Below are 72089 nucleotides of genomic sequence, written 5' to 3' on the forward strand. Positions count from 1 at the left end.
TATTATACTAACGGATCTCACAAAGTTTTTGTTAAAATTTTGTGTGGATGAAGTGTTCAAGGAACGAGGAGTTACCGATGTGAGAAGAATAAAGAGAGGCAATATCTCAAGCTTGTGGATGCCCAAGGCACCCCAAGTAAATATTCTAAGGATACTCAAGCATCTATGCTTGGGGATGCCCTGGTTGGCATCCCATATTTCTTCTTGAACAATTATCGGTATACCTCGGTTTTTGTTTTGTTCACATGATTTGTGTCCTTTGTGTTTTTCTTTTTCTTTAAGAACCATGCTAGTATGAGATGTCCCTTCATCAATTTATAGAATAATTCATGTGCTTCACTTATATCTTCTAAGTATGATCTTATAGAATTGCTCTTTGAGCTTCACTTAAATCTTTTGAGTATGCTTTTATAGAATGCTTCCTGTGCTTCACTTATATATTTTGAGCTTGGATATTGGTTAGTCTATATTAATTGTAGAACGCTCCATGAACTTCACTTATATCTTTTGGAGCATGAATAATACTATTATCTAAAGCGGGTTTGGAAGAGTGTCAACTTTAGGGACTAGTGATCCCGCTATTTCAAATGAGGAGAATTTTGCTTATGTGGAGAGTAGTAAAATTTCTATGCTCGTAGATCATGAATAGAATGCTTTATGTGATGGTAATATTGTTGAACTCATTCATGATGCTACTGAAAATTATTATGAGGGAGGAATGCATGCTTGTAGGAGAGCAATAATATCAAGTTTTCATCTCTATGTGCTTAAAGTTTTGAAGTTGTACTTGTTTTTCCTTCCTATGCTAGTTGATTCTTGTTCCCATAAATTGTGTGCTCACAAAATACCTAGGAATAGGAATTGGGTTATGTTTAAATGTGCTAGTCATATTCATCATGATGCTCCCTTTATGTTTCAATTCTTATCTTTTATGTGAGCATCATTGAAATCATCATGCCTAGCTAAAAGGCATTAAAGAAAAGCGCTTGTTGGGAGACAACCCAATATTTACCCTTACTGTTTTTTTGTGTTCTCATGATTAAGCTACTTAATTAATCATGTACTATAGATTTTGTTTCAATAAAGTGCCAAGTAAGACCTTTGGCAAGACTTGGGTGAAAGTTAATGTGAACTTGCTGTAAAAAAACAGAAACTTTGTGCTCACGAGATTAGCTGCCATTTTTTTACAAAAGAGTGCGATTGAGTTGATTCTTTTTTCAGAAGATTAATAGGCAAATTCCTCATGTACAACAATTTATTTCAGAATTTTTGGAGTAGCAGAAGTATGGTTGGTGTTCAGATCATTATAGACTGTTCTGTTTCTTACAGATTTTGTTTTCATTGCATAGTTTGCTTGTTTTCTAGTTTCTATGGCTTATATTACTCAATATAAATTGTAGAATGATATGGTACAGTAGGCATTGTGTGAGAACAATTATGATCCTTGTCTTTGACAGTACCAAAGTGAATGGTTTACTCCTTATCATACTAACCTATGTCACGAAGTTCCGTTAAGTTTTGTGTGATTGAAGTTTTTAAGCTTTGGGTGAGATATCGATATGATGAGAATAAGGAGTGGAAAGACCCTTAGCTTGGGGATGCCCAAGGAACCCAAGGTAATATTCAAGGAAGACTCAAGTACCTAAGCTTGGGGATGCCCCGGAAGGCATCCCCTCTTTCATCTTCAAAAACTACCGGTATACCATACTCGGAGCTATATTTTTATTCGTCACATGATATGTGTTTTGCTTGGAGAGTATTTTCAATTTTACTTGCTGCTTGAATAAAATCATTGGATCTGAAATCTTAAATGAAAAGGAATCCTACCATGGCTAGTTCAATATTTAACTACTCAGTGTCCTTCACTTATATCTTTTGGAGTAGTTTGTCATTTACTCACGTGCTTCACGTATATCCTAGGAGTAAATGGTTAAATAATTGAATATCATAAATATGAATTTATATATGTTTCATATGCTTATATCATGGGGAGTAATGACTTCACACAGGATATGTATAGGTAGTAAACTTATTGAAAGTTAGCAAACATATAATTGATCTCTTGAACAATTCATGAAAGAATATTGTGAAGGAAATACGCCCTAGAGGCAATAATAAAGTTATTATTTATTTTCTTATATCATGATAAATGTTTATTATTCATGCTAGAATTGTATTAACCAGAAACATAATACATGTGTGAATACATAGACAAACAGTATGTCACTAGTATGCCTCTACTTGACTAGCTCGTTGATCAAAGATGGTTATGTTTCCTAACCATAGACATGAGTTGTCATTTGATTAACGGGATCACATCATTAGGATAATGATGTGATTGACTTGACCCATTCCATTAGCTTAGCACTTGATCGTTTAGTTTGTTGCTATTGCTTTCTTCATGACTTATACATGTTCCTATGACTATGAGATTATGCAACTCCCGTTTACCGGAGGAACACTTTGTGTGCTACCAAAGGTCACAACGTAACTGGGTGATTATAAAGGTGCTCTACAAGTGTCTCCAAAGGTACTTGTTGGGTTGGCGTATTTTGAGATTAGGATTTGTCACTCTGATTGTCGGAGAGGTATCTCTGGGCCCTCTCGGTAATGCACATCATTTAAGCCTTGCAAGCATTGCAACTAATGAGTTAGTTGCAGGATGATGTATTACGAAACGAGTAAAGAGACTTGCCGGTAACAAGATTGAACTAGGTATTGAGATACCGACGATCGAATCTCGGGCAAGTAACATACCGATGACAAAGGGAACAACGTATGTAGTTATGCGGTCTGACCGATAAAGATCTTCATAGAATATGTGGGAGCCAATATGAGCGTCCAGGTTCCGCTATTGGTTATTGACCGGAGATGTGTCTCGGTCATGTCTACATAGTTCTCGAACCCGTAAGGTCTGCATGCTTAAAGTTTGATGACGGTTATATTATGAGTTTATGTGTTTTGATGTAACGAAGGATTTCGGAGTCCTCGATGAGATCGGGGTCATGACGAGGAGTCTCGAAATGGCCGAGACGTAAGGATCGATATATTGGACGACTATATTCGGACATCGGAAAGGTTCCGAGTGATTCGGGTATTTTTGGGAGTACCAGAAAGTTACAGGAATTCGTATTGGGCCTTAATGGGCCATACGGGAAAGGAGAGAAAGGCCTCAAAGGGTGGCCGCACCCTTCCCCATGGGATAGTCTGAATTGGATTAGGGAGGGGGGGTGCCCCCTTCCTTCCTTCTCCTTTTCCCTTCCCTTTCCTTCTCTCCTACTCATACTACTTGGAAGGGATCCAAGTTCTACTAGGAAAGGTGGAATCCTACTCCCGGTGGGAGTAGGACTCCCCTAGGGCGCGCCATAGAGAGGGCCGGCCCCTCCCCTCCTCCACTCCTTTATATACGTGGCCAGGGGGCACCCCATAGACACAACAATTGATCTCTTGATCTCTTAGCCATGTGCGGTGCCCTCCTCCACCATAATCCACCTCGTCATATCGTAGCGGTGCTTAGTCGAAGCCCTGCGTCGGTAGAACATCATCATCGTCACCACGCCATCGTGCTGATGAAACTCTCCCTCAACACTTGGCTGGATCGGAGTTTGAGGGACGTCATCGAGTTGAACGTGTGCAGAACTCGGAGGTGCCATGCATTCGGTACTTGATCGGTTGGATCGTGAAGACGTACGCCTACATCAACCGCGTTGTGCTAACGCTTCCGCTTTCGGTCTACGAGGGTACGTGGACAACACTCTCCCCTCTCGTTGCTTTGCATCACCATGATCTTGCGTGTGCGTATGAAATTTTTGAAATTACTACGTTCCCCAACATATTGATGGAAGAGAGATTTCACATATAAATATACTATCTTGGACACCTTTTGTAATTGTGAGCACTCATTAAAATATGACATGCTGAAAGGTTGATGTCGGACAAGGAAGACAATGCCATGGGTTATGTTTTCTTATATCTGAAATAATGTATATTGTCTTGGATCATCCAACATGTTGAGCTTGCTTTTCCCCCTCATGCTAGCCAAATTCTTTGCACCAAGTAGAGATACTACTTGTGCTTCCAAACATTCCTTAAACTAGTTTTGCCATGAGAGTCCACCATACCTACCTATGGATTGAGTAAGATCCTTCAAGTAAGTTTTCATCGGTGCATGCAATAAAAATTGCCTTCTAAATATGTATGATCTATTAATGTGGAGAAAATAAGCTTTATACGATCTTGTGATGTGGAAGAAATAAAAGCGACAGACTGCATAATAAAGGTCCATATCACAAGTGGGAATATAAAGTAACATTCTTTTGCATTAATATTTTGTGCATCCAAACATAAAAGCGCATGACAACCTCTGCTTCCCTCTGCGAAGGGCCTATATTTTACTTTTATCTTCTAACCTTATGCAAGAGTCATGGTGATCTTCACCTGTCCTTTTTACATTTTATCCTTCGGCAAGCACATTGTGTTGGAAAGATCCTGTATATATATATCCAATTGGATGTAAGTTATCATGAACTATTATTGTTAACATTACCCTTGAGGTAAAAGGTTGGGAGGCGAATCTATAAGCCCCTATCTTTCTCTGTGTCCGATTAAAACTTTGAACCCATAAATATCACATGAGTGTTAGCAATTGTGAAAGATTAAATGATAGTTGAGTATGTGGAGTTTGCTAAATCAAAGCTCTAACATAGACCCTTCCTAAAAATAAGATGAATTGCGATTGTTTGATGACTGAGAGTATAGTTTGTTAGTTTCAAGAAAGTTTATGATCTATACTTTAACATGTGAATAGCTTGTTACTTGATCATGAAAAGTTGTATGAAGATGAGCTACTATTATGATATATAATGATGCTAGAAAAAGTGATTGGAACTATCATTGATGAAACTTATGCACTTGCTAGCATTCACACTTCATAAATTATTTCTTTTATCATTTACCTACTCGAGGACGAGCAAGAATTAAGCTTGGGGATGCTGATACGACTCCAACGTATCTATAATTTATGAAGTATTCATGCTACTATATTATCAACCTTGGATGTTTTATATGCTATTTTATATGATTTTTGGGACTAACATGTTAACCTAGAGCCCATTGCCAGTTTCTGTTTTTTCTTGTTTTAGAGTATCGCAGAAAAGGAAAACCAAACGGAGTCCAATTGACCTAAAACTTGACGGAGCTTTTTTTTACCAGAAGAAGGCCATGGAGTAAAAGAGTTGGGACAGAAGAGTGCCGGGCTGCGCATGAGGGTGGGAGGTGCGCCCACCCCCCTGGGCGTGCCCCCCTACCTCGTGGACACCCGGAGACCCCCCTGACTTCTTCTCGATGCAAAAACCTCTTATATATACAGAAACCACCAGAAATTAACCTAGATCGGAAGTTCCACCGCTGCAAGCCTCTGTAGCCACGAGAAATCAATCTAGGCCCTCTCTGGCACCCTGTCGGAGGGGGCCATCATCACCGGAGGGCATGGAGGAGGATCCCGGAGGTGCCATCATTGTCATGAAGGCCAAGGACCAGAGGGAGAACCTCTCCCCATCCAGGGGGAGGCCATGAAGGAGGAAGCACAAGGGAGAGAACCTATCCTCCTCTCTCTCGGTGGCACCGGAGTGCCATCGGGAGGGGAATCATCGCCGTGGTGATCGTCTTCATCAACATCACCATCATCATCACCATCTGTCGGTGTAAAACCGGCGGATCTCGGGTAGGGGGTCCCGAACTGTGCGTCTAGGATCGATGGTAACAGGAGACGGGGGACACGATATTTACCCATGTTGGGGCCCTCTCTATGGAGGTAATACCCTACTTCCTTCTTGATTGATCTTGATGAATGTGAGTATTACAAGAGTTGATCTACCACGAGATCATAATGGCTAAACCCTATAAGCCTAGCCTATGTGAATATGGTAATGAGTATATGTGGTGTCCTTTCCGGACTATCCCCTTCTGTTTATATAGACACTGAGGGGATCTAGGGTTTACATGGAGTCGGTTATATAAGAAGGAATCTTCGGTCGCCAAGCTTGCCTCCCACGCCAAGTAGAGTCCAATCCAGACACGGTGCAGTCTTCGGCCCTCATGTCTTCACAGCCCATCAGTCCGGCCCATGGATAGCAGGCCGGACGCCCGAGGACCCCTTAGTCCAGGACTCCCTCAGTAGCCCCTGAACCTAGGGAGGAGTCCGGCGCGCTGATTGTCTTTGGTGTTGTAAGGGGGGTTCCCCTTTCTCCGAACACTAAGATAGTCTTCAGATTAAATGATCGTATCCTAACCTGTTAGGCACACCATACACAACTGTAGAGAGAATATAATATTTGCATGAATCTAATCTGTTGACAGCATTTTTTCAACACGACATCACGTTTGTCTGGTTATAATTTCGAACCATTTTTCGTCTACTGCTCCACATCTTGAGATGCGGTTTCCAGTGGCACGTCTAGTCAAAGCAGAGATCGTGTCCCTTATCGTGGGATTCTCATCAATGCGGGCATGGGAAACCCAACCGTGCCATTTGTACAGCCGTTGGGAATAGGCGACTTTTTAGGACGAGTGGGTAGGCGACGGATATTCACGGTCTTTATAAGGGGATAAGGACACTCTCCCTTTACCCACACCCTTCTTCATCTTCAGTCCTTCCGTCCTTGAGCTCTAGCGCCCAAACTTTCTGCTTTTCCTCGTTTGAGAAGGCACTCCAATGATGTATGGATCCGGAGCTGGAGGCAAGTGAATGGCCTCCTCCGTTAAGAAGAAGGACATCACGGAGCTCCGGGAGGCCGGCTATCTTGCCAAGGAGATTGAGGGTGTCCTAGATTAGGGGGTCTCCGGACAGCCGAACTATATCCTTTAGCCCGACTGTTGGACTATGAAGATACAAGATTGAAGACTTCGCCTCGTGTCCGGATGGGACTCTATTTGGCGTGGAAGGCAAGCTAGGCAATACGGATATGTACATCTCCTCCTTTGTAACCGACCTTGTGTAACCCTAGCCCCCTCTGGTGTCTATATAAACCGGAGGGTTTTAGTCCGTAGGACAACATACAATCATACCATAGGCTGACTTCTAGGGTTTAGCCTCTCTGATCTCATGGTACATCTACTCTTGTACTACCCATATCATCAATATTAATCAAGCAAGACGTAGGGTTTTACCTCCGTCAAGAGGGCCCGAACCTGGGTAAAACATCGTGTTCCCTGCCTCTTGTTACCATCCGCCTTAGACGCACAGTTTGGGACCCCCTACCCGAGATCCGCCGGTTTTGACACCGACATTGGTGCTTTCATTGAGAGTTCCTCTGTGTCGTCGCCGTTAGGCTTGATGGCTCCTTCTATCATCGATAGCGATGCAGTCCAGGGTGAGACTTTTCTCCCCGAACAGATCTTTGTGTTCGGCGGCTTCGCACTGCGGGCCAACTCGCTTGGCCATCTGGAGCAGATCGAAAGTTACGCCCCTGGCCACCAGGTCAGGTTTGGAAGCTTAAACTACACAGCCGATATCCGCGGTGACTTGTTCTTCGACGGATTCGAGCCTCTGCCTTGTGCGTCACGCGGTCACGATGAGTACGATTTAGCTCTACCATCAGACAGTGTTCAGGAGATCGCACCGGCGGCCGCTCCGACCCTCAATTCGGAGCCAGTTGGGCTGTCCATGGACGGGTGGATGGACCCCGCCACGGAAACCTTATCCTCATCGGTGATCGAGCCGAACATCAACCTTACCCTGCACGAGAGCCGTGTTTACAAACTGCCGGATCCTTCTCCGGCCACGGACTCAGAACCGCCTGCGCCCATTCCTAGCGAATCCGATTGGGCGCCGATCATGGAGTTTACCTCCACGGATATTTTTTAGCACTCGCCTTTTGGCGACATACTGAACTCATTAAGGTCTCTCTCCTTGTTAGGAGGATCCTGGCCGAACTATGTCCGGTAGGATTGGGATGCGGATGAGGAATAAATTCGTGGCCCACCCACCACCCACTTAGTAGCCACTATCGACGACTTAACCGACATGCTCGACTTCGAGTCCGAAGACATCGACGGTATGGACGACGATGCGGGAGACGAAGAGGAACCACTGCCCACAGGGCACTGGACAGCCACCTCATCATACGATATATACATGGTGGACACACCCAAAGAAGGCAATGGCGACGAGACAGTGGAGGTTGACCCCTCCAAGAAGCAACCCAAGCGTCGACGTCAGCGGCGCCGCTCTAAGTCCCGCCAAAGCAAAAGTGGTGATACTGGCACAGGAGATAAGAACACTCCGGATAGTGCCGAAGATGGCAACAATCCCCTCCAACATGATCTAGGATAGGAGGATGGAAAGGCCAGCCCTCCAGAGAGAGCGGCAGATGGAGAGGCGGAGGGTGATAATTACATGCCCCCTCCGAAGACGGGGCAAGCCTCGATGATGCCAAATTCGTCATGCCAGAGGATCTCGTCGAACAAGAGCGCTTCAATCGCCGGCTTATAGCCACGACAAATAGCCTTAAGAAAAAGCAGCAGCAGCGTCAAGCTGATCAAGATCTGCTAGCTGACAGATGGACTGAAGTCCTCGCGGCCGAGGAATATAAATTCGAACGCCCCTCCAAGAGTTACCCAAAATGCAGGTTGCTACCTCAACTGGAGGAAGAAGCGTATGACGCGGCTGATCAGCCACCTCGTGGCCGCGATAGAGAGGCATTCCAACCAAAAACTCAGCCCGTACCCCGACGCCATGCAAATAAAAAGGCATGGGGAAATATGCCAAACCTACGAGACGTATTGGAGGACAAAGCAAAACATGCAAGAACGATCTACGGATCAGGAGGGCGCGCCACTATGCAAGACGATAAACGTCACACCGGATACAGTAAAAGTAAGTCCGGTCGGGCCGACCACAGCGAACACGACTCATTCGAGCTGCGTCACGACATAGCCCAGTACAGAGGCACCGCACACCCCCTATGCTTCACATACGAAGTAAAGGATCATCAAATCCCATAGGGTTTCAAACCCGTAAATATTGAATCATACGATGGAACAACAGATCATGCGGTATGGATCGAGGATTTCCTCCTCCACATCCACATGGCCCGCGGTGATGACTTACACGCCATCAAATACCTCCCACTAAAGCTCAAAGGACCAGCGCGGCATTGGCTTAACAGCTTGCCAGCAGAGTCGATTAGCTGCTGGGAAGATCTGGAGGCTGCATTCCTCGACAACTTTCAGGGTACTTACGTGCGACCACCAGATGCCGATGACTTGAGCCACATAATTCAGCAGCCAGAAGAATCGGCCAGGCAATTCTGGACTCGTTCCTAACAAAGGAAAATCAAATCATCGACTGTCCGGATGCAGAGGCCCTAGCAGCTTTCAAACACAACATCTGCGGAAACCCGGTCAGCGGAAAAGCCATTTAAAAGCACTCCGGGCCTGTCCAGTTTGGACCGCATACTCGATCACTCGTGCCAAATACACGGCACCCCCGACAAGCCAGCCAACCACACCAATAGGGATTGTTGGGTATTCAAGCAGGCCGGCAAGTTAATTGCCGAAAACAAAGATAAGGGGCCACATAGCGATGACGAGGAAGAGCCCCGGCAGCCGAACACCGAAGGACAGAAGAGGTTCCCCCCACAAGTGCGGACGGTGAACATGATATACGCAACCCACATCCCCAAGAGGGAGGGGAAGCGTGCGCTCAGGGACGTATATGCATTGGAGCCAGTCGCCCCAAAGTTCAACCCATGGTCCTCCTGTCCAATCACTTCCGATCGCAGGGACACCCCACTAGTATCCGTCATGGCGGATTTGCCGCACTAGTCCTAGACCCAATCATTGACGGATTTCACCTCACTCGAGTCCTTATGGATGGAGGGAGCAGCCTGAACCTGCTTTATCAGGACACAGTGCGCAAAATGGGTAGAGACCCCTCAAGGATCAAACCCACAAAAATGACCTTTAAAGGCGTCATTCCAGGTGTAGAGGCCCATTGCACAGGCTCAATTACACTGGAAGTGGTCTTCGGATCCTAGGATAACTTCCGAAGCAAAGAATTAATCTTCGATATAGTCCCATTCCGTAGTGGCTATCATGCACTGGTCGGGCGAACCGCATTTGCAAGATTCAATGCGGTACCGCATTATGCATACCTCAAGCTCAAGATGCCAGGACCTCGGGGGTCATCACAGTTAATGGAAACACAGAGCGCTCTCTCCGCACGGAGGAGCACACTGCGGCCCTCGTAGCAGAAGCGCAAAGCAGCCTCTCAAGGCAATCCACCAGTTTGGCGTTTCAAGACCCCGACAGCTTCAAGCGTGCTTGGAGTAATCGGCAACTAGACTGCCCGGCAAGATCTGAGCTCGTGTAGCAATGCGGCCCCCACCCCGGCCCAAGCCAAACGGTGAAATTCGTGCCACGCGTACATAATTATGCATTAAAAATACCATGGGCACAGGCGGGGATGGGGGCACAACTACGGCACGCCCCAATACGCAGCTTAAACCGCACTCGGGGCTTCCCGCTTTGTTATTTTTCTCTTTCAGGACTTTAATCTCTGGAAACCCTGTCCGGCAGCATGATTGTCGAACACATGATGCAGCAACCAAGGAGGCAGAAAGTTACGTCACACCATGGAACTCCCAGGTGGATTACGATAACTAGTGAAATATTTGCTTTAATACTACTCCTCAGCTTGCCCTTGGAAGGGACATAGTCCTACTTTTTTCTTATCGCACTATCTGTATCATTCTGCTTTAACGCACCTTTTTGAATAAACAATGCATAACATTACGACTATTCTTGCATTCTGGTTTTATATATATATGTGTTCATTAATGACACCTTGCAACCGTACACTTTGGTACGGCCAATACACCAGGGGCTTAAGTACCCCACATTATGGTGTGAGAAGTCCGAACACTTCCACAAGTGCAGCACCCCGAACATATAGCATTATATGCATCAGCTCCGAATCATGTCTTTGGTCAAATGTTGGGTTTGCCCGGCTCCTATGTTTTGGTACCTTACGTTCCGCTCTATCGGCTAAGGTAGCACTAGGAGAACTACTGCGATTGTGCCCCGGTTCTGCTGGGCTAAGCACCTCAGTAGAGAAAGCTAAAACTGACTGTCATGATAAGGCGAGAGACTGGCTGCTGTTCGGCGAGGTTTTGAGTCCCTAAAGACTTATGCCGCTTAGAGCGAGGAGCTGGTCTTGTCCGGCTTAAAGGCGTGTATCGCGCCTCGAATTCGGCCTTCCGAATACCAGGGGCTTCGCCGAAATTTAAAATTATAGAATTCTATGGCTAAGTGAGAGTGATAAAGCATTATTAGTCCGGTTGCCTTGTTCGCCGGGCTGAGCAGCTCCCTCGAAGGACCCAAAAATGGGAACAAGAGTGCTCAGGTTTATTCCGAACACCTAAGCACTCGTGGCATGGGGGCAGAAGCCGAGGACTAGCCATCTCTCAGATTGCATAAACAGCCAAACAGAAGGTAATATTTTAAATTCAAACAAGCGTTGCATAGCGCATCTGAAACAAGTTTTCATCATACAGGATCACACGAGCAAGTTTACTCAAATATTACATCTTTTGGACATTCGTCCGCTACAAGACGGGCACCCTTCAGGACACCCTCATTATAAATTTCAGGGGTGCAATGCTCCTTGCCCTGCGGCGGTCCTTCCTTGATTAGCTTCACGGCGTCTAGCTTGGCCCATTGCACCTTCACACGGGCGAAAGCCCGGCGTGCACCTTCGATGCAGACGGACCGCTTGACGACTTCCAGCCATGGGCAGGTATCCACAAGCCGCCTCACCAGGCCGAAGTAGTTGTTTGGAAGGGTGTTGCCAGGCCACAGCCAGACTATAAAGCCCTTCATGGCCCGTTCGGCCGCCTTGTGTAGCTCGACCAGCTGCTTTAGCTGGTCGCTCATAGGCACTGGGTGTTCGGTCCCAGTATACTGAGACCAGAACATCTTCTCCGTTGAGCTTCCCTCCTTCGCCTGGTCAAACTGTGCGGCATCCGACACGCAATGGGGCAAATCTGCGAATGCTCCTGGAGAGCTCCGGATTCGGGTAAGTAATAGGTAATTTACTTTCACATGCTTGCTTTGCATATAGAATGCCTTACCAGCCGCTATTTTCTTCATTGCGTCAATCTCCTGGAGGGCCTTTTGGGCTTCGGCCTTGGCACTCTGTGCGCTCTCGAGGGCCACGGCAAGCTCAGACTCTCGCGTCTTCGAGTCAAGCTCCAACACCTCGTGCTTCGTCACGAGAGCCTGGAGCTCTTGCTGCACCTCGCCCACCCGAGCCTCTTGCCTTTCCTGCTCGGTGCGCTCCTTGGCCGCTTTATCTTCGGCCTCAGACAATGCTTGCTTTAGGGTCGCCACTTCGGTCGTGGCCCCTGGCAATTTCATGATGATCCTGTCATTTTGCAATCGCATTCTTTTTATACATATCCATAGACTAGGTACTACTTACCTTTGTTCTCCTCGAGGTGCCTCTTGGCCAGGCCGAGCTCGTCCTTGGACCCTTTAAGGTCCTGCTTCAGTACGACGACCTCCGCAGTCAGTGCGGCAGATGCCAGCAGCGAAGCCTACATACACATATTGACATACTTATATTAGACTCCTGCGATATTGTTTGATCCTTTGTTCGGCTTTTCTTTGTGAACACCGAACAGAGCATCAGGGGCTATTGTCTATGCGGTAATATTTTTCCTATATTTTAAACACTTACCTCAAAGCCTGTTAGACGGCTGGCACAGGCTTCAGTCAATCCGCTCTTGGCGGACTGAACCTTCTGGACCACCGCACTCATAATAGTACGGTGGTCCTCGTCGATGGAAGCAATGTGAAGCGCTCCCAGTAGATTGTCCAGGCCTCTGGATGGAAAGAGGTCACCGGCATAGGAGTCTTGCCCCTCTTGGAAGGAGGCCGCCTGCCCGAGTCCGGAACCACTGGAGGTTCCGGCGCGGTGTTCGGTTGAGGGTCGAACTCGGAGCCCTCAGGGGCCTTGTTCCCTCTGCTCCCGGAGTCCGGAAGGTCGCCTTGAGGCGCCTCAGGGACTGTCTCCCCTCGACTCGGTGCCTCTTGAGACAATACCTCGGTGTCATCCGCAGGGCAAGGGGAGGTGGCGGTCGGAAGTGGATCGCTATCCATATCCGACGAGCCCAGGGAGCCATCGGACGATACATCGATACGGGCTTGTGGCGGTCTGCATAACCATATTCGCCGTTAGGGGAAGCAGTGCGACAAAGGAATGCTATGAGTTACTCTGGTATCCGAATACTTATGACTTCGCCAGGGGCTTGGCCTTGAGCAGCCACTCGTCTTCGCCTTCGGCGGCGGTGGTGGAACTGTCCAGAAGGAGAGTCCTTCCCTTCTTGGACCCTTCGGCCTCCCTAGTTGGGGCGGCCTTCCTTTTCTCTCCCCCAACTGAAGGGGGAGCATCTTCTTCTTCCTCCTCATCTTCGGGGGAGGAGTGTGTCGTACAGTTATCGGACGATGAGTCCGATGACGCCTGGCGTCGGGAACTCTTTCGGGTCCCCTTGGCCTTCTTGGTCTTCTCTGGCACTTTGTAAGGAGCCGGAGTCAGCATCTTCGTCAGGAGAGCGTCTGCTGGGCCTTCGGGCAAAGGAGCCAGACAGTCATCTGTCCGGCCGTCTCCTGCCAGTCCTGTCAAAGATATGGGAGCTTAGATCCCGCATAGAGTCAAACTATGAAAAACAAGTATCCTGTGAGAGGTAAAACAGCTTACCACGCTGGCTTGGCGCTTCGCGCAGAATCCGCGATCCTCGATAGTGGGAGGGGGAACCTCGGCACCCTTGAATAGCACCTTCCAGGCATCCTCGTGAGTTGTATCGAAGAGCCTGTTCAGAGTTCGGTGTTGGGTCGGGTTGAACTCCCACAAGTTGAAAGCCTGTTGTTGGCACGGGAGGATCCGGCGGATGAGCATGACCTGGACTACGTTGACGAGTTTGAGCTTCTTGTTCACCATGTTTTGAATACATGTTTGGAGTTCGGTCAGCTCTCCCAAACTACCCCAGGACAGGCCCTTCTCTTGCCAGGAGGTGAGCCGCGTGGGGATGCCAGATCAGAACTCGGGGGCCGCTGCCCATTTAGGGTCATGCGGCTCGGTGATGTAGAACCACCCCGATTGCCACCCCTTTACGGTCTCCACGAAGGAGCCCTCGAGCCATGTGATGTTGGGCATCTTGCCCACCATGGCGCCTCCGCACTCCGCCTGGCGGCCGCTCACTACCTTCGGCTTGACATTGAAGGTCTTCAGCCATAAACCGAAATGGGGCTTGATGCGGAGGAAGGCCTCGCACACGACAATAAATGCCGAGATGTTGAGGATGAAGTTCGGGGCCAGATAGTGGAAATCCAAGCGATAGTAGAACATGAGCCACCGGACGAATGGGTGGAGAGGGAATCCCAGTCCGCGGAGGAAATGGGTAAGGAACACTACCCTCTCATGGGGCCTGGGGGTGGGGATGAGCTGCCCCTCATCTGGGAGTTGGTGTGCGATGCCGTCGGGCAGGTATCCGGCTCTCCTCAGCTTCTTGATGTGTCCCTCCGTGACGGAGGAGACCATCCACTAGCCTCCCGCTCTGGACATGGTTGGAGAACATTGAGGTGGGAAGTGTGGACTTGGGCGCTGGAGCTCGAGTGCGCAAAAATGGATGAGCAAAGGAGGAAGAAGGCGTGGATGAAAAGGTGAATCCTTATCCCTTTATATGGGTGGACGAAAGTATGCGTCCCCACTAGCCTGGTAAAACTCGCTTATCCCCCAAGCGGCGTAATCGATGGCGCGGTTGGGTTACCCACGCCCGTATTGATGAGAATCCCATAATAAGGGGGACACGATCTCTGCTTTGACAAGACGTGTCAAAAAACTGCCTCGCGTTATGTGCGGGGCTAGTTAAAGGAAACGGTTCGAATAATCACCGGGCCATGGCATAATGTCGTGTTGCCAAAACAAGTCAGCAAATTGGATTTGTGGAAATATTATTCTCTCTACGGTGGTATGTGGAACTTATTTTGCAGGGTTGGACACTATCCTTGTATTCAAATTCTTCCGTGGTGTATTCGGAGGAGGAACCCGCCTTGCAATGACGAAGACAATGCTGCGCGCGGACTCATCGTCATTGAAGCCTGGTTCAGGGGCTACTGAGGGAGTCCTGGATTAGGGGGTCTCCGGACAGCCGGACTATATCCTTTAGCCAGACTGTTGGACTATGAAGATACAAGATTGAAGACTTCGTCTTGTGTCTGGATGGGACTCTCTTTGGCGTGGAAGGCAAGCTAGGCAATACGGATATGTACATCTCCTCCTTTGTAACCAACCTTGTGTAACCCTAGCCCCCTCTGGTGTCTATATAAACCGGAGGGTTTTAGTCCGTAGGACAACATACAATCATACAATAGGCTAGCTTCTAGGGTTTAGCCTCTCTGATCTCGTGGTAGATCTACTCTTGTACTACCCATATCATCAATATTAATCAAGCAGGACGTAGGGTTTTACCTCCATCAAGAGGGCCCGAACCTGGGTAAAACATCGTGTTCCCTGCCTCCTGTTACCATCCGCCTTAGACGCACAGTTCGGGACCCCCTACCCGAGATCCGCCGGTTTTGACACCGACAGAGATTGCTCACCGACTCCCAACAAATGGGAAAATCGTCCATACCCCCGAGCCCCATGAGAAGGTTGTGTTTCTCACACACTTCGTCCATGAGCTGGGATTCCCTCTTCATCCATTTGTCCGTGGATTGATGTTTTACTATGGTTGGACTTCCCCGATCTGGGCCCCAACTTTATCCTCAATATCTCCGCATTCATAGTTGTGTGCGAAGCCTTTCTCCGCATCCCACCTCACTTTGGCCTATGGCTGAAGACTTTTAATGTAAAGCCAAAGGTGGTGCGTGGCCAACAGGCCGAGTGCGGTGGTTTCCTGGTGGGAAAGATGCCCAATACCACCAGGCTCGAAGGCTCCTTTGTAGAGACGGTGAAGGGATGTCAATCGGGGTGGTTCTATATCACCGAGCCGCGCGACGCCAACTGGGCGGCGGCTCCCAAATTCCGATCCGGAGTCCCGATGCGGCTTACCTCCTGGCAAGAGAAGGGCCTGGCCTAGGGATCTTTGGAAGAGATCACGGGGCTCCAAACGTGCCTCCAGAATATGAGAACCTGGAAGATCAAGCTCGTTGATGTGATCCAGGTCGTGCTGGTACGCCGGATCCTTCCATGTCAGTGCCGGACCGGTTATTTGTGGGAGTTCGATTCGGCCAAGCACCAGATGCTGCTAAGGTTTTTTGGCACGACGCACGAAGATATCTGGAAGGTTCTCTTCAAGGGCAGCGAGACGCCGCCACCCTTGACCAAAGATCGCGGGCTCAACTTTAAGCGTCAGGCCAATTTGGTAAGCCATCAAGGTATAGTCTTTAAGGACACACTTCGAGGAAGGATACTAAGCCTTCTTATCAATTTATTTTTCAGGCCTGGGTCGACCTAGCGGGACGGATTAATAGTCCGGCTTCGCTGCCCGAAGACGAAGAAACCCCACTCCATACGGAGATGCTATTTACGGCGCCTTACGATGTGCCGAAGAAGAAGGTCAAAATCACGGCCAAGGGGACCAGGAGTGGGCTTCGCCGAAGGATCACCTTGGTCATCTCATCTGACGATGAGACAGCCCCTCAGCCGCCAACGATGATGACAAGGACGGAGGCGACTCCCCTCCTGCAGGAGGAAGGGAGAAAAGGGAGGCCTCCACGAGTTTCGAGGTGGAGGCGCCCAAGAGGGGGAGAGGCTCCCTCATGGATAACTCCGCGTGGGATGTTGATAGCAGTCCAGAGCGACCTCGCCGAGCCTCAGGCCGCCTCGTGAGTACCAGAATCAAAAACATCTGGCCTTCTCTGTTTGTAATATTGATACATCTTAAACCTTGTCATTGCAGTCCGGCACGCGATGGCTCCACGCGATCCTCGACAAAGGATTCGCTGGACTTGAAGGAGATGGCTAGCATGTCTCCGCCACCTGCTCATTCCATCTCACCCAAGGGTGATGACGAGGTGGTGTCCAAAAAGACTTTCCCTGGCCGGTGGGAGATTCCGGAGACCATCCGGGTGACGTCCCAGGATGACTCTTCGGCCGCCGGACATACGGGGGAAAAAGTCCCCACGGGGACTGGTGACGGGGCCCGAGTTCCCTTCGGGCCTCAGCCGGATACCATTCCGGAGATCTACATGGCTCCGGGGTCCAACGAACGGCATTCCCCTCAAGGAGGGAATGTGCCTGTTCCACCGGTGACCTCTGTCCAACCAGAGGCGCCGGATAATCTGCTGGAGGCGCTACGAGGCACCTCTATCATGGATGAGCATCCTGTCCTTATGGACACGATAATAGAGAAGGTTCAGTTTGTCAAAAGGGGACTGACCGAAGCCTACACCAGCCTTCTAACGGGCTTTAAGGTAAGTAATGTGATTGTAGGAAAAATATCACCGTATAGACAATAGCCCGTGATGCTCTATTTGGTGTTCGGGAGGAAAAGCCAAACAGAGGATCGAGAATAAATATCGCAGGAGTCTAATATGAGTTGTCTATGCGAATAAGCAGGTATCGGCACATGCTGCACTGCTCATGCTGCGGAAGTTTCCAGACTGAAGCGAAAACTGGAGCGGGCCGAGGAGGAGCTCGGCTTCGTGAAGAAGCAGCTGGAAGATACCCAAGGTATGCAGTAACCTGTGGGTACATTTTGAAAAATGAGTAGTCTAGCCGGACTAAAGTGTCATAAACTTTATTAGTGGCCGCGACCGAGGTGGCGTCCCTTACGAAGGCGCTAGCCCAGGCCGAGAACAAAGCAGCCAAGGAACACACCTCGCGCGAGGAGCACGAGGCCCGGGTTGGCGAGGCGCAGCAACATCTCCAGGGTGCGATAGAGAGGTTTGAGTCCTTGGAGCACGATTGTATGGTGCAAGAGTCCGAATTGGCGAAGGCCCGCCAGAGCGCGCAGGGTGCACAAGCCGAAGCCGAGAGCGCCCTCCAGGAAATTCAGGCGGTCAAGAAGATTACGGTGGGTAAATCTTTCACCATGCATAGCAAGTTTGTAGAAGAAACGTTCCTTGTACTTATCCTGAATAGGGGCATTTATAGATCTGCCGCACCATGTGTCAAATGTTGCCGAGCATTACAGAGCCGAAGAAGGGATGTCTATGGAGAAGCTATTCTGGTCCCAAGATCTGGGATCCGAACGTACGGTGCCCTTCAGCGACCAGCCAAAGTAGTTGGTCGAGCTGCATAGGTTGGCAGAGCTAGCCATGAAGGACCTGATAGTCCGGCTGTGGCCTGCCGATCCTATACCTAGAAGCTAATTTGGGCTTGTGCAGCGGCTTGTGAGTGCCTGTCCGCGGCTTGAAGCCGTGAAGCGGTCGGTCTGTATTGAAGGTGCGCATATGGCCTTTGCCCGCGTTAAGACGCATTGGGCGAAGCTGGATGCCAAGAAGCTAATGACCGAGGGGCCGCCGGAGGGCAAGGAGCATCGTCGGCCCGAGAAATATTTTGATGGTGTCCTGGAGGGGTCCCGCCTTGTGGCGGAGCAATGTTTGAAGGATATCATATTCCCATGAGAACATGTGTATTATCTTGCCCTGTAATTTGGAACAATGGTGTTATGTAGTATAATGCTTATGATTTAAATTTACCTCCTGTTCGGCCGTTTATTAACTCTAAGGGTTGACCAGTCGTCGGCTTCTGCCCCCATGTAGATAGTACGGGGTGTTCGGGATAAATCTAAACACTCTTTACTCCATATTCTGGTCCTTAAAGGAGGTGTTTAGCGCAACAAACAAGGCAATCAGACTATGCGGCCTTTACCGCCCTCACTTAGCCATAGGAGTTTGACAATTAAGAAAGTTGGCGAAGCCCCTGGTATTTGGAAGACTGAACTAGGGGCGCTATGCACGCCTAATCGAGGGAACCGATTCTTTGCAAGAAGCGGAAAAGAATCCCTAATGATTTGGAACCTCTCAAACAGCTGACCGGCTCTCGCCGCATCATGACAGTCAGTTTTCGGCTTTCTCTACTGAGGTGCTCGTCCGGAAGAACCAGTACACAATCGTAGTAGTTCTCTCTTTACTACCCTAGCCGATATAGTGGAACGTAAGGTAGCAAGCACAGGAGCTGGGCAACCCAACTATTGACCAAAGACATGATTCCGAGCCGATGCTTATACACTACAAGAAATATGTCAACTTATGACCTTCTGTCAGTGACCCTCGAAGAATTGGTCATAAATTTATGACCATTTTAGACCAATTGGTCAAAAGCTGTTCAGGGGGCTCCAAACCCTAAACCATTGCGACCATTTTGGTCAGAAAGGTCGTAATTTCCTTACACGAAATGGTCACAAAGCAAACAGTGCTAGTCCGCTACCTTATTTCTAGTTGTTAATGACCAATATAGATGGTCATAGCCTTGTAGATTGTGGTGGGTTGTGATGACTAGGCGCCATCTCATCAGTTTTGCCTATGTGTCATGTCCATGTGGCAGTTTTTGCCCTAGGTTGTGAAGCAACCTATATTTCTATCATTCCCAAAATTCCCAAAAAAATCTCATAAATTCTTTGGGGCATATCTTCATCAAATATGTAAAAATCCTTCCTTGCCTAGTTCAAAACTAATTCAACAATATTCATTTTCCTATTCTGTTCACAACAACACTTTATGAAGGAAGTGCTATTTATATATTCTTGATTGCCCTCGCAATTTTTGGGCACTCTTTCCTATCCAAATCATCTCCGCATGACAAAATTCAGCTCCATTTGCCTAGCAAATCTTCCTCGGCAAATTTCCAAAGTTTTTGTCCACCTAGAAGCATTGTGAAGGAAGTACCTTTTTTATATCTCTAAATGACATGAAATTTATACAGTTCCTTCATATGCCCAAATTATCACCCTCCTCCAAATTGCAGCTCAGTCAAATCATCTATGTGAGCCCAGGTTCAATTTATATTTTATGGCCAAATTGGCACGTTGCAAAGCAAGTGTTATATAGACCCCTCCAATTACCCTCAAACTTTTTGGGCACTCTTTCATACCCAAATCATCGCCACATGGTAATATTCAGCTCAATTTTCCTAGTAAATCTTTCTCGGGAAATTTCCAAAGTTTCTACCTCAAGAGAAGCTTTGTGAAGTAAGTACTAGCTAGGCTTACCCAAATGATCTGAAAATTTACCAGCGCATGACCATACCTAAGTAACTTACCTTCACCAATTTTGAGCTCATTTCATTCATCCAATCTCTCTCACTAGTTTTCCCAAGTTTCTGTCCATAGAAGAGCATTGTGAAGGAAGTACTACTTTGGCATGTCCAAATGGTATCAATTTTCTACAATGCTTTCTATGCCCAAATAACCATCCTCCACAAAATTTCAGCTCACTCCATTCATCATTTTGAGCCCAGCTTCAACATTCATATTTTTGTCCAGCGTTGTGAAGACATTCTCCTTAGTAGATGATCATCCTCAGCCAAAACTCATGCCCATTGGCCATGTGCATTTCCCGTACCGCTAATCAAATACTTGGCTGCTAATTCATATTTGAGCATCGATCGGTCTCCTCATGAGAATCTTATGTTGTAATTTTCTTCCTAGCACCAACCTGGGTAGTGCCCAACCCACTAGACATGCCTAGGCCTCCCAGAACACATGGCAACATTACGGTCACGCGGTGACCACGCGACGGGCATGCGAGCTTACGCGCTCTAGAGTTGGGTCCCTCGGCCACCGCCCAAACCTCAACGTATCGCCACCAAACCATGTATTTATGATTAAATAGGTCCTTATGTAACTAGAAATGATTTTTGGAAAAAATAAATAGCAAACTATGAGGCAGGTGCAGTTCAAATTTGACCCGCTTCCACCTGAATCGGCGGAAATTTGTCTTTTTCACAGAGGTGGATCAAAAAATTTTACACCCAACCATTTTGTCAATTGTGCATTAAATATGGCCTAGTATTTTATAAAAATGATTTGGTCCAATTTTACAACAATTATTTGGTAGTTCCTTCACAAAAAAACCTCCTTTTGGGCACTCGAAAAATGGAAAATGGTTTTTTCGTCCAACGAAAATGAAAACTTCCTTAGACAACATTGTTTGCCATTCCAATATGCACTCTTGTGCACAATATGAGATCATTTGAACAAACTATGCCATGAATGTGACCATAAGATTGATCATTTGGCTTGAAAGCCATTGATCTCCACACGTGATAGCTCGTTTTTGAGAACACTTTTTTAAAATAATTGCCGTATTACAAGTTTGTTATTTTTCCTAAGAACCTGGCCACATATAATGACACAATGCGAAGGTTTCCCAATTTTTTGATTTTTTTTGAATTTTTTATGCCCGTTTCAAAATGCGGTCAAAACGGCGGGAATGACCGTTCTTGGCTAGTGGTTGAATCTTGGAATTTTTTTTGGTGTTTCTATGATTAAATAGATACTTATGTACCTAGAAATGATTTTTGGAAAAAAGAAAGAGCAAACTACAAGGCAGCTACAGTTCAAGTTTGACCCGCTTCCAACTGAATCAGCGGGAATTTGTCTTTTTCATGAGAGGTGGATCAAAACTTTTTACACCCAACCATTTGGTCAATTATGCATTAAATATGTCCTAGTATTTTAGAAAAATTATTTGGTCCAATTTTGCAACAATTATTTGGTAGGTCCTTCACAAAAAAACCTCCTTTTGGGCACTCGAAAAATGGAAAATGGTTTTTTCGTCCAAAGAAAATGAAAACTTCCTTAGGAAACATTGTTTGCTATTCCAATATGCACCCTTGTGCACAATATGAGATCATTTGAACAAACTATGCCATGAATGTGACTATAAGATTGATCATTTGGCTTGAAAACCCTGAATCTTCACGCATGATATCTCATTTCTGATAACACTTTTTAAAAATAATTGTCGTATTACAAGTTTGTTATTTTTCCTGGGAACTTGGCCACATATAAAGACACAATGCGAAGGTTTCCTAATTTCTTGATTTTTTTTGAATTTTTTATGCCCGTTTCAAAATGCGGTCAAAACTAGGGGCATGACCGTTCCTAGCTAGTGGTTGAATATTGGAAAACTTTTGATATTTCTCTGATTAAATAGATACTTTTGTACCTAAAAATGATTTTTGGAAAAAATGAAGAGCAAACTATGAGGCAGCTGCAGTTCAAATTTGACCCGCTTCCAGCTAAACCGACGGAAATTTGTCTTTTTCACGAGAGCTGGATCAAAGCTTTTGACACCCAACCATTTGGTCAATTGTATATTAAATATGGCCTAGTATTTTAGAAAATTTACTTGGTCCAATTTTGCAACAAATATATGGTAGGTCCTTAAAAAAACTTATTTTGGGCACTCGGAAAATGGACGAGAGGTGGATGAAAAACTTTTAAGAGGGAACCTTTGGTCAATTTGTACATAATACATGGTCAAATATTTTTAAAAATTGTTGCGGTCCAATTTTGTAACTAATATTTGATAGGTTCTTCACATAGGCGAAAAGAAAAAATAGAAATAAAAAGAAAAAAACACATATACATAAATTTAATTTTCATTGGTGGAGATGTTTGTGCCATGGATTGATGACATGGCACACATCCATCCATCCATCCACCCACCCACCCGCAGCCCAAACCCTTACTCCACTCCTTCCGTCCCCTCTCCCCTCTCCCCCGATTCAGATCCAGTCCTCGCCGCCACGGCTCTCATCGCTCTCCTCCTCCACCCCGCACCCCCACCCACCAGCGCGCAACCAGAGCGAACGACTTGCCTCTCCCTTGCATGCTCCCCGTGCCGACCCTGCCCCACCCCAGCCATGGCAATGGACGACGTCGCCTTCGCCGCGGGCTCCTCCTCGTCCGCCATGGACGCGCTCGCCGCCTCCTCCTCCTCCTCCGCCGCGCCCGCTGACCCCTCGCACGGCTGGCAGAAGGTGACCTACGCCAAGCGCAGCAGCCGCAAGCCCGCCGCCGCGGCCCCGGTCGTGGCCGCAGCGCCCTATCTGGGCAAGCCCGACATCTTTGAGGGCCTCGACAAGCGCTCGCAGGAGCGCCACCGCACGATCCAGGCCGCCCGGGACGCCGCGGTCGGCTACAACTCCGACGACGCCAACGCCAACACCCACGTCCCCTGGGGCTCCTGCTCCTCTGACGAGGGCTCCGACTCGAACGGCGCGGCCAAGGACCGCCCCTAGGCCGAGGCGCCCAAGGTGAAGAAACCCAAGGTCACGGTCGCCGAAGCCGCGACGCTCATCGACGCTGAGAGCCTCGTCGCGCACCTCGTCGACATCTTGGTACTACCCCTACCCCTCCTCCCTCCTCAAAATGCATTCCCAGAGGCCAGATCTCGCGAGGCCCGGGCCGGATCATGGCTTTGTCTCCTTCCCAGGGATCGGATCTGGCCGGGGTTTAGTGCCGGATCTCGCCGGCCATGTCCAAATTGCCCTATACTGTTCTGTACCAACTAGTTTCGTGTTTAGAGGTAGATGCATAATTCTGGTATGGTACGGATAGGCTGTGGGTGTGATACCGTCTGTCGTGTGTGCTTGCAGGGATGCTGTGGCTCACGGGGATCGCGGGATCCATCGCCTACAATTGGTCCAGGCCCGGCATGAAGACCAGCGTCAAGCTCATCCACGCCAGGTTCGTTTCCTCCGTCTGGTGGGAGCTGTTGTCAATTGTGCATTTCGTATCTGTTGATTGTGTCCAGTCCCGAGTTGGACAATATACTTGGCCATGGTCGGAGCTGACTGATACTTGTTTTCTTGCTCCCATCCTCCTGCTCCCGCAGCGTGGTGCCGATGATGGACTGGACAGACAACCACTACAGGACACTAGCACGGCTCATATCGAGGCACACCTGGTTATACATAGAGATGGTGGTCGATGAGACCATTGTGCATCAGAAAGATAAGTTGGCGAGTTTTTTTTGGTCTTTCTTGGTCCGGTGCCATTAAGCTTCATTGCTTTGGGATAACTGATTTCATTTAACCTGACTGATATTATGATTCGTGGGGATTAGAAGTATTTGCATTGATTATACTAGTCAAGCTGCATCAAATATGGAAGTAGTAACAAATGTACGATAACAATTTCGTATGTACAAATGTACAGTACAATGACATTTGCTTCCAATAAGAAGTGAAACATATTTGAGAAGTGATTGGGGGGAGATTCTTTGAGAGTTCTGCTGCATGTTTCTTTCACTGGCGCCATGGTACAACCCATGTTATGTCTGACTATTAGCATGATCGCGGATGAGGTAACACGCCAAACTCCAGGACCACAGAAATAGGGAACTCATATGATAATAAACTCTATGCTGAAATCGGTTTACTTCGCTAGTGATGTGATGCATGAGTTGTGTGCTAATTTTGTCTGCAAGTTGAAGTCGGTTTAGCTCCATCAGCAATGCCTGTGGAGTTGTGGCTGTGGTTGGTACGTACTAACTAATGGAGTAGTGGGTATCTGTGGTGTGCCCTGCTGTTGGAATGGTTCCGATAACTTGTTAGTAGCATGTTCTATTAGTTCCAGAGAAAAAGTGAAATCCCAGTTCCGCCTGCTTCATGATCCTCTGGTTCTGCTTTTACCTGCCTACTGTCATGTGAATTGGCTAACTGTGGCTCATATTCTTTTCCCCAGGTAGCTCATGGTGTGTGTCACTGGTGTAGCGGTGCTCTGCTCTTGCGCACGGTGACCGGCGTGACGGCGGCTATGTATGGCAGCGACCACAAGCTCATCGGTGAGCGGCTCCCTCTCCTACCCCTAGTTCTCTTTTCTAAGATGTAGTGTTCTATGCAGAAGATCTATTTGCTAGTACTTGGGCTCACTGCTGTTTATATTTGATTATTCTATTATTATGTATACTGAAAATGCTATGACAAATTTACTGCTCATATTCCTGTACAAAAGCCCTCGTGCGAATTAATGACATGCTTCATTTCTGAACAAACAGGGAAGTTGAAGATTTCGCTAGGAGGCTCAATTCTGTTTGGCCTGAAAGAATGCATTTGGGTCAAGAAAGAAGAATTGAGTCGCAACTGATTGGTGGTAATGGTTCTCTGCAGAGATTTTCTGGTAATTTTTTCCATATAGAATAGTTGAAACTGTAGTGAGTAAAGAATTTGGCCCACTCTACTGAATATTTTGGAAGAACAGAAGGTTTTACATACTAAAGGACAATGTTTGGTTAGTCCAACGTAAAGTAGGAATTACATCATTCTTGCACCAGCTCATTCCATAACTGGGTCAAGTGATAATTTGTATGTGCCCGCAGGGTTCAATCACAGGTGAATGTCATGCGGTAGTGAGTAAATAATTTGCATTGCCCCATTAATTGAGTTTATTTTATCTATTCAACACACTCCAACATGTTGGTTTAATCAAATCCTCTAGTAATGCCACAGCTTGTCATGGATGTCGCATTTCCTATGTTTTTGGGGAATTTTGAGATGTACCATTCTCTATTTTGGGAATTTCTTTGCCGTAAATTATTATAGCCAACTGTTCAGAATTGTTTTTGTGGGGAGAAAATCTGTATATGCAAAGTGTGTGTGTGTATCCAGTGAGCAAATCTGTAGTAATTATAGAGTATATTATCTTCTTTCTTTTATTGGCAATTTTCTGCTCAGTTCTCTTTTGACATATAGTTTGTTCTCTTTGAATGTGCAGATGGTATGATGTGGTGGTTATCTTTTTTCGTTGCTGGAACCTAGATGTCATATGTTATGTGATTTGAGCGAAATGGCATATTGTAATCTTTTTATTGCTGGTTTTTATGTACGATGTCATGAAGATGTACGTTTGAAATGTTGCTTTGATAGCAAAATTGTATTCCTGTGTACATGCTGCTTTGACAGCAAAATTATGAAAAATTCTCAACAATATATATGGGCAAAATTGTATTCCTGTGTACTGCGCCTGAAAAGGCTACAACCAACTGATGATGTTACTAGAACCTGACAACTGGGACCCATCTGACTAGTGGACCCTTCTTTTGGGAAAAAAAGAAAAACTAAATTCGTTTAGACATAAAGGCCACAACCCAAGAATAAAAAGGCTGCAATATTGGGCTTGGCCCATGAACCCAACCAAAAATTGACAGACAGAAAAAACACAAATAGGCTGAATTGTTGGGCTAGGCCCATGTAGAAAACTGAATTGGACCGGGCTGAATCTTGTGCCACATCAGCTTGCCACGCAGGATGCCTACGTGGACTGCGGAGGTTGCTAGTGACCAAAACAGAACAATAGGCTTATTTTGGTCATAAACGTTTGTGATCATTCCAGAAGAAAGGTCGCTATAGTCAGTTTACGACGGCCAGCTTTTGACCTTATGTTTTTGGTCACAAAAAGGTCACAAATGGAAATTTGTGACCATTTAGTTACCAATAGTGGTGGTCACAAGTTGACATATTTCTTGTAGTGATAATGCTATAAGTTTGGGGTGTCGAACTATACTATAAAAGTGTTCGGACTTTTTATTCCCGTAGTGTTGGGTGTGATGAAGCCCCTGGCATAGTAATACATACCATGGTGTATGTGTGCAGTGAGTAATTAATACCGAGGTGAGTAAACGGAAAAATGAAATAATAAGCTGAGGCTACCGTGTATTCAACATTGTGATGTAACTGGTACGTCAAGGCGTACTTTGTACGAGTAATGCGATAAGCATGTAGGGCTATTTAACATGTCGCCACCAAGGGCGAGCTACGTGTGGGTATGAAAAGCAAGTATGGCATTCGTTTAGTATAGACCACCCGGGGATTCCCTTGTAAGCCAGAGCTCCTTGCCTCGTTGGTGTGTTCTACAAGCGGGTTGTCCGCATAGACCTCCAGAAGAGAAGAAAAAGTAAAAGCGTGCGAACCCCAGGGTCGGTCGAGCCATATAGTGGATCGCGAGCGAGGTATGCCTCCATAAATTCCCATGAGGTTTTGAGTGCGTAGTTTATGTACGCGCGATATTAGTGCCATTGCCTCATTGAGGTTGGGACGGAGGTCAAATTGCTAATTCGGCTCTTGACGAGCCGAGTTGTCTTGTTGCAGTGTGGTCCGGACCCTCTTGATGATGTCCAGGGGCTCGGCAGCCGGATTATAATGTTGCCTGAGAAGGTCCCTTTGTACTTCTGCTGCTAGGGCGGCAGTGAGCTCCTCTGTATGGAGGGAGCGTTCCGCATTTCCATTTACTGTAATGATGCCATGTGGGCCGGGCATCTTGAGCTTGAGATAAGCATAATGTGGCACCGCATTGAATCTAGCGAATGCGGTTCGTCCGAGCAGGGCATGATAGCCGCTGTGAAATGGGACGATATCGAAGATTAGTTCTTCGCTTTGGAAGTTATCTAGGGAACCGAATACTGCCTCCAGGGTTATCGAGCCTGTACAACGGGCCTGTACGCCTGGTATGACTCCTTTAAAGGTAGTCTTCATGGGCTTGACCCGTGAGCGGTCGATGCTCATTTTATGTACTGTATCCTGACAGAGCAGGTTGAGGCTGCTACCACCGTCAATTATGACTCGTGTCAGGTGAAATCCGTCGATGATTGGGTGGAGGACCAGTGTGGCTGAACCGCCGTGGCAAATGCTGGTTGGATGATCTCGGCGGTCAAAGATGATCGGAAATGATGAGCACGGATTGAATTTCAGGGTGACTGGCTCTAACGTATAGGCGTCCCTAAGTGCGCGCTTGCGCTCCCTTTTGGGGATGTGTGTAGCGTATATTATGTTCACCGTTTTGACTTGAGGGGGAAATTTCTTTTGCTCCCGAGTGTTCGGCTATCGGGGCTCCTCGTCATCGTCCTCGCTATGTGATTCTCCTTCCTTGTTTCTGCTATTGACCTTGTTGGCTTGTTTAAAGACCCGACAATCTCTGTTAGTATGGTTGGCCGGTTTGTCTGGGGTGCCATGTTTCTGGCAAGGATGATCGAGTATGCGGTCCAAGCTGGATGGTCCTCCGCTACTCCTTTTATAGGGCTTCTTACGCTGGCCAGACTTGGAGCCACTGAATCCAGCGTGAACTGTAGTGTCATCGGCATTATCGCCATTGCTTCGGCGTTTGTGTCTGTTGCGCCGGAGCTTGCCGGTGCTGTTTTTGGCCTCGGAGTGGCATGTGTCGTTGGCTGTGTTTGTACTGCGAGCCAACCAACTATCCTCTCCCGCGCAAAAGCGGGTCATAAGTGTCGTGAGGGCTGCCATGCATCTCGGCTTTTCCTGGCCGAGGTGGCGGCAAGCCATTCGTCCCGGATGCTATGCTTAAAGGCCGCTAGGGGTTCAACGTCCGAACAGTCGACGATCTGGTTTTTTTGGTTAGGAACCTAGTCCAGAATTTTCTGGCTGATTCTCCTGATTGTTGAACTATGTGGCTTAAGTCATTGGCATCGGGTGGTCGGACATATATACCCTGGATGTTGTCGAGGAAGGCCTCTTCCAAGTCCTCCCAGCTGCCGATGGAGTTCTCAGGAAGACTATTTAGCTAGTGTCGAGCTGGTCCTTTGAGCTTTAATGGGAGGTATTTGATGGCATGGAGGTCATCTCCTTGGGCCATGTGTATGTGAAGAATGAAACCTTCTATCCACACTACGGGGTCGGTTGTTCCGTCGTATGATTCAATATTGACAAGCTTCAACCCCTTGGGGAATTCATGATTCAGCACCTCGTCTGTGAAGTGGAGAGGGTGTGTGGCGCCTCTATAGTGGGTCGTGTCACAGCGTATCTCCGACGACGTCCGTCTGTGGTTATCGGCCGGGTGTGATTAAGTTTGTCACGTTCGAATAGGTAGCTGTCATCCCAAGTATGGGAACGTCCCCGCGATCCGTATATAGATCTTGTGTGTCCTGCTCTACTATCCAGGGTCTATCGGAAGTCGTACATATGACTCCGGACTCTTCCGTCCCTATTTTGGCGGGCTGGTGGGCCGTTCTACTGTTCGGCCTGAGTTGCCGCTTTATCCCGACCGCAGGGTGGCCGTTCGGCCGCTCTGTCCCGACCACGTGGTGGTCGGTCCGTATTACGCGAGGGAGATATGTGCTCCGGTGCCTCCTCATCAAATTGAGGTAGCAGTCTGCGTTTCGGGTAGCTCTTGGCTGGAGGGTTGAGGCCGTATTCCTCGGCTGTCGGGACATCAATCCATCTGTCGACGAGGTGGTCTTGTTCAGCTTAAAGCTGTTGTTGTTTCTTTTTCAGGCTCCTTGAAGTGGCTATGAGCTGAAGCTTAAAGCACTACTGCTCGAGAGAATCCTCGGGCACAATGAAGTCTTCGTTGCCAAGGCTTGTGTCCTCCAAGGAGGGTGGACGGTAACTATCGTCCTCCGAGACATCTTCTATGGCCTGTTCGTCAGGGTTGTCTTGCCTGCTGTCGTGTTCCTATTCGGATGTAGCCCTGGCAGGGTCTTCATTGTTTCCGGCGTCACCTCGAGTACTATTTTCTCTGGTGCCAGTGTTGCCGTACTTTAAGCGGCGGGGCTTGGGGCGGCGTTTGGGCCGCCGGCGCTTGGACTGTTTCTCGGAGGTTTTATTCGCATCTGGTTCTTCTTTGTCGTCGCCAGATCCTTTAGGTGCATCAACCATGAACTCATCATACAAAGAGGTAGCCGCCCAACGTCCAGTGAATGGAGGGTCTTGGCCTTGCTCCTTGTCGGCTTCGTCGTCCATACCGTCGATGTCTTCGGAGCCATAGTCAAGCACATCGGTTAAGTCATCGACGGTGGCTATGAAGTGGGTGGCGGGTGGGAAGCAAAATTGCTCGTCATCCGTCTCTAGCTCGAACTAGACATAGTTCGGCTGTGAGTCCTTCTCCAAGGACAAATTCTTTAAAGATTTTAGCACGTCACCCAAAGGCGAGTGCTGGAAAGCGTCAGCGGCGCTGAACTCAAAGATCGATAACCGATCTAGCTCGGTGTCCGCGGGCGTACACGGTCTGGAACTTATAGCCGGAGACGAGTCAGAAATTCCGTTAAAGCGAATATTGCAGGGTGTCGAGTCCATGTGGCCTCCAATGGCTCGATCTGCTTCGGCTCTAAGGTCGTAGCAGCCGCAGGAACCATCTCCTCGGTGTGATCCGATGACAGATTTAAGTCACGTTCATCGGGATGAGGGGGAGCGATCGCCACGGGCTCAAATCCCTCAAAGATCAAGTCTCGACGGATATCCGCGACGTAGTTCAAGCTTCTGAATCCGGCCTAATGGCCAGGAGCATAGCTGTCGATCTGCTCCAGTTGGCGAAGCGAGTTGGCCCGCAGTACGAAGCCGCCGAATACGAAGATCTATCCGGGGAGGAAGGTTCCTCCTTGGACAGCGTCATTATTGACGATTGATGGGGCCATCGAACCTTTTTTCGATGGCAAAGTGGAAATCTCAATGAAAGCACCAATGTCGGTGTCAAAACCAGCGGATCTCGGGTAGGGGGTCCCGAACTATGCGTCTAGGATCGATGGTAACAGGAGACGGGGGACACGATGTTTACCCAGGTTCGGGCCCTCTCTATTTAGGTAATACCCTACTTCCTGCTTGATTGATCTTGATGAATATCAGTAATACAAGAGTTGATCTACCACGAGATCGTAATGGCTAAACCCTAGAAGCCTTGCCTATGTGAATATGGTAATGAGTATATGTGGTGTCCTTTCCGGACAATCCCCTTCGGTTTATATAGACACTGAGGGGATCTAGGGTTTACATGGAGTCGGTTATATAAGAAGGAATCTTCGGTCGCCAAGCTTGCCTCCCACGCCAAGTAGAGTCCAATCCAGACACGGTGCAGTCTTCGGCCTTGTCTTCACAGCCCATCAGTCCGGCCCATGGATTGCAGGCCGGACGCCCGAGGACCCCTTAGTCCATCCTCATCTCTTTTATGCAGTCCACTCTCCCACACCCCGTTGTAATCCCTACTTGAACATGGTGCTTTATGCCAGATATTATGATCCAATGATGTGTGCCATCCTATGATGTTTTGAGTAGATATCCTTTCTCTTTGGGTTGATTGATGATCTAGATTGGTATCAATTGTATGTTTTACTTTGGTGTTGTCCTATAGTGCCCTCCGGGTCGCACAAGCGTGAGGGATTCTCGTTGTAGGGTGTTGCAATATGTCCATGGTTTGCTTACTGTCTGCGTTGCATGAGTGACTGAAACATAAACAGGGATAAGCAGGACATGGCGTATGGGAATAAAGAGGACTTGATACTTTAATGCTATGGTTGGGTTTTACCTTAATGATCTTTAGTAGTTGCGGATGCTTGCTAGAGTTCCAATTATAAGTGCATATGATCCAAGAAGAGAAAGTATGTTAGCATATGCCTCTCCCTCATATGAAATTGCAATAGTGATTACCGGTCTTGTTAATAATTGCCTAGGACAATTCCACACACCGATCCACCATTCTTCCACACTCGTTATTTATAATATTTAGTAATATCATAGCACCTACTTTCATATTTTCGCTCTTTGATATCATGCAAAGTTATCCTCTTCATACCCACAATGTAGTTTTATTTCTCGTTTCTAGTTGGAAGCAAATGTTCGGTGTACGTAGAGTCGTATCAGTGGCAGATAGGACTTGAGAGAATATTGATCTTACCTTTAGCTCCTTGTGGGTTCGACAATCCATACTTATCACTTCCACCTTTGGGAATTGCTATGATGATTCCCTGCACTTGGGGATTATCAGAGCTCGATCACTTAGGTTTATCAACGCTTCAGAGATGGACCCGGGCACAGGCGTCGTCCCAATAGCCCCGCTCATGGTACATTCAAGAAGAGGGCTGCTAGCGCATGGGGCCCCAAGGGGTGGTGCGATGCGGCACCACCCCTCATGGGACATTCAGGAGGTGTGATGCGGCACCAAGCTCGATGTTTATGCTAGAAGAGTAAACTCACAAAAACGGAGACGAGTTTAGTAAATGCTCAAACAGCAAGGTAGCTGCAGGGTTTGACCCTAAAATAACCTAAGGATAATCCAGCCCGAGGGGAGCCCGCAATTGAACAAACCAAAAAGTCACCTGGCAACGATGCGACTGCAGAAGTTTGCGAAGCGCATCGCGAATGTCTGCCCCTCCGGGGCCGGCAGGCTCCTGAGGCCCTGGAGGCTCACGAGGGGCCAGGGCCTCATGAGACGCCAGCCGGGGACGCCCTAGCTTTGGCCGACGCACGACGGCTACAATAGGTCCTGGCAGCTGCCTCAGTTTAGGCCCAGGACATTAACGCACACCCACAACTCGCCACCCGCATCAGAAGCGGCAGCTGAGTCGATGGGCAATGCGGGGCAATGCTCGCCGCGCATGGCCAGAGCCTCCCACAACTTGTGGATCTCTTGGGCGATGAACTCCTGTGCTCCTGGTGCTTGGCACCGTGCTGCTTTCTTGTAGGGGCGCGCATCTAAGCATGCCTCCAAGTAGTGCCCGAGCACCTCCCTCGTCACGCTAGTCAGGTCAGATGCTCTCCAGGTGGATTCCCTCAAGCCTGCCCAGAGAGAGGTGCTAGACGTGCCTTCCTTTGGAGGAGGTAGCCAAGCCCCGGCAGCAAGCATGGCGGTGGTGGTGTCGCCAACCGATGCCTTCTCCGCCTCAGGACGGCTCTTGGGGAGGAGCTGCTTCTTCTTCGTGGGGACAGTTTCAGGATCCGCCGTAGTGTTCTCGCCAATAGAATTTTTAGCCGTAGTGGCCTTGTAGGCATGATCAAGGGACCATACTTCATCCTTTTCATGGTAGGTGATAGTGATGATGTCACTGCACCCTCGCATCTTGAGGACATTGTAGCCATGGTGGGTTGCCGCCATGAACTTCGTGAGACTGGGGTACCCCATTATGGTGTTGTACGAGAGGCCAATGTGGGCCACATCGAAGTTGATGAGCTTGGTGTGGTATTTGTCGCGAGTGTCAAAGGTAACAGTGAGGCGCAGTTGCCCCAGAGGGGTGGTGGAGCCATCGGTCACCCCCAAAAAGGGCCTGGTGGGCATCAGCTGGTCATAGAGCACTTGAAGCGTCTCGAAGGTTGTGATGGAGATCACGTTAAGGCCGGCACCCCTGTCAATGAGGTCTTGGTAATGAAGACGTTGCTGATAGTGGGAGTGCACAACATGGGGAGTGCACCGGCGGTGGCTGAGCACATTAGGTGGTCCTTGGAGTCGAAGGTGATATCATATTGTGACCACTTGAGGGGCCGCACAACCTCAAGCCTCGGGAGTGCAGCGTTCACCTTCATAGATTACTCGAGCAGGTTCTTGAGCCAAGAGCACGTGCCATCCTTGGGGGGAATGGGAAACCTGTTCCCCATGATCTTTTCATCGCCGTTCGCCTCCTCAATGCTTAGCACGTAGAGCTGGAGGAACTCCCTGGGGTGGGGGATGCCGTCGAAGCACAGAGGTAGTTCTAGCTTGACTTGGCTGGCCAAAAAACTTGGGGCGGCTCGCGAGTGAAGGCCCGGTAGCTAGCGGCGCTCACGGGTGCGCCCCGCTGTGGGACAGTGTGGTCTTGGCGCCATGCAACCGCGACTTCTTGGGCGACCAGATCCAGGTGTTGGCGCTGCCGTTCGAGGGATGCCCGTGCATCAAGCGGCGTGCGGTGCATGATTTGGCAGCTAGCCTCATCCCGGGACAGTGCACGCACTGCGCTCGGTTGGGCGCATGACCGCGCGTCATTGCGGGGTTCGTCGTTGTCACCACATAGAGGAGGCGGCGGAGGCGCGCCATTCGCCATGTCGCTAGCTTAAGACAGCGGAGGACAGAGTGTGTGGGAATGCACTAGGGCCTCGCCCGTAGTGTTGACAAGCTCAGTGATGCGGCCAAGCTAGGCATCATAGCCCTCATTGGTTGGGCGGTGGCGCAGCAGCTCATGTGCCATGAGTAGTACATCCTGCGCGTTCACCGGCCCACAATGAGTGTGAGAGGATGAAGCCGTGGCCGGGGTGAGGGAAGGCACAGTGGTGCGTGATACGTCTCCAACGTATCTATAATTTTTTATTGTTCCATGCTATTATATTATCCATCTAGGATATCTTATTTGCATTTATATGCTATTTTATATGATTTTTGGGACTAACCTATTAACCTAGAGCCCAGTGCCAGTTTTTGTTTTTTCCATGTTTTTGAGTATCGTAGAAAAGGAATATCCATGGGAGTCCAATTGACCTGAAAATTTACGGAGAACATTTTTGGACCAGAAGAAGCCCACGGAGCATCGGAGATGGACCAGAAGAGCCCCGAGGCCACCACGAGGGTGAGGGTGCGGACTACCCCCCTGGGCGCACCCCCTGCCTCGTGGCCACCTCATGGACCCCCCTTACTTGTTCCCGATGCCAACGCCTCTTATATATCCCCAAACTTTCAGAAAATAACCTAGATCAGGAGATCCGCCGCCGCAAGCCTCTATAGCCACCAAAAACCAATCAGGACCCTGTTCTGGCACCCTGCCGGAGGGGGATCCCTCACCGGTGGCCATCTTCATCATCCCGGCGCTCTCCATGATGAGGAGGCAGTAGTTCACCCCTCGGGGCTGAGGGTATGTACTAGTATAGTTGGATCTTATGATGTTTCTCCCTAATGATCTTGATGTATCGCGAGCTTTGCTATTATAGTTGGATCTTATGATGTTTCTCCCCCTCTACTCTCTTGTAATGGATTGAGTTTTCCTTTTGAAGTTATGTTATTGGATTGAGAATTTAAGGATTTGAGAACACTTGATGTATGTCTTGCATGTGCTTATCTGTGGTGACAATGGGATATTCACGTGATCCACTTGATGTATGTTTTGGTGATCAACTTGCGAGTTTCGTGACCTTGTGAACTTATGCATAGGGGTTGGCACACGTTTTCGTCTTGACTCTCCGGTAGGAACTTTGGGGCACTCTTTGAAGTTCTTTGTGTTGGTTGAATATATGAATCTGAGATTGTGTGATGCATATCGTATAATCATACCCACGAATACTTCAGGTGACATTGCAGTATCTAGGTGACATTAGGGTTTTGATTGATTTGCGTCTTAAGATGTTATTCTAGTACGAACTCTAGGATAGATTGAACAGAAAGAAGAGCTTCATGTTATTTTACTATGGACTCTTGAATAGTCTATCAGAAAGGGTAACTTTGAGGTGGTTTCGTACCCTACAATAATCTCTTCGTTTGTTCTCTGCTATTAGTGACTTTGGAGTGACTCTTTGTTGCATGTTGAGGGACAGTTATATGATCCAATTATGTTATTATTGTTGAGAGAACTTGCACTAGTGAAAGTATGAACCCTAGGCCTTGTTTCAATGCATTGCAATACCGATTTCGCTCACTTTTATCATTAGTTACCTTGCTGTTTTTAAATTTCAGATTACAAAAACCTATATCTACCAATCATATTGCACTTGTATCACCATCTCTTCGCCAAACTAGTGCACCTATACAATTTACCATTGTATTGGGTGTGTTGGGGACACAAGAGACTCTTTGTTATTTGGTTGCAGGGTTGTTTGAGAGGGACCATCTTCATCCTACGTCTCCCACGTATTGATAAACCACTACACTACACTTGAGGGAAATTTGCTATTGTCCTACAAACCCCTACACTTGGAGGCTCAACAACGTCTACAAGAAGAAGGTTGTGTAGTAGACATTAGTGCGGCTGTCGGGTTGCCCAGAAGGGTGCATGGAGGAATCCTACTGGTCGTGAGTAGCGGGGTCGGTGGCGGCGTTGGCAGCGGGCGAAGTAGAGTGGCGACGGTCGGCATGACCCGCAGGCTTCGTCTGGGCGAGACGAACCACCCGGTGCTTGGCGCGAACACGGTGAGCGTCGACCATGTTGATGGTGGAGCAGGACTCAGAGTGGAGTGGAGGAGCTTCGACACACCCCTGCCTGGTGGGCCAAATTTCGGAATCGGGGATCCACGGACCCATGAAAGGTTTGGAATCTGGGGTGTGCTCGAAGACCCACGCCAAACTCTGGTTCGCTGCCCACTTCCTCACAATGAAGCTCCAGCATGCTTGAGCGGAAAGGAAGACCAACAACAAACACAACAATTTAACCAGGTTCGGGCCAACTTGCGGTGTAAAACCCTACTCCTGCTTTGTGGTGGATTGCCTCACAAGGGAGGATGAATATGAGTGTGTCCAAGGATGATGAGCTGCATCCAGAGGCTTGGTTGGCTCGAGGGATCTCAAGGATTCGACTCAGTCTGGATCCCATTTTCTCCCCTCTCTATGGTGGAGACTAGTCTACACTTATGCTAGCCTTGGTCCTCTTCCCTCGAAAGCTCTAGGTGGGAAGGGTTTCCACAATGGCCAATGTTGAATGGGGACAAGAGTACATCCTATCCTGACTAAAAGTGGTCTTTGCCTACCAAAGCTTACTCACATGATGCGGTGGTGGGCTCGGTGATGACCTCCGTCCTGGCAAGCCCGTTGTCTTGGTCTTCTTGCAAAAAAGTGGAAACCTTTGGGATTGCTTCAGGAACCCACGTGGTGTCCTTGCCTCCTTAGCACAAAATAGGAAAGCATCATTATCCACTAACGCTGGCACGGCTCCTAGCACCGCTCCTCATGGCTCGCGTCACCCACATGCAGTGTGGGGCGGGCTTGGCGAGCCTAGAGATATCCGCCACGTGAGGGGCTTCGGGAGGCCGCCCTACGTGAGGCCCTCGGGAGCTCTTGACGACCTGATACGTCTCCAACGTATCTATAATTTATGAAGTATTCATGTTGTTTTATTGTCATTCTTGGATGTTATACAATCATTTTATAGCAACTTTATATCATTTTTGGGACTAACCTATTGACCCATTGCCTAGTGTCAGTTGCTGTTTTTCGCTTCTTTTTTTACATTGCAGGAAATCAATATCAAACAATGTCCAAACACCATGAAAAGTTTTGTCGATTTTTTATGGACCAGAAGACCACCAGTGAGCCAGAGCAGCACCTGGGGTGCGCCCCGAGGGGGGCACAACTCACCAGGGCACGCTTGGAGGCCCAGGCGCTCCCAGGTGGGTTGCGCCCACCTCGGTGGCCTCCCGCACCCCCTCTTCACCCTATAAATTCCCAAATATTCCAAAAACCCTACGGGTTAACCTAGATCAGACGTTTTGCCGCCACAAGGCTATCTGTAGCCACCGAAAACCAATCTAGACCCCGTTCCAGCACCCTGCTGGTGGGGGGGGATCATCTCCGGTGGCCATCTTCATCATCCCGGCGGCCACCACACTGAGGAGGGAATTGTCCACCCTCGGGGCTGAGGGTTTATACCAGTAGCTATGTGTTTAATCTCTCTCTCTCTAGTGTTCTTGAGATGTCACGATCTTGATGTATCATGGACTTTGTTAATATAGTCGGATCATATGGTGTTTCCCCTCTCCATCTTGTTGTGAATTGAGTATTCCCTTTGAGAATTCGTTTTATCAGATTGAATACTTTTATGGATTTGAGAACACTTGATATATGTCTTGCATATGAATACTCTTGGTGACAATGGGGTATCATATTGATTCACTTGATATATGTTTTGGCACTCAACTTGCAGATTCCCAAGGAGACATTGGGGTAATCTATGCATAGGGGTTGATGCGCGTTCTTGTCTTTGTTTCTTCATTAGAAATCTTGGGGCACTCTTTGAGGTTCTTTATGTTGGATTGAATATTATGAATCTGAATTTGTTTTGGTGTTATTTTAGTGCAAACTCTTGGTTAGATCAATTGGAAAGAATAGCTTAGTGTTATTTGAGTACAAAATCTAGGATAGATTGATCGGAAAGAATATCTTTGAGGTGGTTTCGTACCCTACAAACAATTTCGTCTTATGTTCTCCGCTAGATAGGAAGTTTGGACCGATTCTTCATCGCACATTGAGGGATGGTTATATGATCCAATTATATTAGCATTGTTGAGAGAATGCACTAGCGAAAGTACGGACCCTAGGCCTCATTTTCAAGCATTGCAATACCGTTTTTGTGCCCGTTTACTATTTACTACCTTGCTGTTTTTATTTACTCAAATTATAAAAATATATTTCTACCATCAATATTACACTTCTATCACCATCTCTTCGCCGAACTAGTGCACCTATACAATTTTCCATTGTATTGGGTGTGTTGGGGACACAAGAGACTTTTTATTATCTGGTTGCAGGGTTGTTTGAGAGAGACCATCTTCGTCCTACGCCTCCCACGGATTGATAAACATTAGGTCATCCACTCTATGGAAAATTGCTACTATCCTACAAAACTCTGTGCTTGGAGGCCCAACACGTGTCTACAAGAATAAATTTGTGTAGTAGACATCACGACCCTTGCTGACGCTTGCCTCACGAGCCAGGGGCCCTCGTGAGGGTCTTACTCGTGAAGCCTTGAAGTTGGACCATGCCAGGCCTTCTACTGGTGGCACATGATGGGCCGCAGGAAGACGGGCCTGGGTACCCACATTTCCAAAGGCCCCGCATTCTCCTCTATCTTCAGACCCGCCCTAGGCGACGATATGAATGTTGATGTTGATGTCGCAGGGTTGGCTAAGACGCCGTTGCTGAGGCCGACAAGATTGCTACTACCGAAGCCGCTAAAGTTGCACAAGAAGAGGCTGCCAAGAAAACTGCAGAGGAGGCCGGCAATGAATCCACATAGGGCACTGATAGCATTCTTGTTGTAGGAGCGATTGGCCCTAACACAGCCATGAGCGCTTCAATTGCTGGCAAAGTCATTGCCAAGGACAAACCTTCTACATCCGAAGATCCTCCAGCAAGCAGACACCTCAAAGTCGGCAACAACCTATACGTGAGCATCCTAGGTACGAAAAGCGTTGGGGTGCCAAATGAAGGAGAGAATCTTGATGAAGGTATTATCGCTACTGTTAGGATCAAAATTGTTGATGAACCACACGCCAGCAGCAACGAGATGAAAGAAGAACTGCTGCTCCAGGCCATGAGCAGCAACTTTCGACAGCTCCACGCACTTTTCCGCATCTGAATAGAGAGCTTCGATTCCAGGGAAGCGGTCATAGGTGTAGAAGAAATCATTTTTCAGAAGCATGTCGAGAAAACACTAATCTAGTATGTTGAACATGTTCAAGAAGTGACCAACTACCCCGGGACTAGCTGACCAAGGACTGGGAAAAGTTTGTGCTGGAGAAGTCTCACACTAGGATTAAACAAGAGGAGACCAAGCAAAGGATGGCAGCATTGAATAAGCGCAAGATTGGTCTTGATGCCCATGAAGAGGATTGTATGTGCATCTAGTGCCACCCCTAGTTGGTTTTGGAGTATTGATGACAAACCTGGTTGAGGGACTAATGTGTTTGTGAGAATTGCAGGATAACACAGGTAGAAGTCCCTCATTGATTCGGTTTTCCTACCAGAGATGACCCCTAAAAATGAATGAAGACATTGAAGTCAAAGGTGGTATATGAAGACATTCACATTGAAGACTATGACAAGAGAAGACATCGCATGAAGACTATGGAGCGCGAAGACTTAGTTGTTTCGTTGTTCTTTTTCTTCTTTGTTGAGTCATAGGAACCACCGTACTGTTAAGTGGGGTCCAAGTGAACCAGTCAGAATGACTGAAGTGATGCTTAACCAAATCCTATGTCTTTGAGTGAAGACAATGAGAGCAAATCTTGTCCAAAGTTGGATAAGTCAGCTTTGCTTGTAGCCCAAGTAAAGTTGTCGTGTGTGTTTGAAATCTGACCGTTGGAACACGTGTCAGTTCCTTAGTGACCAAGGGTCATTTCGGACAAATCAAGTCGGGTTGCCTAGTGGCTATAAATAGCCCACCCCTACAACCATAAACGGCTGGCTGCTCAGAGTTAGTGCACAGCTTTTATCGTTTGAGAGCAACCCACCTCGAAGCCTTTGAGAGAGAATTCCTTGCGAGGATAAAGCCCTAAACACCCAGAGCCAAAGAGTGTTAGGCATCACTTAAGTCTTCCCGTCTGTGTGATCTGAAGACTTATTACACTTGAGGACTGTGAATCCTCCAGCTGGTTAGGCGTCGCGTTCTGAGCATCCAAGAGTCTTTGTGGATCGCCGGTGAACGAAGTCTGTGAAGGTTTGGAAATCTACCTTGAAGACTTACCAGAGTGATTGGGCGAGGACTGGGTGTCCTTAGCTCAAGGGGAATAAGGTGAAGACAAGGTCTTCTGAGTTGAATCTCAGCCTCCCTAACCAGACGTATAGTTGTCACGGCAACTTGAACTGGTCCAACAAATCATTGTCTTCAACGAGTCACTGGTTTCATCCTTCCCTTCCCTTTACTTACTATTGGTCCTTGTGAAGTCATTGTATGATTGCTTTATCTTTTGTCTTCACTGGGTGACTGTTTGTTCTGATTGGCTTCACAATATCTTCCTACCTAATCTTTACTGCCTAGCTGCTATTAGTCATTTTGCTTTCACTCCATTGAATACTTGACTATGGTTTGCCTAGTTTAGTCTACCTTTCGCTGCATGGTAATAGGTTTATTTCAATCGTTTGTCTTTGAAACTTCCATGTTTTGAAGACTTTCATAAAAATCACCTATTCACCCCCCCTCTAGTCGATCACTAGCACTTTCAATTGGTATCAGAGAAAGGTACTCCCTTGTTCTGTGTGATTCGGTTTAACCACCTGGAGTTTTAGCTATGTCGACTGCAGGGATAATTAAAGTCTCCGCTGCGTGCCCCTTCTTCGATGGAGCTGAATATCGCTACTGGAAGAATAAGATGTGCATGCATCTTGAAGCCATTGTTGTCGACGTAGGTATGTCGTCAAGAATGGCGTTCCCAAGGCTGGTGAAGGTGTCACCGCTGCTAATGTCAAGAAGTTCGTTCAACTGGACTCCAATGCCAAGAACATCATCTGTGGTCATCTGACCAAAGGACAATATGGCCGCATGAGTGCTTTGGAAACATCTAAGCTAGTCTGGGACTGGCTCTCCAAGGTCAATGAAGGCGTCTCAACCCAGAGAGATCAGAGAATCAGTGTCCTTCGCAACCTCTTCAACCGCTTCAAGAGACATGACAATGAGAATGTCCAGCTCACGTTTGATCGACTCACTGACATCACAAATGAGCTTCAAGCCCTCGGCGCCACTGAGCTCACCAAGCATGAAGTCATCAAGACACTCCTGAGATCACTTGACAGCTCGTTTGACACCCTAGCCCTGATGATTCAAGAACGTCCTGACTTCAAGACACTCGATCCGTCTGACATACTTGAGAGGCTCAACACACACGAGTTTCAGCTTTCTAAGAAAAGAGACATCTACGGTCCCAACTATGGGCGAACTCGTGCCTTCAAGACAAAAGCTGTCTCCTCATCTGAAGAAGAATCTGACAGCAGTTTTGATGATCCTGAAGACATTGGAAAGGAGCTTTCTATGCTTGTGAAGAAGTTCCAAAAATTCACCAAGAAGAAAGGCTTCAGAAAGTCTTCACGATCAAGCTCAAGGAATGATGAAGCTTCTGCTCATGACTACAAGAAGAGAACATGCCACAAGTGCAAGAAACCTGGCCACTACATCTGTGAGTGTCCGCAGTGGGACAATGAGAACAAGAAGAAGAAGAGCAAGGAGTATGACTCTGACGACAAGAAGAAGAAGAAGAAATACTCAAAGTCTTCTTCCAAGCCTTACTCAAAGTCTTCATCACACAAGAAGAGCTCATCTGGCAAGGCACGTGCGTTTGTTGGCAAGGAAATGGATTCAGAGGAGGAGTCTGCTTCTGAGGAGGCGGAGGTGGAGTCTGAGGAGGAGTCCGATTCTGGCGTTGTGAGTCTGGCTACAGCATACGTTGCCAAGTCCATCTTGAACACTGAAGATAATGACTTTATCACCGACACCGATGCAAATGACAAGGACTACTCTGCTCCTACCTACTGCTTCATAGCACGCAGTGCCAAGGTAAACACACACACTACTCACTATCAAACATCTAGTGAAGATGACTCTGATTGTGGTTCCAAACCCAGCTACAAAACACTTGCTAAAATTGCAGCCGAACAACAGAAAGCTATGGAACATATTCAAAAACTGTTAGACAAAAGCGATGACATGTTAGACGCTGAAATGACTCGATCTCAGTCCTTGATTGAAGACATAAAAAATCATCATGTTAAGTATGAGGAACTTGAAAGTCATCATGAAACACTCTCAACAACTCATGAAAAGCTTTCCTATGATTATCTTCAAAGGAAACAAGATCTTGAGAAATTGAGAGCGGCTCATGAAGATCTTCAAAAGGAAAATGAGTCACTTCGCGCCAAATAGATCAGTTCCGCTCAGGAAGGATTTGAACCACCATGTCTTAAATGTATTGAGCGTGACAACGCTACTTCTGTTGCTGGTTGTTCTACTGCTGCTACTATTGCAATATCTTCAACTGCGGATGTGCCAACTAACCCCTCTGCTGAGGATGCCACTGCTATTGCTGATGAGAATGCTAGGTTGAAGACATTGCTTGAAACAGGGATGTTCGAAAGTCTCAAAGGGCATCAAACACTATGTGATGTCCTCAAAAGGCAGATCCTGAACCGAAACCCTAGGAAAGAGGGTGTTGGGTTCGAAAGGAAAATGAATGATGATGGCTCTTACTGGAAACCTGAGCAGTACCCCAAAACCACATGGGTTGCTGCAAAGGGACCTTCAGTGGATCCATCCACCCTATCTGGCTTCACTTGTGCTAATCCCATTGTTATTGATAAATCCTTTGATGCAAACTATAAACTGTTTAAGAATCAGAATGGTGAAGTGTTTGCCAGGTATATTGGTACTAACTTCAGGAATGGGCCGCCTATGAAGAAGGTCTGGGTGCCGAAAAGGTGTTTGGAGAATCTTCCTGTGAATGTCATCATGACACCACAAGTGAAGAAGACAAACCCCAGACCACAGGCTTCATATGGTCCAAAGGCTTCATACAGACAGAGGACTCACCTGAGTCGCACTAACGCAAATGTTTTGCAGGGAAACCTTACTCGGGCCTATGAATATGAGCGTATTTCATCAAACCGCCATGTTCATAAGACCAAAAACTATTCTGCTTATTCTTATGAGTACTATTATTCACCTTCCAGACATTTTGCAAGGGCTCCAAAGCCAAAGTTCTTAGATGCTGCACTTAGACTCATTGCTTCGAAGCCACACTTGAAGATGTGGGTGGCTAAGAAAGCTTAACTCTCTTTTGCAGGGAAAGGTCTCTGGCCGAAAACCAAATTCATCTGAAGCTATTGCTGGGGACCTTAAACATCTTGCAGGGCGCAAGATCAAATGCCCAAATGGTCTTATTATGTATTTTGTTCCTAAGTCGCTTGCTACTTGCCCTATCAGTCCTAACCTCGATCTAAGCTTTCATAATCCACTTGCCCGTCAAATGTTTTTGCTTCACAATTCTCTTCGTGAAGCCTATCCCCCTAAATGCACTGTAGGGTATGACACCAGCTGCTTCAGAATGCATTATTGATAGTGGGTGTACTAATCACATGACTGGCAAGAGAAGCCTTCTTATGGACTCAACCTTACGTCCATTTGACAAAAGTCACATCACATTTGCTGACACTGGTAAAAGTAAGGTATTGGGTCTAGGTAGAGTTGCAATCTCAAAGGATCAACACATGGATAAAGTCATGCTTGTTGAATCCCTTGGTTTCAACTTAATGTCTGTCTCAATGCTTTGCGATTTAAACATGATTGTGATGTTTGGAAAATATCGTTGCCTTGTTCTAATGGAATCTGACAAGTATCTAGTGTTTGAAGGGTATCAGAAAGATGATTTGTACGTGGTAGATTTCTCAGCAGGACCACAACTTGCCGTATGTCTGTAGCAAAAGCTTCATAATGCTGGCTCTCGCATCGGAAGCTAGGGCATGCTGGCATGAGGAACTTGCACACTCTTGCAAGAAAGAAGCATGTCATAGGCATCGAGGGCGTCAAGTTCAAGAAGGATCACTTATGTGGTGCCTGTGAAGCAGGAAAGATGGCGAGGGCCAAGCATCCCTCGAAGACAATCATGACAACGACTCAACCCTTCAAACTGCTCCACATGGACCTTTTCGGTCCCACTCATTACTCAAATCTTACTACTACTGCTTGTCTCTATGGCTTTGTCATTGTTGATGATTATTCAAGATATACTTGGGTGCATATAATCCTATACAAGACTGAAGTGCAGGATGTCTTCAGACGCTTCGCCAATCGAGCCATGAACAACTATGGCGTCAAGATAAAGCACATTAGAAGTGACAATGGCACTGAATTAAAGAACACTGGCATAGATATGTATCTTGATACTTTGGGCATCACACATGAATTCTCATCTCCGTACACGCCACAGCAGAATGGCGTCATCGAACGCAAGAACAGAACACTTATTGAGATGGCCCGGACGATTCTTGATGAATACAAGACTCCAAGAAAATTCTGGCCTGAAGCCATAGATACTGCATGCCATATCATCAACCATGTTTATCTTCACAAGCTTCTGAACAAGACATCCTATGAGCTCCTTACTGGCAAGAAGCTGAATGTCAGTTACTTCAGAGTATTTGGTGCCAGGTGCTGGATCAAGGATCCACATCACACTTCAAAATTTGCACCAAATGCACATGAAGGTTTTATGCTTGGATATGGAAAGGATTCGCACTCCTACAGAGTCTTCAACCTCTTTCACTATAAAGTGGTTGAAACTGTGGATGTGCGGTTCGATGAGCCTAATGGCTCGCAAAGAGAGCACCTGCCAAATGTGCTAGATGAAGTTCCATCCAGTGAATCAATCAAACTTATGGGAACTGGAGAAATCATACCATCTGAAGCTCAGCCTGAAGAGGAACTTATCATCTCCGCACCTGATCAACCTGAAGACAATGCTCGGCCTGAAGACAATCCTTCTAACAATGACAATGATCAGCAAGAACAAAATCTTCGTCCTGTACATCCTCGTGTTGCAAATGAAGTACAGATTGAGAGAATAATTGATAGCATCTATGCACCAGGTCCACTCACTCGTTCAAGGGCAACACAGCTAGCAAATTTCTGTGGGCACTTCACATTTCTCTCAATATCTGAACCCAAGAAAGTTGATGAAGCCTTCATGGAACCTGAATGGATTCAATCTATGCAAGAAGAGCTTCAACAGTTTCAGCTGAATAATGTATGGGAACTGGTTAAGCGTCCTGATCCTCGCAAGCACAATATAATAGGCACCAAATGGATATACCGCAACAAGCAAGATGAGCATGGTCAAGTTGTTAGAAACAAAGCTCATCTCATTGCTCAAGGATACACTCAAGTTGAAGGAATTGACTTCGATGAGACATTTGCTCCTGTGGCTAGACTTGAAGCCATACGCATAGTGCTGGCCTATGCAAATCATCATAACATTCTTCTGCATTAAATGGATGTGAAGAGCGCTTTTCTCAATGGCAAGATTGATGAAGAAGTGTATGTTGCACAACCGCTTGGCTTTGAAGATCCAAAACATCCTGACATGGTGTACAAGCTCAACAAGGCACTGTATGGCCTCAAACAAGCCCCTAGGGCTTGGTATCACACACTCAAAGGTTTCCTGAAGAGCAAAGGCCTCAAACTTGGTTCCCTCGACCCCACTCTCTTCACGAAGACATATGATGGTGAACTATTTGTGTGCCAAATATATGTGGATGACATTATCTTCGGCTGCACCAATCAGAAATACACTCACGAGTTTGGATATATGATGCAAGAGCAATATCAGATGTCCATGATGGGTGAGCTGAAGTTCTTCCTTGGTCTTCAAATACGTCAGCAACGCAACGACATCTTTATATCTCAAGAGAAATACCTCAAAGATTGCCTGAAGAAATTTCGAATGCAAGACTGCAAAGGCTTCACGATGCCAATGCCAGCCAAACATCATCTGGGTCCCGACGACAATGGTAAAGAGTTCGATCAAAAGGTATATAGCTCCATGATTGGTTCCTTGCTTTATTTATTTACATTTAGGCCAGATATCATGCTTATTGTTTGCATGTGTGCCCGGTTCCAAGCGGCACCAAAGGAATCGCATCACTTAGCTGTGAAGCGAATTCTCAGATATTTGGCTCACACCCCAACACTAGGATTATGGTATCCAAAGGGCTCAGAGTTTGATCGAGTTGGATTCTCGGATGCTGATTATGCTGGTGACAAGGTGGATTGCAAGTCTACATCATGCACATGTCATTTTCTGGGACGATCACTTGTATGTTGGTCTTCAAAGAAGCAGAACTTTGTATCTCTCTCCACTGCTGAATCTGAATATATTGCTGCTGGATCTTGCTGCGCTCAGCTTCTCTGGATGAAGCAAACACTCAAAGACTATGGCATTCATCTGAAGCAAGTGCCACTCTACTGCGACAACGAAAGCGCCATCAAGATTGCCAACAACCTAGTTCAGCACTCGAAGACAAAGCACATTGAAATTCGTCATCACTTTCTCAGAGACCATGTTGTGAAGGAAAACATTGATCATACACGTCAACACTGAAGAGCAATTGGCAGATATCTTCACCAAGCCCTTGGATGAGAAGAGGTTTTGCAAGTTACGGTGTGAACTAAATATCTTGGAATCCTCAAATGTCATGTGATCAGGCACACATCCTAACACGTATGCATGTTGATGACTTAGATGTGCAACACACGAAGTAAAGTATATCTTCAATCAATGAAGACTTACATTCTGAGTGTGAATACATTAACGTGGAATACTTCGGAGAACCACGATAATTGTGCGCCGTGTCTGGGTCTAATACTTCCTATACGGTGGGTAACGCCACCACCAAATTCTTCTGTTTGAAGTGTTTTACCCACGGCGTTACATTTGCTATGTCCTCACATTTGGTTTGTCTTCAATTTCAACTTGTCTTCATGATTATCTTCACTATGTTGACTTCATTGTCTTCTGATATATACATACTAGTGTTTTGTCCTCTACAGCATTCACTTATAGCTACGTATTCCTTGTTGAATCTTTTGAACTAAGTGAATGTGATCGGACCCTAATCTCTCTATGCTTTCGATCTCAAACTCTATCTGTCCAAATCATATGCATTCTATTGAAACTGTTGAATGTCTTCTTTGTGTTGTTGTCAGGAGAAGATACAGAGACAAACATTAAGTCTGTTTTCAATGCTAATTCCTTCACCTGAAACCCGGAGAAGTGGGAACGACCACCCGACAATCCAGGTGTGCGTGGGAACGTGGAACAACCTCTGATATATTGCATGATAGCCACGTGTCCTTCAGATGTGAATCGCTAGGGGCACCTGTGTAATAACACTGTGCCATCCCTATCCCTATAAATACACGCCTCACCACAGTCATTATCCCTTCTTCCACTCTCGTACAAACCCTAGCGCCACCGCTAGCCCTCGACGACGCCGGCGACGAAGCGCTTAGCTGCCGCGACCTCACCGACGCCGTCTTCATGCCAGCCGCGGACATCGTCTTCTCCGCCGTCACCGTAGGTGTCCTCCATCGCCAAGTTAGGGCACGGACGATCGAACTACTCGGCCTCCTCTCCCACTCCGTCTAGCAGTTCTTCGTGTGGTAAATAAAACTTCCTTTTTACGGCCTCTTTGATCCTGCAGATTCATCACTTTCTACCACAAGCTGAACCTAATCTTGTTGGGCCCTTCTACAACCTGGAAGGTCTCATCACTCATATCATGGTTCAAGGAACAGCCATGGATGAGCCTGCAGATGATGCTGAATCTGATGAAGCGCCTGCACCACCAAAGCCAAAGAAACTGAAAAAGCCTAAAGCTTCAAATCCTGCTCCTGCACCAAAGGTCCTACAGGCGAAGCCTCTGGCCACTGCACCTCCTGAACACAGTGTGCAGTCTGAAGATTTGTCACGCATCTCCAAGCCCTCCAGAGTGAAGATGCCCTTGCACTACTACTGCTATTCTGCGCAATGACGCCATTGATCTGTCCAGCGATGAAGATCTTGCAGATGACACTCTTGAGCAACTGATTAAGAGCAAGGAAGAAGCAGAAATCTTCAATGATTTGCCTCTCTTTGACGTGGCAATCATCCACAACTTCATTGATGAGTGGTTTGAAACCCCCAATCTCAGCTTTGACGATCTGCAACTTCCAATTGGCCTCAGCGTCTCTTTCACTAGCGCCATTGCTTCTGAGCTAGCTCTAGCTCAGCGCATCATTGAACTGAAGCAAAAGATCGACTATGAGAAAGCTCAGTTCAAGCAGCACATGGTAAAGCTCAGTGTGCAAGATGTCAAGAACTTCAAGATTATGCTGCACGAGCTCAAGGAAGCCTTTCTCAAGAAATGCGAAGAAGCTAAAGGTTCTCGTGAGTGCATGAAGAGTCTGGCTGACAAGTGCGTGCAAGCCTACAATGAAGCTGAAAAGCGCAAGTCTCTTGGGCGTCTTGGCATCGATCCCAAGATTGCTGGAGAGAAGAAGAAGAAGCCCGTTGTGGCCGAACCAGAAGCAACCAGGCAGGAAGCACATCCCATTGTCTTCCTAGCCAGTATGACAGGCTCGAAGCCTAAGGTCCCCACAGTGGCTTCAAAATTAAAGAAGACAGGGGCTGCCGAGGCTGAAGCCAGAAAGAGAAAACATCCTGAAGCTTCTGATGTCGCTCTCTCCAAGAAGAAGCGCAAAACCAAGAAAGATCGGGCTGCTCCCACAGAGCCCCTTATTGTTGCGCCCATCTCGGTTGCTCATCCTGCCTCTTCGCATCAAGAACGACGGATGGTAATTCATGAGCCTGCTTCCATAGAGGCTCCTAAAGCTGGAGACATTCCAGCAGTTGACCTCACCGCTGCTGAAGACATTGGTCACCATGCCAATGTTGAAGATGATGAAGTCCTTCCTCAGATCGTGCACCAATTGGTATCATCGCCTGTGCTTACGCACAGCGAACTCATCAGCATTGGTCGTCCTCTGACGCCAACTGCTCAGGATGCATCGTGGGCTGATCACCCAAAGAGACAAGACGCTCCAAGCTCTCCCCAACCACAAGCTACCCCATCAGTGCAAGATGCTGATGACTTTGAGGCCCAGCACACTCAATCTCCAGAAGCGTCGCCAGCATTACGCAGGCTTCGCAAAGGACCAAGGCCCCAAGTCACTCCCACAATGCACATATCTGAATCCGAAGCCAAAATGGCTAAAGATATTCCGGCTGCATCAGCCAATGAAGAAGAAGATGAAGAAGAAGCCCCAAGAGTTACAAGAGTTGCTACACCCCCGTCTCACCAAGATGTTGTTCTCGAGGAGAACGTGACCGACCCTCCAGCTTCTGAAGTGGAGGTCAACAACCCTGAGGCGGCCACCAATATTGCCGCTGACGCCAATGACGTTGTCATGGCTGAAGCCAGTACGGCGCCAGAAGCCAATGTGGCACCAGAAGTCAATGCAGCACCTGAAGTCCAAGCACCTGAAGCACATGTGGCCCCTGAAGCCAATGAAAACAATGCCAATGCCCCGGTTCCCCCTCCAAGACCTCACACAATGGAGCTGGCATTTGATCATGGTCAGCCAGTTATGGTTCGCTGGCCCATTCTGACTCCTCCTCCTGCTGCTGGTCCACAATTTGAGTACCACGTTGAGCACAGGCCTCAAGTCCAAAAGCCCAAGCCAAGACTTCCACGATTCCCAGGCACTGCCACTTCACCTGGGGTCTTCAATGCGAATGGCTTCGTGGCACATAATACCTTCTTCAACAGCTCCAAGAACCCTTATACTAGACCACACATTTCCTCAGATCGGTTCTGGAGCTATCAGTAGCGCAGCTACTATTCCTGTATCCTATACAATCAAGGGCACATATTTCCACATATGCGCCTCGACTCTGAAGCTATAGCTGGACTGCCCTGCCTTGAAGAAGCATTGGATTGTTTCAGAGATGCTGGTTTGTTGCAGTTCGTCACTGACAAGGAGCACTGGAACGAAGAATTGTTGCTTCAATTCTATGCCACTCTTCCTATTCGAGGCTACAACAGGGATCCGAAGACTTGGGTCCTTGAGTGGATGACAGGCAATGTCCATCATGAAGCTAAAGCTCTTCATATCATTGAGCTCACAGGCCTGCACACTCCTGGTGAATACTATGAACCAGATTGTCAACAACATCAAAATGCCTTGGAAAGCATCTTTCAGAAGCCAGAACCCAACATGAGTCAAATGTTGAGCATGATGAAGCCTCTACCTCACGACGCTGAATACCCATCTGAGTTCTTTGTTGAAGACCTAGAGTACCTGCCTCGCACCATTTACCACATCATCAAGACTCTATGGCCTGTCAAAGGACACTCATCTACAGCGAAGCTTGAAGGAGCAATGAAGACTTTTGTTTTCTATATCTTCAATGGCATCAGCTTCAATGCTCAAGACTTCTTCATCAGGCAGTTGGCTGCGTCTGGCTCCGACATCTTTGGGTTGAAATTCTATGCTCCATGGGTCATGCGTCTGATCAAGCGTCACTCAGCCTTCAACTATCAGCCGTCTGCACGCAATCATCTTATATTCTTGCCCGAGGTTGATCCGTCAGTTGAAGCCATTTACCCAGAGCCTGCAAAGGATCCCATTTATCTTCACAATGCTGATCACCAAAGCTTCACCCAGCCCATTGAAGGAATTCCAGCAGTGTCTCGTGTTTATCCCCTTGCTGGAAACACATGTGTCCGTCGTGCTCAAACTGATGCCACTGGTAGCACCAGTGCGCAAAGGCCTTGATGACGATCTCGTGTACTAAATGACCGAGAGCTTCTAGTCGCGCTGCATCAGAAACATGACAAACATTACGACTGGCTTAAGCGTCAGATGCAAAGCCTCTTGGTGGATGTCAACCGCATTCACAATCTTGCCACCAAGAATGCCTTTGTCACTCATGAAACCTGTCGGAGGTCATGGAAGAGTTTGACCCTACTCAGTGCTGAAGCTGATCTCCATGACGATGGCTTCACCAAATGCTTCAAGTTTGACTCAACTCCTCCTAGAAATGCTCACTTGCGTCGGACTCCCTCACTTGAAGACTCTGAATACTTGTCCTCAGCTGCGACCATAAATACCAGAGTCATCGATGACCAAGATGATGCAACTTCACCTCCTCCAACTTCAGCGCGTGTCGACACTGCACCAAGTTCCTCTGCACCACCGGATCTCAACGACGACCCTGCTGCCTCGCCTGCACCTCATGGGAACGAGTAGGCGCTCTATGTCTTCAAACCTTTTTGGTCCTCACTGACAAAAGGGGGAGAAGCATATGGGTTGATAGTCTTCAAGCGGGTCCATATGGGTGGTTAATTTACTTTTTGCTACTTTTGCCAAGTGCTTACAACTCTCATTTTCGATACATTTGGTTCTTTGAGTTGTAACACTTAAACTCGATGGTCGTCTGCTACTTATTTGCTATTCTGTGATGTGATGATAAATTCCGCATGTGCGATGATAAATTCCGCACTTAGATCATTTTGCAGACGTCCATTTGTCATTATGCATGTCATTATCTTTGTTACATCATATCTTGCATAATGACTTGTCATCATAAGTTGAAGAGGATCTCCACAAGTACAACCTGCCATGTGCATTTGCATTCCAAAAGCAAATTACTTATATGCACATCTTCAGGGGGAGCCCTTGCAACTTATGAAAACAATACCCTATCCTTTACAATTTCACATATTTTATTCCCCGTTGAAAACTTCAACCAGTTTGTCATCAATCACCAAAAAGGGGGAGATTGTAAGTGCATCTAGTGCCACCCCTAGCTGGATTTGGAGTATTGACGACAAACCTGTTTGAGGGACTAATGTGTTTGTGAGAATTGCAGGATAACACAGGTAGAAGTCCCTCATTGATTCAGTTTTCCTACCAGAGATGACCCCTAAAAATGAATGAAGACATTGAAGTCAAAGGTGGTATGTGAAGACATTCACATTGAAGACTATGACAAGAGAAGACATCGCATGAAGACTATGGAGCGCGAAGACTTAGTTGTTTCGTCGTTCTTTTTCTTCTTTGTTGAGTCATAGGAACAACCGTACTGTTAAGTGGGGTCCAAGTGAACCAGTCAGAATGACTGAACTGATGCTTAACCAAATCCTATGTCTTTGAGTGAAGACTATGAGAGCAAATCTTGTCCAGAGTTGGATAAGTCAGCTTTGCTTGTAGCCCAAGTAAAGTTGCCGTGTGTGTTTGAAATCTGACTGTTGGAACACGTGTCAGTTCCTTAGTGACCAAGGGTCATTTCGGACAAATCAGGTCGGGTTGCCTAGTGGCTATAAATAGCCCACCCCCTACAATCATAAACGGTTGGCTACTCAGAGTTAGTGCACGGCTTTTGTCGTTTGAGAGCAACCCACCTCGAAGCCTTTAAGAGAGAATTCCTTGCGAGGATAAAGCCCTAAACACCCAGAGCCAAAGAGTGTTAGGCATCACTTAAGTCTTCCTGTCTGTGTGATCTGAAGACTTATTACACTTGAGGATTGTGAATCCTCCAGCCGGTTAGGCGTCGCATTCTGAGCATCCAAGAGTCCTTGTGGATCGCCGGTGAACGAAGTCTGTGAAGGTTTGGAAGTCTACCTTGAAGACTTACCAGAGTGATTGGGCGAGGACTGGGTGTCCTTAGCTCAAGGGGAATAATGTGAAGACGAGGTCTTCTGAGTTGAATCTCAGCCTCCCTAACTAGACGTACAGTTGTCACAGCAACTGGAACTGGTCCAATAAATCATTGTCTTCAACGAGTCACTGGTTTCATCCTTCCCTTCCCTTTACTTACTGTTGGTCGTTGTGATGTCATTGTATGATTGCTTTATCTTTTGTCTTGACTGAGTAACTGCTTGTTCTGATTGGCTTCACAATATCTTCCTACCTGATCTTTACTGCCTAGCTGCTATTAGTCATTGTGCTTTCACTCCATTGAATACTTGACTATGGTTTGCCTAGTGTAGTCTACCTTCCACTGCATGGTAATAGGTTTATTTCTATCGTTTGTCTTCGAAACTTCCATGTTTTGAAGACTTCCATAAAAATCGCCTATTCACCCCCCCCCCCCTCTAGTCGATCACTAGCACTTTCAAGGACCTTGCCGCAAACGAGGAAGCACTTGCGCCAAGCATATGCCCTCGTGAAAGGACTTAGGTGCATGGCCATGGATACGGTTATTAGCTTAAAGGGGTTGAGCGGGATGACAAACAAGAGTTTACCCAGGTTCAGCCCCTCACCAACGAGGTAAAACCCTACTTCCTGCTTTGTGTTGAATGCATTGAGTATCCATTAAAAGGGAGGGGAATTTCTTAACCTAGCTCTCGATTGATTGCAACTTGAGTTTACGCACTGAAGGGTCTCGCCTTTAAATGGAGAAGTCAGATCATATAACGTGACCGATCTGGTTTCTAAGTCGCCTAGCCTTGCTAGGCAAGGCGCCATCGGGCGGCTCACACCTCCAGATTATGACACCATCTTCCAGTTCTTAGGCCTTGAACAAGCCCGCCTTGTAAGCAGCCTCCAGTCTTCCTGTCTTATCTTCTTGGGCCTATTTAAGCATTCATATATGAATTGCCAATAGTGTAACCCAGACCCTCCTAGGCGGGTCACACCAAGGGGTTATATCCCCAACATTAGGACCTAGATTGATTTGAACTTGTTGATGTCAATCTTTATCCTCCGGTTGGTGAGTTGAAACACCCTCGCTGCGGCTATATCTCCCACGTGTCGAAGCACGACTTAGAGGCATAACCGCATTGAAAGCAATGTCGCAAGTGAGGTAATTTTCACACAACCCATGTAATACATAAGGGAAAAGAGATACATAGTTGGCTTACAATCGCCACTTCACACAATTACATGAATAAAGCATTACAACATCCAGATACAATCAAGGTCCGACTACGAAACCAAAATAAAAGAAGACTACCCCAAATGCTACACAGATCCCCGATCGACCCCAACTGGGCTCCACTACTAATCAACTAGAACGAAACAACACAAAGGACAGGATCTTCATCGAGCTCCTCCTTGAGCTTGGTTGCATCATCTGCACGATATCATCGGCACCTGCAAACTGGTTTTGGAAGTATCTGTGAGTCACGGGGACTCAGCAATCTCGCACCCTCGCGATCAAGACTATTTAAGCTTATGGGTAAGGTAAAGGTATGAGGTGGAGCTGCAGCAAGCGACTAGCATATTTGGTGGCTTACAACGCAAGTGAGAGCGAGAAGAGAAGGCAAAAGCACGGTCGAACAACTATGATCAAGAAGTGATCCTAGAACAACCTACGTCAAACATAACTCCAACACCGTGTTCACTTCCCGGACTCCGCCGAGAAGAGACCATCACGGTTACACACGCGGTTGATGCATTTTAATTAAGGTCAACTTCAGGTTTTCTACAACCGGACATTAACAAATTCCCATCTGCCCATAACCAGGGGCACGACTTTCAAAAGTTCAAATCCCTGCAGGGGTGTCCCAACTTAGCCCATCACAATCTCTCACGGTCAACAAAGGATATTCCTTCTCCCAAGACAATCCGATCAGGCTCGGCATCCAGTTTACAAGACATCCTCGACAATGGTAAAACAAGTCCAGCAACACCGCCCGAATGTGCCGACAAATCCCGATAGGAGCTGCACATATCTCATTCTCAGGGCACACTCGGATGAGCCAGACGTAGGGTAGGCCAGCCCAGAGTTGCCCCTGGTAGCTCCGGACATCGATTAGTGGGACCAACACTTAGAGAAGCACTGGCCCGGGGGGTTTAAATAAAGATGACCCTTGAGTCTGCAGAACCCAAGGGAAAGAAAAAAGGCTAGGTGGCGAATGGTAAAACCAATGTTGGGCATTGCTGGAGGAGTTTTATTCAAGGCGAACTATTAAGGGGTTCCCATTATAACCCAACCGCGTAAGGAACGCAAAATCCGGGAACATAACACCGATATGACGGAAACTAGGGCGACAAGAGTGGAACAAAACACCAGGCATAAGGCCAAGCCTTCCACCCTTTACCAAGTACATAGATGCATTAATTAAATAAGGGATATTGTGATATCTCAACAAGTAAACAAGTTCCAACAAGGAACAACATCTTCATGTTCCAACAAGGAACAAACTTCAATCTTCACCTGCAACTAACAATGCTATAAGAGGGGCTGAGCAAAGCGGTAACATAGCCAAACAACAGTTTGCTAGGACAAGGTGGGTTAGAGGCTTGGCTCAACAACATGGGAGGCATGATAAGCAAGTGGTAGGTATCGCAGCATAGGCATAGCAAAAGAGCGAGCATCTAGCAAGCAAAGATAAAAGTGATTTCGAGGGTATGGTCATCTTGCCTGAAATCCCGCAAGGAAGAAGAATGAGTCCATGAAGAAGACAAACGGACATAGTTGAATGGGTCCTCACAAACGCGATATTATCGGAACCAACCCGAAGAAGCAACACCGGAAAGAAGCACACAACATAGTAAACAACCAACACATGAACATGGTATGATATGCGGGATGTGGTATGCGATGCATATGCATGATTTGCAAAGGAATGATTGGACCTGGCCTCAAAATGGAAATTCAAGAGTGCCACTGGAAAGGTGAGGTGATTTCGGTTGAAATCGATATAAAGATCGCCGGAATCGGATGCACGGTTTGGAAATGGCATGCAAAACAAATATGGCACCGGTCTGCGATAATCAGCAAGTAGCCCTCTAAATGCATCAAGATAAATATTCTATAGCACACAAACATGGCAAAAAAATAAATGGCAGGGATCCACTCATGATGCTTGACAAAATATGAACACTGAGCTAAGGCTAATTCATCCATTAACAGGTTCAAACAACCATGGAAAAAGTGCAAATGATAACAGGCTACAGACTTAGTGAAATTAACACAAGTCTGGAATTTAACATCAGGAAGCACACTTTAGAGCATGAAAAATACATGCTACAGGAACATATCATGGCAAAGCAAGGCCTGGAATGAAGATACTCTAAGCACTTAACAAAAGTCCCTTACTGACCTTGAGCCAAAAGGGATTAGAAAATACAATTGCAAGCATGTGAACATAGCAAAAACATAAACAAATTCAAACTTGGTGAAAAACTAGAGCATGCAAATCAGTTAACGAGTAGGCATGTTTACGAGCTCGATGCACTCACTACAGAGCATGGCATGAAAAACTAAGCATACACCCATCAAGAAGACATGGCATAAAAGCGAGACATGGCAAGAACAACATCATAGCATGCACAGATCAATAGCAACAAGCCCGGCAAAATCGCTAAACATGTCAACAATCTGCCAGGATCATCATATAGCAAAAGTAGAGCTCGATTGACTCAAGCTAGCATGCTCCATAAATGCAAACAAAGACATGGATGGATAGAGCACCACAATATCAACAAAACATCCTTACTTATCATCCTTAAAAGAGGCACGGATCACTAGGAAACAACATGAACATATGGCATAACAACAAAATCAGGACAAGGACTTTGTGAAATTTTAAGTCCCTGAAATCAGCATTACCGATTACGCTACTTTGCAAGCTTGTGCTAGTCACCAGAAAGATCAAAAAATACATGTCATACACCCCTGTAAAGATGGCATGGCATTTAACAAAACACATGTAGAGCTCAGGATCATAGCATGCACACATCAAACATGGCAAAAATGACAAAATGCAATTTGCTCAAACAGATCTGACAAATTCCTCACATAGCCCTCTTCCAATAGCATTTCGGGCGTCAATATGAGCTCAAATAAAAATGATGCAATGAGATGAAATGATGTACTTGACGAGACGAACATTTTGATACGCTACACGCACAAATCGGAGCAACGGATGCGGAGTTATGACATGATGAAAAGAGGCATATGAATCTGAAAATTTCAGGACTTAGACGAAATTTTAGCGAGCATCAAATAGTAAAACGGCGCACAAGCGGGATATAGTGGGCGCTCACCATGGGCTTTAGCCCAGAAGGACGGTGAGGCAGGCCAAGGTGGGCCGGCCGGTGCTGGGCCTGGGAGGCCGGGCCCATGCGAGAAATCAACGGGGTGATCGTCCAGATCGAGCTCCTCCCGATCCGGAGCGGGAGCGATGGCTCCGGCGAGATCCGAGCACGCCGGCGTGGATCCGGCGGTGGTCGAGGTTGGCCGAGCCGGGGCGCGCGAAGCAGCGAGCTGGCGGCGGGCGACTCGTGCTCCGGTGAGGTTTGCAGGCGGCGGCAGAGGCGAATCGGTGGCGGCGCTGCGGTTCGGTGACGAACGGCGACGAGCGCGGCGACGAGGAGAGGCAGGCGGGGCGCGGAAGGGCGCTCGGGCGGCGGTGCCGCGTTCGGGCCCTGGCGGGTCGGATTTGGGCGCCACGGGCCCGCGCGATCGAGGGAGCGACGGTGGCGACGTGGCCGTTTGTGGTTGGCTGCGGCGGGCGGCGCTGCTGACGTGGCGACGTCTGATTCGTCGGAGTGAGGTGGAGGGCGCGGTGGACATGTCCGGCGGCGCGGGACGAGATGTCCGGCGGCACGCGGTGGAGGAGGTTAGGGTTTCATCTGTGTGAATTTCAGAGGGGATCACATATTTATAGGTAGAGGGATCTAGGAAAGTCCAAATGAGGTGCGGTTTTCGGCCACGCGATCGTGATCGAACGCTCTAGATGATAGAAGAGGTTTAGGTGGGTTTTGGGCCAAATTGGAAGGGTGTTGGTCTGCAACATGCACGAGGCCTTTTCGGTCCCTCCGTTAACCGTTAGAGTATCAAACGAAGTCCAAATGGTACGAAACTTGACAAACGGTCTACCGGTAGTAAACCAAGGCCGCATGACAAGTCTCGGTCCAATCCGAAAATGTTTAACACCCGCACACGAAAAGAGGTAGAAAGGGACACCGGGTGACATAGGAGCGCCGGATTGCAAAACGGACAACGGGGAAAATGCTCGGATGCATGAGACGAACATGTATGCAAATGAAATGCACATGATGACATGATATGCAATGCATGGCACGCAAGCAATGACAACGCAACAACAGCGAATAACTGGAATACACCTGGCACATCGTTCTCGGTGCATTACAACACTCCACCACGACGAGAGGGTCTCGTCCCGAGATCTAGAATGGCACCGGAGGGAAAACAGACGTGAAAGAGAAGAGGTAAAACTAAGTTGCTTCTTTGACCAATGAGTGAAACCAAAGAACCTTGAAAAAGTTAAGTCATTTCGAGAAAAGAAGAAAGTTGAAAAACACTCCGTTAGAAAAGAGGAAACAAGGAAGAACAACTTCGGGGAGCACCCCGATTGAAAAGAGATGCAAGACTTGATAAGATGAAAAAGAACTTGAGAAAAAGGCACAACACTCCGGATAAATGGGATAAGCGAGGGAAAGAATATGAACTTTGATAACGAGATGATGGTTGAAGAAAGCAATATCACAATGCCTCCGGAACAGAAGTGAGAATGGAATGGAATGAACAACGAGAAACAAGATCCTGAGGGAGCACGCTTACAACAAATGGTAGAACGGAGTTGTTGGAAAACCAACAACGAAAAGAATACGCTTGATATGGTCTTATGGAATACATCTCAAATTATGAGGTGACAACCTACCACTCATGGAAAAAGAATTGGATTGATAAGACAAGGAGACGAAAAACTTATTTCACCGGGAGGATAAACGAAGAACTTGGGTCATTTATGAGCACCATAATAGTAAAAAAACCTTAGGGAAGGCTTTAGGTGAAATATATCCCAAGACAATTCCAACGAAGAGGTTGATGGATTTAATATATCTCATTCTTAACAACATGTGAATCATGAAACATGAACTCAAATTATCAAGAATGACATAATACCACCTCCAATGATAAGGAAGGGAGAATTGCACTCCGGATTGCAAGATGAAGAAACTTAAGCTCCTTAGAAAAGAAAGTAGATGAACACTTCGAAAAGGAATTACTCCTTGATGAACCATCATGTAGAACCTTCATGAAGAACTCCGGTAAACAAAGGAATGTTCAAACGAAAAGAAAGATGAAGAGTAAGGTTGAAGCCTTGCAAAGATTAGATGAAGCTTTGCGATGAGATAAAGAGAAAACTTGGAACTCCGTAAAAGAAAGATGAACAAATGGAAACACGAATTTGATGAGCCTCCGGAATAGGGAATTGAATTCACTCGATGAAACAAGAATAAGAAATGCATTATGCTTATCCTTCACCAATTTAATTGATGACAAACAATGGATTTAGCACAATACTTATTCTCGTGGAAAGGATTAAGATAGATATAGAGTCAACTTGGAAAGGTCTTCAATGAACCACCGGTAGGATTGGAACAATGAATGAATTGATATGATCACCATGGAAGAGAATGTAGAACGAACCACCGTAAGAATTTGAAATGGAGGTAGCAAAGCACAATTCACCAGGAAGAATTAGAAGATGAGACGAAGATACTTGAGTGAATTTAGATCCATGAGAACGAAGAGATCACAAGCTGATTAGAGAAAAAACTTGAATGGTGCACCGGTAAGATTGGAGAATGATAACTGACAGCTGAGAATGAATAAACCTGAATTTATGGACTCCGGATAACCAACTGATAAGACTCTTGAATTGCTCCGGATAGGTGAAAAGAATTCTCACAATCCAAAAACAACTATGAGAGGATGGCGGCAAGCTAGCATCACGAACCTTGAAAAGAATGGAGCAAGATTTAAGAGAAACTCTTCTTCGGTCTTCAAAATCTGAAAATTACGACGAGAAACACCACCATGAATTTTTTAGACACTCCGGAATGAAGAATGGAAAGGTTGAGCCAACGATGAAAAGAATTTGAAAGATCTTGGAGAAATACATATGACTGATGATGAATCATTCTTACATCAAGCTTTAGAAGATTTGAGAATAACTCCGGGAGAATAAGAAGAGTCAGGTAAGATCCTGGGAAAAGACCTGTGGGTTAGGGCCCACTCAAAAGAAACACCGTTGAAATGATTTAAAAGAGAGGTTGCACCGGTTCAATTAAATGACTTGAACGAGATAACATCCTCGAAAGAGCTTGAACGAATGCAGAGTGGAAACACGAATCTTCAAGATATCTTCAGCACTCCAGAATAATAAATAGCGAGAAGTGGAATGATAAACAGGTGCACCGGCATGAGAAAGCATTGAAACGAGGAAAAAGGTATGATCAACAAAACTTGACTTGAATCCACCGGAGAAGAAAAAGAACGAAGAACGATGAACTTGAAGCTCCGTTAGAATCTTTCTGAGAATCACCGGATAAGAGCATTGACGGAAAAAAAATGGAGAGACTTCACATGAATCAAAGGATACTTGATTAAGAAATCTGACTCCTTGAAGAAAAAGGGTGGGTGGGTGGGAAAAACAAAGACAACTTGGGATGGATGAAATGAACAATGTTGAGAAAGCTGAGATTGAATCTTGCGGATGTTAAAAAATGAACAGATCCGCTTGAAGAGAAAACACACCGGTTGAACAGGATTTACATGACAATCTCGATTATCAAGAGGGATTAGTATTCACATAGGAATATGAGAACACCACTTAGACAAGGGATGGAATCAACATTTGACTTCGAAGCAACTCGAATACCACAACTCAAAACAAAACAAAGGATTTGCTTACAGAATAAGCCGGAACAAACATATGATAGAGATTTCGTCCGAAGTTTTTGTGGTGGGGCCTACACGGGCTCGATCGTACAGCACCATCATGTACAAGGCAGTGCACATGACATACGAAGCGTCCCCGAGTCAGCATAGCCAAGGACTCTTTAAGACACAACGAGACCACTTTAAACCAACCGTGAATAGGTGGACCACTAGACGTCGAACCCCAATTTCATATCATACATCTGTCAGCAAGATATCCTAAGATCTACTTGAATTCCCACTTATAAACTCCCGAAATTTTCCGGTTATGCAATCAGGTGTTGGGGATATAGGGGAAGCATAATATCTCACCCAAAACTAACAAATCCTACATCCATCTGTATCCATCCTTCAACACATAACCAAGAAACCTTCGGAAATCGTTTACCTCAACCTTCGAGAAGCATCCGTTATACAAGTTATGGCAATACTCTCGAACTCCCGCCCCAGTACTAGGTGGCGTCCAGGTTATCTCACAAAAAACTGCATAAAAGAGATTTTCGATGTCGGCGAAACTAAACTCAGGTATTCCAGAACTGCAACGATAAAATTGTGACGAAAACACCTCGGAGCTCAACTCCCCGGGACACTGCCACAACCCCTAAATGTCAGGAGGCACCAAGAAGAATGTTCTCGTCACAAAACCATCGGAACGATTCGAAGATACCCGCGAGATCCTAAATTTTTTTAGTGAAATTTGAGAAGAGAAGAGTCAAAACTCTACGTCAGGATGCCTCATCAGAGCAATGAAGGGACTGGGGAGTAAAAAGAATTTCTAACTCTCCGATATATATAATCCTAAATGACTCAAAACATTTTTCTAGACTCAATAACGCCAGCAATTCGATCAAGCAGGGGGCTCCTAAGGTCGGGGAAGGGTCTGATACCAACTTGAAACACCCTCGATGCGGCTATATCTCCCACATGTCGAAGCACGACTTAGAGGCATAACCGCATTGAAAGCAATGTCACAAGTGAGGTAATCTTCACACAACCCATGTAATACATAAGGGAAAAGAGATACATAGTTGGATTACAATCGCCACTTCACACAAATACATGAATAAAGCATAACAACATCCAGATACAATCAAGGTCCGACTACGAAACCAAAATAAAAGAAGACTACCCCAAATGCTACACAGATCCCCGATCGACCCCAACTAGGCTCCACTACTGATCAACTAGAACGAAACAACACAAAGGACAAGATCTTCATCGAGCTCCTCCTTGAGCTTGGTTGCATCATCTTCACGATATCATCGGCACCTGCAAACTGGTTCTGGAAGTATCTGTGAGTCACGGGGACTCAGCAATCTCGCACCCTCGCGATCAAGACTATTTAAGCTTACGGGTAAGGTAAAGGTATGAGGTGGAGCTGCAGCAAGCGACTAGCATATTTGGTGGCTAACAATGCAAATGAGAGCGAGAAGAGAAGGCAAAAGCACGGTCGAACAACTATGATCAAGAAGTGATCCTAGAACAACCTACGTCAAACATAACTCCAACACCGTGTTCACTTCCCGGACTCCGCCGAGGAGAGACCATCACGATTACACACGCGGTTGACGCATTTTAATTAAGGTCAACTTCAGGTTTTCTACAACCGGACATTAACAAATTCCCATCTGCCCATAACCAGGGGCACGGCTTTCGAAAGTTCAAATCCCTGCAGGGGTGTCCCAACTTAGCCCATCACAAGCTCTCATGGTCAACGAAGGATATTCCTTCTCCCAAGACAATCCGATCAGGCTCGGCATCCAATTTACAAGACATCCTCGACAATGGTAAAACAAGTCCAGCAACACCGCCCGAATGTGCCGACAAATCTCGATAGGAGCTGCACATATCTCGTTCTCAGGGCACACTCAGATGAGCCCGATATCGGGTAGGCCAGCCCAGAGTTGCCCCTGGTAGCTCCGGACATCGATTAGTGGGACCAACACTTAGAGAAGCACTGGACCGGGGGGGTTTAAATAAAGATGACCATTGAGTCTGCAGAACCCAAGGGAAAGAAAAAAGGCTAGGTGGCGAATGGTAAAACCAATGTTGGGCATTGCTGGAGGAGTTTTATTCAAGGCGAACTGTCAAGGGGTTCCCATTATAACCCAACCACGTAAGGAACGCAAAATCCGGGAACATAACACCGATATGACGGAAACTAGGGCGACAAGAGTGGAACAAAACACCAGGCATAAGGCCAAGCCTTCCACCCTTTACCAAGTATATAGATGCATTAATTAAATAAGGGATATTGTGATATCTCAACAAGTAAACAAGTTCCAACAAGGAACAACATCTTCATGTTCCAACAAGGAACAAACATCAATCTTCACCTGCAACTAACAATGCTATAAGAGGGGCTGAGCAAAGCGGTAACATAGCCAAACAACAGTTTGCTAGGACAAGGTGGGTTAGAGGCTTGGCTCAACAACATGGGAGGCATGATAAGCAAGTGGTAGGTATCGCAGCATAGGCATAGCAAAAGAGCGAGCATCTAGCAAGCAAAGATAAAAGTGATTTCGAGGGTATGGTCATCTTGCCTGAAATCCTGCAAGGAAGAAGAATGAGTCCATGAAGAAGACAAACGGACATAGTTGAATGGGTCCTCACAAACGCGATATTATCGGAACCAACCCGAAGAAGCAACACCGGAAAGAAGCACACAACATAGTAAACAATCAACACATGAACATGGTATGATATGCGGGATGCGGTATGCGATGCATATGCATGATTTGCAAAGGAATGATTGGACCTAGCCTCAACTTGGAAATCCAAGAGTGCCACTGGAAAGGTGAGGTGATTTAGGTTGAAATCGATATAAAGATTGCCGGAATCGAATGCACGGTTTGGAAATGGCATGCAAAACGAATATGGCACCGATCTGCGATAATCAGCAAGTAGCCCTCTAAATGCATCAAGATAAATATTCTACAGCACTCAAACATGGAAACAAAATACATGGAACGGATCCACTCATGATGCTTGACAAAATATGAACACTGAGCTACGACTAATTCATCCATTACCAGGTTCAAGCAAGCATGGCAAAAGTGCAAATGGTAACAGGTTACAGACTTAGTGAAATTAACACAAGTCTGGTATTTAACCTGAGGAAGCACACTTTAGAGCATGAAAACTACATGCTACTGGAAAATATCATGGAAAAGCAAGGCATGGCATGAAGCTACTCTAAGCACTTAACAAAAGTCCCTTAGTGACCTTGAGCCAAAAGGGATCATAAAATACAATTGCAAGCATATGAACATAGCAAAAACATAAACAGATTCAGACTTAGTGAAAAACTGCAGCATGCAAATCAGTTAACGAGTAGGCATGTTTACGAGCCCGATGCACTCACTACAGAGCATGGCATGACAAATTAAGCATACACCCATCAAGAAGACATGTCATATAAGCTAGACATGGCAAGAACAACATCATAGCATGCACGGATGAATAGCAACAAGCCCGGCAAGATTGCTAAACATGTCAACAATCTGCCAGGATCATCTTATAGCAAAAGTAGAGCTCGATTGACAAAAGCAAGGGTGCTCCATAAATGCAAACAAATACATGGATGGATAGAGCACCACAATATCAACAAAACATCCTTACTAATCATCCTCAAAAGAGGCACGGGTCACTAGGAAACAACATGAACATATGGCATAACAACAAAATCAGGAGAAGGACTGTGAAATTTTATGTCCCTGAAATCAGCATTACCGATTACGCTACTTTGCAAGCTTGTGCTAGTCACCACAAAGATCAAAAAATACATGGCATACCCCCCTGTAAAGATGGCATGGCATTTAACAAAACACATGTAGAGCTTAGGATCATAGCATGCACACATTAAACATGGCAAAAATGACAAAATGCCATTTGCTCAAACAGATCTGACAAATTCCTCACATAGCCCTCTTCCAATAGCATTTCTGGCATCAAGATGAGCTCAAATGAAAATGATGCAATGAGATGAAATAATGTACTTGTCAAGGCGAACATTTTGATATGCTACACGCACAAATCGGAGCAACGGATGCAGAGTTATGACATGATGAAAAGAGGCATATGAATCTGAAAATTTCAAGACTTAGACAAAATTTTAGCGAGCGTCAAATAGTAAAACGGTGCACAGGCGGGATATAGCGGGCGCTCACCATGGGCTTCGGCCCAGAAGGACGGTGAAGCAGGCAGAGGTGGGTCGGCCGGTGCTGGGCCTGGGAGGCCGGGCCCATGCGAGAAATCAACGGGGCGCTCGTCCAGATCGAGCTCCTCCCGATCCGGAGCGGGAGTGATGGCTCCGGCGAGATGTGAGCACGCCGGCGCGGATCCGGCGATGGTCGAGGTTGGACGAGCTGAGCGGTGAGCTGCTGCCGCCGGAGGTTGAAGGGCGGCGAGGTCCGGTGGTGCAGCCGACGGGGCACGGCGCACGGGGCACGCGAAGCAGGGAGCTGGCGGCGGGCGGCTCGTGCTCCGGCGAGGTTTGCAGGCGGCGGCGGAGGCGAATCGGCGGCGGCGCCGCGGTTCGGTGACGAACGGCGACGAGGAGAGGCAGGCGGGGCGCGGAAGGGCGCTCGAGCGGCGGTGCTGCGGTTTGGGCCCGGGCGGGCCGGATCTGGGCGCCACGGGCCCGCGCGGTGGAGGGAGCGACGGTGGCGACGTGGCCGGCTGTGGTTGGCTGCGGCGGGCGGTGCTACTGACGTTGCGACATCTGATTCGTCGGAGTGAGGTGGAGGGCACGGTGGACATGTCCGGCGGCGCGGGACGAGATGTCCGGCGGCGCGCGGAGGAGGAGGTTAGGGTTTCATCTGCGCGAATTTCGGAGGGGATCACATATTTATAGGTAGAGGGAGCTAAGAGAGTCCAAATGAGGTGCGGTTTTTGGCCACGCGATCGTGATCGAACGCTCTAGATGATAGAAGAGGTTTAGGTGGTTTTTGGGCCAAATTGGAAGGGTGTTGGGCTGCAACACGCATGAGGCCTTTTCGGTCCCTCGGTTAAACATTAGAGTATCAAACGAAGTCCAAATGGTACGAAACTTGACAGACGGTCTACCGGTAGTAAACCAAGGCCGCATGACAAGTCTCGGTCCAATCCGAAGATGTTTAACACCCGCACACGAAAAGAGGTAGAAAGGGACACCGGGTGACATAGGAGCGCCGGATTGCAAAACGGACAATGGGGAAAATGCTCGGATGCATGAGACGAACATGTATGCCAATGAAATGCACATGATGACTTGATATGCAATGCATGACACGCAAGCAATAACAACACAACAACAGCGAATAACTGGAAGACACCTAGCACATCGGTCTCGGGGCGTTACATGAGTCTTCTTGAATTCTTCTTCAACTTAATCTTGAGCATATCTTCATGACCCTCCATAAGAAAAGATGATGTCATATTATTAAATTAAAAAGAACCTTCATGAGTTCACAACGTATCCTTGCATTAACCAGCCATTCAGAAAATCGAGGCACCACTTTTGGTGAGATAATTATCACACCTCCTCGATCTCCGCGCACGCGATTTCACTGTTTCACCTTTTCCTTATAAATATGGACACGGGGCCTGCCAGTTTACTTTTTACCCCCATCTCCTCCTCTTCTTATACTTACTCACGCTGTCACCATGACCGGAGCTCCGCCGCCCCAGCTGAGCTTCGCCAACAACTCCATCCAGGCCGCTGCATCAACCTGTTGGAAACAAAATACTGCGGCGTTCATTTGCTCTTCATCAGCACCGTCACGTACCCTTGTTTCCCCTTTCTTAGATCCACATTAGGGCATTCAAGTTCATAGAGTTCTTCATCGTTCGTTCAAGTTCATTCTAGTGTATCTGTCCCCTTTCTGGAAGTCCTATTTCAATCCAAAAACAAAGTAGGACCAGAGCGGTAGCAGTTTTAACCCTCATTTCGCATCTTTGATAGATCTCCATGTTCCTTAGAATGAATATGTAGTCTGCTAGTTGTTCTACTATAGCCTATTAGGTTTAGCATTTTGTCAGATTGAGGGTTCCACAGACCCTTGAGAGGGTCGAACACTGGGGTGCGTGCGAAGAACTCGTCCTCCCCCGTTGGCCTACCCACCGATCCCACGGCCTAGCTCGACGAACCGAATGGACAAGTGACACAGCAGTTTACCCTGATTCGGGCCACCTTTCGGTGTAAAACCCTACTTCTGCTTTGTGGTAGATTGGCCTCGAGGGGCTTTGGATGTACTAGTACAATGGTTGAACAGCCTTAGGAGGTGAGGTGTTCTTATGCTCGACGAGCTGGTGAGCTTGTCGGAGTGGAGTGGATCTGATCCTCCATTCTCTCTCCCCCCTCTCTTTTTTCCTCTCTCTAGTGGCGGCTAAGTCCTATTTATAGTGGCCTTGGTCCTCTTACCAAATGAAAGGCGGGAAAGGATCCCACAACGGCCAAATTCAAAGGGAGACAACTAGTATGTGCTATCCTGACAAAAGTATTCTTCGCCTGCATAAGCTCCTGGTCGTGATGCTGCGGTGGGCTCCGCGATGACCTCCGTCCTGCCGTCTTGGCGGTCTTGGTCTTGTTGCACTTGAATGGAAACCTTTAGATGATCCCTCGGGAGTCTGCGCCTGCGCTTGCCTCTTTAGCACAAAAGAGGTAACTGGTAAACTGCGCCCGCTGGTGCCCGCCTGGCCTTGGTGGTCATGGCTCACGTCATACGAACCTCACAAGGTGCATCTTGCATTAATATCTCCAATCCTCGGAAGCCAGCCTAGGGAGACCGTCCCCCAGTAAGGGCTTGGTGTTGTCCGCCTCGCGAGGCTTGGCCCGTCGCGAGGGTCTAGAGTTGTCAATGTTGAAGCTGGGCCATACCAGGCCGTCGATGGGGCAACGTCATGGGCCGTAGGCAGGAAATTCTGGGTACCACCTTTCCCAGAACGCCGACAGTAGCCCCCGGGACCAAGTTGCGCTTGAACTTGGCTTCGAGGCGAGGCCAAAGTGCAAGTGCGGAGCGCCACGGGCTGTAACCTCCTGCGGCATTAGTCGACGCGTGGCGATTGACGGGACGAGGGCGCCTCCGCTTCCCCACGCCGTCTCGACAACCGTTCAACTTGACGAGACTCCACTGCATGCAGAGAAAACCATCATTGTGTGGGATCATGGAGGCCGGGGGCTGGCCTCCCTCGGCTATTAATGAAGAGAGGGGCGGAGCCCCCTTTGCTCATATCCATCTTCTCGCCAGCTTCTTCTTCCTCCTCCTGTCTGCCTCGCACCTCACTGTAGTACTCATGGCGCCGGTGAGGAAGTTCTCCGCCGCCGAGACGGGGAAGGTCCCCAAGGAGGGATCTGGCTCGCCAACTCCCAAGAGAGGGCGAGGCCGCCCCCACAAGCACGTCGTGACTCCTACGGTGGCTCCTCGGGGGCGCAGGCACACCTTGGTCGGTCGTGGTGGCGTTTCTTCTCCTGGCGGGAGCCGCCAAGGGTGACGCAGCCCCTACGATGAGGAGAGGCGTGGCATGGTTTCCTGGCCTCCTCGGTGTGCTTCCACTCGGCCGAGGTGCTCCCAGAGTTCGTCGTGTGGTCGGACAGGCCATCCGGCACCTGGCTCACACACCCCTGCTTCTTCGTGGGTGAGTTGCCGGGCGAAGGGCCTGACGGCCTCTGGCTGCAGGCTGATGGATGTTGCAGCAAGGCTTCGTAGGTCAGGGTCAAAGTTTCCGCCGTCGGGAACGTGTCAAGATTGCAACGGGGACAAAACCCATCGGGTTTTGCCTTCCCAATCCCATCCCCACGAGAAAATCGTAAACCCGTCCCCGTCCCCATCACCGTGTGCGGGGCTAGTTTTCTGCCCGTCCCCTAAAACCATCGGGTTTCGGGGAACCCACGGGGAACCCACGATAAAATCAAAATATTTAAACAAACATAGTGGCGACAAAGAATGACATTTCAACAGCAAAACAAGCACATTTCAGCAGCATAACTTGAGTAAATTTCAACAAAAAAATAGTTGATGGTTCAACAGCTGTATAAGTTTTGAAATAGAACTAATAGTTCACAAATCACTTTAAATTTGGAATCATCATGGCATCTTTCACATCTCCAAGCCTCCAAACGACCATCTTCAAATCTTCCAATGCCAAATCAAAGTGCAAGTACTAGGAAAGATCAAAACTCACTCAAGCTAAAGTTAAACATGACAAAAATATGCAGATTAGTATATGAAATTTGCAAGTACCTGCACTTCAACTGCATTCCCTCTTGCATGTCTTGAAGACAAGTCCAAAAGCTTTGTCCTTATTCATTGTCAGCATCTATGAGAATCAAATAAGTAGTAACGAACATGTTATGAAACATTGCAGCAAGATAATAATAAACTTTATGATGATATGTAAAGAAAGACACACCTTTATATTTGTTTCTTATCCAATCTTGTGAATACATCAAGGCCTCTAAGATTTCGGGGGTAAGATGACTATGCTGATAAAAAAATAATGTAATTTCATGGGTATTGCCGGGTTTCGGGTTCGGGGACTACCAAAACGGGTGTAAACCCACGAAACATGTCGGGTTGTATAATGTGCCCAACAACAACCCCGCGGGGATGAAAAGATGCCCATCCCTGTCCCCTAATAGGGTAAAAACCCATGGGGACACGGGTTTTGGGGGCCCATTGCCATCTTGAGGAACGTGTCCTTGGCCCGCGGCTGGCTGGCGTTTGCCCTTGCGTGCAACCTAAGCGGGAGTTATAACCTCCACTTCAAGTATGCTGGCGTCAAGACCCTCTATGTGAGGGTGTTTGGGGAAGATGGCCGTCGCGGAGGGTTCTGCCTCGAAGACGATGGCGGCGACAATGATCTTGACCTTGTCGATAGCCGCGACAACACCGAGGGAGAGGTCTCCCTTGGTGATGGTCCCGGCTCGTTCAACAATGGCGGCTCCTCCAACGAGAGCACAAGCAACGGCGGCTACGACCACCCGCCACGTCGCCGGGCTCTCTTTCAGGAAGGTGGAAGATCATCTCGTCGCGATACTCCGGAGAAGAGGGAGGTGGGCTTGGGTTGAGCACGAGGGCCTCCGGAGCCCGGCGACGGGAGCTGTTGTGGTTGCGCGGGCCACTTTTGTTTAGCCTTTCCTTTCTCCTGCGTTTTGAAAAAAGTAGAGGGCCCTTCTGGGGCGTGTAATGAACCCTGGTACTTATGCCTTTGTGCTATGCTTATTGTTCTGATGTATGCCGTGATGTCCATGTTCCGGGTGGGTGCGGTAGGATAACTTAGCTTGATACACTCGCAGTAGCCTTGCACCTCGCGATGGAGCGCCCTCCAGCATCACGTGAGGCCCCCTTGCTGCTGAATCAGGGGTTGCTGGCCTCAGGAGACATCGTGAAGCTGCAGAATTGTTAGAAAGTTTTGTTAGGTGTCTCATTCTTCCTTGTGCGAGCCCTCATGAGTGGGCTAGTCATGGCTTAGTGCATCACGTCACGGTACCCGGGGGGCACGGACTTAAGAAGATGCGCAAATCACAAGCTTATTCAAGAGTGTCTCGCAAGGATATAAAAAGCCATGGCCCTGGGGGTTAGGGCGGTGGTGAAGTGTCTTTGTGGCACGAGGCAGGCCCGATGCACACGCACACACCTGCCGAGCCCCCACGCGCGAGATGCGCGAGGAAGAGCGATGGCAACTGCCGCTCCTCCTGGGCCAAGACCAAAGGGCAAGAGAGAAGACGAAGTGGAAATACAACTTGGCAATAGAAAATGCGAGAAGTCCAAATTCCATTAAAAGAAAGGGGCCAAACCAACTACGGAAAGCAAGCAAATGAACAACCGCGTCAGGCACCAAGACTAGTCTTCTCACCAGCGCGGAGCTATGTGCTGCCACTAAGACATGGGAGGGAGCCCCCGAGGCCCGAGGGCGGCTCTTCGGAGACTCCAAGGCGGGTATAGCCCCACTCATTATTTCATGAGAGTGTCACGAGCAGAGACCTTCACAGGCACTGGGCCTTGCTTAATGGGTATAATTTCTGGAGGTGCTGGATGTTCTAGGCGTTCTGGATGGGGATCTCGTCCTGCGTCTCCAGGCGCGCGGCACCAGGCCTGGAGACTTGGGCAATCCTAAAAGGGCCCTCCCGCATGGGTGAGAGCTTATGCAACCCCTCCCTGGAGAGCACCCGCCCAAGGACAAGATTACCCACCTCGAGCGTCCTGGAGCAGACTTTGCAGCAGTGGTACCGCCACAGCACCTTCTGGTACCTTGCCGCCCAAAGCGAGGCTTGACGGTGGCATTCCTCCCCTAGCACGAGGTCCATCCCCCGCATGGCGTCCTGGCGTGCCTCATCAAACGCCAAGACCCACGTGGAGCGATGCTTGACCTCGTGAGGGAGAACCACTTCGGCTCTGTAGGCAAGGAAGAATGTAGTCTCGCCCGTCAGCTTGGTGGCGGTGGTGCGGATGGAACACAACACGGACTGGAGCTCATCGAGCCAGCCCCTGCCGTAGGCCTCGAGCTTCTTCTTGAAGATTCTTGTATTGAGGCCTCTCAGGACCTCCGCGTTGGCGCGCTCAGCTTGGCCGTTGCTCCTGGGGTGTGCCACTGAGGTGTAGCATATCAATGTTCCAAATGTTAGCACAATAAGTTTTGAAGAGGTTGCTAGTGAACTGTGAGCCGTTGTCAGGGGTGATACGATTAGGGAGCCCCAAGCGGCTCACGAGGTCCTTGATTAACTTGACTGTCGAGCCGGCCGGGATGGTGCGGATAGCTTCCACCTCCGCCCACTGGGTGAACTTGTCGATGGCGACGATGAGGTAGCGGTAACCCTCGGGTGCCCATGGGAATGGTCCCAAGATGTCTAGCCCCCAGACCGTGAATGGCCATGTAAGAGAAATGGTCTGGAGGCCCTGAGCGGGCTGGTGGATCAGCTTGGCATGGAATTGGCATGCTTCACAAGATCTCACCAGCTTTGTGGCATCATTGAGCGCCGAGGGCCAATAGAACCCACTATGGAATGCCTTGTTCACGAGTGTGCATGATGACGAGTGATGCCCGTAGTCCCCGCCGTGTATGTCGGCCAGCAGCTCATGTCCCTGCACCCTGGAGACGCATCATAGAGAAACATCATTTGGTCGTTTCCTATAGAGCTCACCGTCCCAGATGCAGTAGGTAGTGGCCTATCTAGCCACACGCTCCGCATCCTCCTCCTTCTCCAGAAGGGTCCCCTGAAGCAGATACTTCATGAACTCTTCGGTCCAGCACCCCTCCTGAGGTTCCAGTGTAAGAAGGAGGCGGGTTCCTGAGGTCGGGCCACAAGCCAAGGCGCCCGGCGGAGACGCCTGAGGAGGTCCTCGTGAGGCGGGGCTGGTGCTGCTGCGGGTGAGGCTGCAAACGCCTTGAAGAGGCGCTCGTCAAAGACACCAGGCTCTTGAGGCAGGCGCCGGGACGCCCTCTTGGTGATATCGTCTGCTTCCTTGTTTGTGCCGCACGGCAC

At 47.6% G+C, this 72089-nt stretch overlaps 1 long non-coding RNA gene across 1 annotated transcript; it reads left to right on the forward strand.

The window, feature by feature from the left end:
- Window positions 1–24729: 24729 nt before the first annotated feature.
- Window positions 24730–25774, forward strand: LOC147975341 (uncharacterized). The gene is made up of 3 exons (XR_015602028.1): window positions 24730–24801; window positions 25015–25136; window positions 25731–25774. It is a non-coding gene; the product is annotated as an uncharacterized LOC147975341 (long non-coding RNA).
- Window positions 25775–72089: the final 46315 nt, after the last annotated feature.

Source organism: Triticum urartu, chromosome 4A (genome assembly GCF_056163025.1).
Source record: "Triticum urartu cultivar PI428250 chromosome 4A, HENAU_Tu73, whole genome shotgun sequence".
NCBI classification, from domain to species: Eukaryota; Viridiplantae; Streptophyta; class Magnoliopsida; order Poales; family Poaceae; genus Triticum; species Triticum urartu.